A 68,107-nucleotide genomic window follows, 5' to 3' on the forward strand; every position below is an offset into this window, starting at 1 on the left:
CAAACAACCAAAGGACAAGTCCAGAACAGTCTGTAAATGCAGCAAAACATTTCCACAATGCTGCAATTGACTAAAGTAGCACTTATGAGCTTAACATTCTTTGCAATCATCGCATAGGTGGCCTGACGAAAAAGATTGACATATGCCATGTTTTTTTTGGTTTGTTTGTTTGTTTGTTTTAATCATATCCCCTTCACCAGTGTTCTCCAAATTGTTTTCCAAAAAATGAGGAATTTGGCGTAAACTGTGTTTTTATAGAGCAGGTTTGGGACACTTCTGACAGGAGTTTGGTTGGTATGTTGTCCAGAATGGGTTGATGATGGAAGGTCTATCATTATATCCATTAGCTCATTATGAGCTCTTCCGTTCTTGTTGATGTCAGCAAACGTTCACTGCAACAAAGGTAAAGCATGATTTACTCAGGGGATAATTTAGAGGGATTTAGAACTTTTTCTTTAAACAATAAGCTGCATATGTTTTTCCGGGATATAGGTTCACCTGTTGAAGTGGTCTCCAGACCATGACAATGAAAGCAAAAATTTTGAACTGGCTTTATGAGGTTAATTGAAGAGGGACTCATAATGCAATCAATACTTATGAATATAAAAGATATTTTATCAAAATATAGTATAAATATAGTTATAGTTATATTTATTATAATATGCATCTTTATTATTCATCTCTATCCATTAAAGAAGAAGAACCATTATCCCCGAAGTTATGAAACAGATTGGATGTAGAAAGTAGTATAGTACTGGCAATCAAAGAGCAAAAGTCACAGCATGCCACATTCTTTCTTGTAAGAAATACAATTTATCAAAACTAAGAAAAATCTCTGTGTTAATAAAATACTCAAGGTTGTGTTAAACTGTGTGATATTGGCAACATTGTGAGGTTGTCTTTGACAGAAGGCTGACTGAGGCCAAGTATCTATTATTGCTTTGTTAAACCATGGTCAAGGGGGACTTGCATTTCACAGTTATATGCTTCTGGGAGAGCTGAAGGGTGAGAGATGTGATTTACCAGTTTTTAAGAGAGAGCATTGTTCTCTTTATTAACTTACCAACTTGACTCATGACACATTGTTCTTGGCAGTTTTTCCCAAGTTATCCTTGGAGCTCAGTGTGATTTAGTGAATGAAATGTGACAACTTAAGAAAATTAATCTAGCTAAAAAGGCAGTCAAGCGGAAAAAAGACCTTAAAAAGCATTTTGCTGAGGAGCAAAAGCTTTTGTTGGATAAACTCTAAATTCTCATTATTGGATTTTGAAAAAACAAAACAAAAGGTTGTTTAAAAGTCTTAAATCTCTGGTGAGGAAGGGCTGCATTTTTTCTTTCAGGAATTATAAAATTGTTTGAAATAGAAAATATCACCATCAAACCAAACAAAACAATAGAGCAAATAGCCAATACTGCGATAATAAAAGTACCACAACTCAATTCAATATTGCTGTGCATGTGAGAGACTCGTCCTGGAGTTCAATCCACTTAAATAAATAAATAGTCATTTTTTATTATGAGCTGGCTATGATATCGGGGTAAAGCTGGTGTAACTCTCTCTGCTGATCAAAACTGACATACATACATACATACATAGGGCAATGTTTTTCCTAAAATTCAATTCAGTGATTTAACTGTTTATCTAATATGACTTTACTACAAATATAATTTTAAAAAGTTTGCAAACATTTTGGTGGGGACAATTCTGTCCTCCCGAAATACTGGTATGTGCAAAACTATCCCCTTGGTTTCACTTGCAGTTTGAAACTTGTAGATTTCTTTCCCTGAGGCAATAACATGTCTGCAGCTGAGCTATTTTACCTAAAGCACGTTTTCAACGTGAGTGTGCCCCAAGTTTGATTCCCACTTTGGAAAAAGAGAAAGGCTTGATCAAAATTCCTAAAAAAATGACAAACAAACCAATAAATAACAGTTGGATACGTGTACTTTATTCATATCTCATATATGTTTCTTTACATTTATACAAAAATACAGAATACAGTAGAGTTTTTACCCAGAATACCAACTGGGCAATAATTACATTTGCTTTTTGGCACCCAGACTTATTTCCTGCCTAGAGCCATTTGATTCACCCACTTAAGTGGGATGGATTGGATCACTCGAGCCCATAAGCACTGTTCAGGATGCAGCTCTGCTCGCTCTCAGACCACACAACAACCCACATAGGAACAGTATTTAAGGGCAGTCATTCTCTCGACTAATGCATGAAATTGCTCGGTTTCTGGCCTCCATGCATCAGACATACACACTGTTTGAGGCTCTCGCAAGGACAGGAAAATGGGAGACCATGTTATTTATTTTTTTTGTTCACAGCTTAGACCTGTTGCAGCTCATGATATTCCTAGACTATGTATAAAAAGCAACTTTTGACATAGTATACCTTGTTTGTTAGTTTGTGTGTGGCTCGATTAGCCTGTGTGTATGTCAGAATACTGGGCACTGCATGTAATAGTCTTCATGTAGAGAAGCGATATCTAAAGAGTCTCAGGTCTAAACTGACAGATAGATAGTATGCTCGAATATTGTTCAACAATGCATTTTTGAATAGAGATAATTGGTTAAAAGCTTTAAAACAGCAGTATTTTACCACACCAGTTATTAAAGATATTCCTGTTCAAAGTACTGTTGCTGTGAACTATATGAACACCAATGTGGTATACTCATTCTAACACAGACTTAGCTCTAAAATGCCATAGAGAATATGGCACAGGTAATATGTTGCCAATAATAATGATAATAATTGTGTGTTTTCTTCAAAAATGCATTTTTGAATAAAAAAGGTTATCTTGCAGTTCAACACAACAAACAATACTTTACCACACCAAAGAATTCCAGCCATTGATGCTGAAAGGTACTGTTGCTCTGAACTATATGAACACCAATGTGGTATACTGTTTTTTTGTTTTTTTGTTTTTTTTCTTTCAAACACAGATTCAATTTTGCACAATATACTCTTGGGTCCTATAAGAAAATTTCCCAACAAATAGTCCCAAATACACATGAAACAAGCAGAGTTACCAGTTGAAGTGTTTCCTAAAGGTCACAAAGGCTAAAATGTAACGCGTGGACAGAAGTGTCACAACCACTGCAGTTTATTCTTTTCCAAAAGACTGTCTGAATCATAACTGGGCACAGGTCAAGCAGAATAAACTGGTAAAAAAGAGAGAGTGATTGGGGATCATATCTATTGGGTTATTGTGGTGAGATTATTCTAATCTGCCCTGTAATGATCTCTCCACTTTCTGCTACCACACGGAAATATAGACAGGCTTTTGACATTTACACACGGAGTCAATCACACTAATCAAACAAGGCACAAAACCAAGAATGGACATGGTACAATGTAAGACCACAAACATGATAGAAATACTCAAACTAGATATAGAAACAGATGTTTGTGTCCTGCAATGTTGTAATTGTCAGCTGTTCACAGCAGGGCAGCCTGATGGGAAAGGTCACAGCCAGCGTGCCCTGTCTACACTCCTACCTCTTTGACTGATTGTCATTAATACTCTTGATAATGATTTAATACCATCAATTATTGATCTACTTCACTTTGCGTTTGGGCAAGGCCTTGTGGGAGTCGACCCCCTACTTAGATGTTTTCAAACCCTTTTCTCCTCACAGCTCTGATAAGATCTGTTATCACTGAGATCAGGAGCACCTCCAGCACTGAAACTTCTCAGAAGATCTCAGTGTGCATAAGAGAAAGCAAGCAGGGGAGGGGCACATTGATTTAACATTGGAATGAGCCTGAGGGCTTCTGTGGTTGCTTTAGTTAGATACAAGTGGATTGAACAACCTCATGCCAAGTGTTTGTATTTGACTTCCAGTAGATGATCCCCTGCCCTTCATGTGGATCTTTGTATAGCAGAAAGAAACTCTAAAACTCACCACGCTTTGTTTAAAAGAAAAAAAAAGACTTTGAAAGTTATACCATTGTGTGACAGTTCAGTATGTGAAGGAGATGACAGTGCACTTCCTTTGACAGTGTATTATGGCGCAACTTTAAGGCAAAATTGATATTTAGGTCTGCATGGCATTCCCACGTGGCGAGCTTTGTGGATTGTGAAAACAACTAAGGTGCATGTCTGTACGTTTCACCACCAGTGGAATCATCCTTCAGCATTTCATTAGCATTTGAATCTTGATAAATGCACTAACCAGCTTTGTCAGATTGTCTTTAATGGGTTTTATTATGCAAGCACAACACTGATATTGGACAAAGGCAAAGTCAGTGTGAACAGATTACACCATGTGAGTTAACAGTCTAGACTAATGGGTTGGAATTGTGAGTATATTTGGTCATTCAGTGAACAGTCAAGATTTAATAGCTTCATTTAAGATTTTACATCATATAGTATTTGCATATTGAGTCTAATTATTTTCTGAGTTTATTCCTTTTATACATTTTAGTGATTTAATTTGTTTTCCTCTCATACAGAAATGGCCATCCAAAATCTCTCCTGTAACAGTATTTGCCTTGCAAGCATAAAGGTGAGATAAGTAAAAAATAAAGGCAGTGTTGAGCTAACATTTACTATGGGAGGCCCATCTTTGTCTTACGTGTATCAGACACCTACGCTCTGAATGAACTTAAAAAAAAAAAAAGAAGAAAAATCCTGTATCCACAGAAGTCATCCCTGATACTCGTGAGCAGAATGTCATGGCAGATTTCAATAGTCTAAATGTACGTTAGTCAAAGCAGCATATCTTGCATAAATGTGTATTTGTTTCTCTCCATGTAATCCATTCACACAACCTAAATCACCCGAGTCATATATACCGACAACAACATCATATGAGGAAATGTCATTTGTTTAGGACTGTCTTTTATGGGTTTATGACGTGTTAGTATACAGATTGTTCTTTAAATGTGACTCATTAGTAGAGGTGCTCTTAAATGATCTCTTAAAACATTTCCAGCAGCAGCTCAGTGCCGCCATCAATAAATAAATACATCACACACCCCCATTGGTACATGCCTAAACCAGACAATGTGACTACACCTTGGAACTACAATGTTTTACATTATATTCTTTGGGAAAACCCCAGACTAAGAGGAAACTGTAGAGCTGTTGAGGATGTGGTTAACGTGAGGGTCACCGGAGGTAGTAATTCATGCCTCAGTTCATATAAGAGATTACCAGTGTCAGTTACTCTCTGCTTTGCTTGTTTCAAGATGAACTGGTGGGCCCAGAAACACAGGCAGACTGTAGTAATGCGCTGAGTGAGAAGCAAAGTTTTCCCCAAAAAGTTCATGATGCAGCAGGGACGGACTCGGACAAAAAAAATGGCCCCTTGACTTTTTTAGCCTGAGCAGCCCATTACAACCAGCCTGTTATGAATCCACCTCTTCATGCACTCCTGTTCTCTGACATCTGGGATTAGGGGGGTAGAGGTTGAGGAGGAGGATATGGGTCGACGTCGCATCTCTCTCACTCTCATTTTTGTGTAATGGACTGCTCAAGTGGTCCACAGAGCGACCAGGCCACCGGGATATCTCCCCTATCTCCCGATGGCCAGTCTGCCTGTGGTTGGACGATTCGCGGGAGCCAGAGAATCCAAGTGGGGGTGTGGTATGGGTTGTTTCTCTCTGCTAAAATCTCAGTCTTTTTCAAAAGCATGGGTTTAATGCAGGCTTACAAGAAAGGCAAGCTTATCCATACGGTAGCAGGCGTGGTTTAACCAGAAGAATCATGGCATTGTGAATCTGCCATCGTGAATCTGGAGAGCAGTCAAAAATGAGCCTTTTACCTCGGAGATCTCATTATGGAATTCAGCTTCATGTTTGTTTTGCATCACCTTTTGACACCAACAGGAGAAAAGAGTAGAGCCCTGTGAAGAAGTGTGAGAAGAGGTTTTAGAGCTCACGCAAGGATTTAAACAAGATTTTCTTTATCTTCAGAATAGAGTTTTCTTCTGTCGCTCTAATTTAACGCGATATAAAAAATCTCACCAATTACGCTGAAGAACATCGAAGGGTAGAGAAGCATTACACTGTTTCAATGACGTTCAACTTGTTTCTGTAAATGGAGAGAGGGAGAGAGAGAGAGAGAGAGAGAGAGAGAGAGAGAGAGAGGGGAAAAAAACATTAGACATTTTCACCTCCCACAGCGGACACTGACTGATGTGCAGACGGCCGAGGTTAAACCTCTCAGGGTCACTCGCTGTTGAAAACTAATCACATTTCTTTGCTTAATGTTTTGCTTGGGAATTCCTGCAAAGTAAGTTTAGCTTGTTAGGACAAAATAATTTAAAAGTTCACTTTCATTCGAGCAGGTGTTGAGAAGTCTACAATGATAGATTCTTTCTACGAAGCATGTACCTCTTATATTCAGGGCCAGGTTAACCTCATGGGAAGACCACGGAGTTAAAGTGTGCTGTGGGCCCTATTTAAGGGGTACAACTCGTAATTTAGTAGCGTTCTTTCATAAAGTTTGGGGTCTCACAAGAGACGGATTTTTTTAATTTTATTTTTTAATTTGGCACAAAAAATTACGCTAAAAATTGAAAACCATTTAACAACACTGATGACATCATCAAGGCTATCTTGGGAACATCTTAAATAGCTTAAATAGCTTGTTTGGATCTTCTTTCCATTAATCTTGTGCTACTCTAGGGTTTGAAGAAAGCACAAGGTTGCTAATAAATATTAAAACAAAAGTTCCATTGTATATCTGTCATTCCAAAGTGCTCCTGCTTTTTTCTCAAGTTGTGATACTTATTCTTTGTTGACTTTATTTTAGCATATGGCTACATTTTATAGCACTTTTATCTGCAGTACTTTTAAGGTGACATACGTAAGAGTAACTGCTAACTGCACGGCTAACTGTGCTAACGAGCTAATGACAGCTACGTCTTTGACATGATGTCAAAACTCGTACTGCATCACATTCTGTTTTTTGGTTATATCTTGAATTTTTTTTTCTAAAATTCTTACCTATTGCACCTTTAGGGTTTTTGCAGCTCACTCATCCATTTACACCATTCAGATTCTCCGATGTTCTGATAAAGTGCTAGCTTTTAACTTAAAATGATCCATATCACAAAACCACTGAGAGAAAATACTCAAAAAGTGATTCAATAATGTTGATGAAGGTCAGTAATCCAGGTCATGGTGATTCTACGTGCTATGTCGTAGGCAAATGAAAAGATTCCTGTTAAAATGCTCGTAAAAGAGAAATAAGCAACTCACTTTTCTGTTATTTCAGCATCTAGTGGAGGTGCAGTCCCTTCTGTTCCTGTGAAGAGTCCATCTTCTCCAGGATTCTGTTGAAGATCCTCCTCGTTCCTCCGTGATCGGACCTGTTTTGGGAGAAGAAACAATTTTCAATGCCAAAGTTCTCAGTTCCAGCTGAAATCAACACAACTCAGATCAACACAGTCTGCAAAGCATATGCAGAAAGTTAAAAGGCTGTCGCCGGCTGTCATAAATTCCGTGGAACAGAGCGTTATCTCCCGACAATAAAATTTGCCACTCACAGTTATATCTCAGCTCAGGAAGTTAAACAGCTTAGTGTCAGAGGTCCAAGGTCAGCTTACCTTCCACACGAGCAGGAATACCAGAGCTAGGAGTGGAATGAACAGTAAGGAGAGAAGGCTTCGCTCCACCACCTCAGGCAGGAAGTGCTGGTCATGATCTGTGACAGGAAAGAAAAACAAAATATCACTTGCTCTCCTCGTTTTTAGTAACAAATTATCATTAAAGAGACTTCAGTTTTTGTTATGGCTGTTACTATTGGGCTCTGTTGATTATAAACATATAATAAACCATGAATTTTAATACAAGGTACCCCAGTTTAGTCTTAAAGAGCCCCTCCAGACATGTCCTCAAACATCTAAAAAATAATCTGCTGTGGATAATATATTTTGTCCTCCCTCTCCCTAGTTGTTTAAGTTTGACTTCAAAAGTTTCAGGTCTATCCTCAGTGTCTGAATTCTTGAGGGTTTAACTTTCAACATCACACTTGAATAAATCTCATATTGAGCCATGACTGGCGTCCAAAATAGACGCGATGTCACAGAATCACGCTGCGACATACATGTCATCTGACTCATATTTAACCTGAGCACAGAGAGCCTTCCTCCTTTAACAGCCTTATAGTGTCAAACAAAGCATACATCAGTCTACAAAGTGAAGCTTAAGCATCCAAGTGAAATAATAATTTTGAGTGGAGGGGGATGTTAAAGTACACTGTGTGTTCTGTTTTTTTTTTTTTTTGGTCCTGTCTTTTTTTGTTTCATCTACTTTTGTTGATGCAGGGCTCTGCTTGTTTACGTGCTATTCATTTTTGTCATTAGTCCTTTTTGTCAGGGATTTTTTTCATCTTTTGTTAAAAGAAAACAAAGGAAACATAATTGTCGATTGTTAATCTCACTGTGAATTGATTGGTTTCCCAGTAAACATATTTGAAACAATGAAAAGCCTTTTTGGAGCACACATAGATAAGACATGAGATACAGGACGGGATGAGGAATTTACTCTGCAGTGTCGTTAATCAAGTAACAGCAGCCTCAGGGGAACGGGGGTGATTTGCTCTAGAATGTGGCAGAATAATGTAGCCAGCAAAAGCTACCACTCTGACACACCATCTGGACTGGTTTTACAACCCAGTCACACAAGTGACACTTGTTTTCTCAGATATACTGAGAATTGCAAACTTACGTGGTGTGCAGCCTGTTGCACAGTCTTTGGTGCTGGAGGGGACTGTTTCTGTGGGAGCAAAACAAGAAGAAGAAGAGACGGATTGGTGAGTTCGGGGTTACAAGAGGATACAAGCAAAAAAACGAGAGGAGGGATGAAAAAGGGTGGAGTGTTAGTGCTGTATGATGAAAACATTTCATTGTCAGGTGCTAAAAAGTCAACTCAACGCTTACGCCCCAACCCCCCCCCAACACCCCCCCCCCCCCCCCCCCCCCCCCACACACACACACACACACACACACACCACACACACATAAAAGATCTGATCCGACCACTCTGGCAAAGAAAAGCCAAGCGCTTGGGAAGATTGGAAGATTGCTCTGTAATCAACACGTATACAATCAGGTTTCGGCCCTTTTCTTCCTTTTCACATGCGCTGCCTGGGGACATCTTCCCTCAGTCCTGTGACTCAGCCGTGTCTCAATGGGCCGTCTAAGCACTGAGACCGTTTTGAGTTTTTATCTCGCAAAGTTCTTGTGAAGAAATAATGGTTCCTGGATTAAAAGCTTCTCGAACCGGCCACAAGAGATCTGGCCTAAATAGAGCCAGTTCACAATAGTCCAAAGAGAAGTGAGCTGGTTGGAATGTTGCTGGTTTGAATCTGTTTAGCAACTCAGAAAATGTCTGTGGGAAGTGTGACCTACATCAGCAACTGCCACTAATTGTTTTCCCAATAAAACACTTTGAAAGCATAAAAAGTCGGTTAACCCACATCGCAAACACACTCATTATCTGGTTTGTGATCTGGGATTTTACAGCCACCGCAGTATGGTGCTTGTGGAGAGAAATTTAATACATATGACTTCTGGACAACTTAACGGTCATGTGTCTTCCGAGAAACTATTTTCCGGTCGAGCTCGATAATCCACAGACATCGCGAAAAACAACTCCTTTTTTTAATGAGGGAACAGTCCCTAAAAAACGATTGCAGCCTAGTCCCCAGCATGAAATGTAAAAAATAAACCAAGATGCTCCAAACCAAATATCTTGAAATGTGTTTGTCCTATTTTTGATATCAACAATTGTCGCATAACTTCAAGGTGAGCAGTACTAAGCGACTTACTACACTATACTATACACACTTTACTATAAATTCAATCTAATAAATCAATCTACAAGTTGTAATATTAAAAATCAGAATAGTTTGTCTCCATGTTCCGCGTTATTACATTTAATGTCCCCTAAGACCTCTGTAGTCTCGGTTAGCCACTTGTTAGCAAACTCCTTTTTAAGACACGTAAACACACACAACTCAAATGTGAGGTATTAACTTAAGTTTTTTATGTTGTTAAGATGAAAATCTCTTTCTCTTGTGTTAACCACAGACCTTATTTAAGGCATTTCACAAAGAAACCATTTACTTCAAGAAGAGGGAACTGGAGGTGCTGAACTGCGTACATGTTTGCCGGGTTTTAGGACTCTATTGTCGAAGCCAGAGACCACTGTTTGAGACGTGTTTAAACATTAAGCGTGAAACCACTGGACATTTCTAACGAGGAACCATAAGACCACAGTGTTTATGAGACATAGGTTCCTTTTCAAGCTGTTTGTGTCAAAAAAAGCTATTTTAAGCCAAAACATGATCTTTTCCTAACTCTAACCAAGTGGTTTCTGCGCCTAAACCTAAGTAGACCATAAGCACAGCGCTGTCACGACACAAGATTCAAAACTGAACTATAATCGCAAGAAACATAAAGTTGCAACATATCCATGGTTTGCAGAAACACACTCAGCCAATATTCATTCTTTTGATTCGGTTCACTGCCCATGAGTGTTGGCATATATGTCTATGAATGAACAAGAAGTAAGAAGATTCAATATGTGATTTTTTGACCTTTTGAAAGTTCGACTGTTCCACAGTAAAATTTGGAATTCTGCTGGTATTAAAAATGAGGAAATATTAAGCAAATGCTCTCAGGATTATCTACTGTTGGCCGCCACTATCACAGAATGTGTGGTTGGCTGCTGTATCTTTCTCCTGACAGAATCAAGGGGCCAGCTTCAGTCCAAACCCATCTGTGCTGTGAAACTGAAACTCACTGTGTCCCAGATGTTATCTCCAATCTCACTGTTAAACAGAAGTAGTGTAATTAGCTTTACTGACATCTGTATTCTAACCAGTAACAGTTGTGCGGACACAGTCTTTGTGGATGTTCTGAGTAGTGAGATTTTTGTTTATGTGTTCTACAACAAAACTGGGCCCCATCCTGTCCAATTTGTCAACACCCTGTTGTTATACTACTTTGCCAAATAAAATGTTGGTGTTAAGTTCTGACCCTTCCAAAACCACATGAAGAGACAAATCCAAACTCAGTGTGGTATCAAAACATCAGCTCTATCCAAAGAAAGCTGTCAGATCTTTTGCCACTCATTTTATTGCAGTATCCTTTGGCTTAAAGCATCACAGACCAGATGGGATGAACTTGAGTGCTCAGCATATAGTTTGTTGCGGGGACATTTACATCTGGTTAAGGCTTCGGATCACACAGTGTACATCAAAGCTTCTCTTCACAGCAGGCAGATCATAGCTGTGTCTTGTGTTTTTGTTTTAAATGCATGCGTTTATGTCTTTCCATCAACTTTTGTTGACCAATGCTGTCATCCCATAGAAGATTGAAGATTGGTCCTTGTGATCAAAGAAAACCATCTTCTGCCCAATATACAGCTTAAAGGACTAAACATTTATAAATCCCAACTGACAGGGTTTATCGTAGAGTTGTAAAACTGGATGAAAGTACTGCAACATGCCGGCCAAACATCAGTGAAATCTATTAGGCAGAAACTATCTGTCTTTTTGACAAAGACCCAGTTACCAAAATATTAACCCTGATAACAAAGACAACAAGCAGGCCACATAATAAATATTTACCTTTTGAATATTGTTCTGTTGTTGTTGTGTGTGGTGTGGTGGGACAGGGAGGAGGATCACAGTCATCTGAATCTTCTCTATTCTGTGCAGCTATAAGGAAGTCTTTGACAAAGTCAAAGTACCGCGCTGTCTGCCACCTCTCTTCCCTGTAGTGGCACTCAAAATCATACATGATCAGATCCTGCAAGAACAAATACACACAAAAAGTTAACTTCAAGGGCTGTAGTTGAAAGGATTAACTGGCCTTTACATCTGAAATCCATGCCAAGAAACATCGAGACGTTTCTTTTGGACAGATAATAAGTTCATAATGAAATTTGCGGGTAGCTGGTCGGGCTCATTTTGCGATAAACATGCTATGGCATTGTAGTAAAGGTTAGGACGATGTAGGACGACTAGTGTAAACGATGACAATTTATGGTTTTCAGCTTTAAATATTTAAATCAATGCTGCAAAACTGTTAAATTTTCAAAACTTCAAACATGTACTTTGAAACAGCAATAGACATGTTATTTCAGATTTTATAAAGGCATAGGCTTATGACTGTATGTGCTCCCTGTGCTGTTTGTCCCTTTTCCCCTCCTCTCCTTTCTAGCTCTACATCTTGATTTTTCAGTGAGGTGCCCCTAGCCTAGGAGAGAAGTTCATTGTGATGGCTAAATAAAGACAAAGTTCACACAGTTATTTATTTTATTGAACAGTGATAACTGTTCTCAATCTGTTCTTGGACAAAATCAGTATTATTATGGTACAGCAATGATGTGAACTTACCAGAGTCCCCAAGTTGAGCCGTAGTTCTTGGAGCATTTGGATGAATATGCTAATATCTTTTCTATTGGATGAAATGTTTCCAAACTTATGTGCTAAATCTTGTAAACTCTCCTCCAAGTAGAAGACATTTAATTTTACCCAACACATCCCACCCTGTAAGAAAAAGAGCAGAGACAAGGCATAAAATGAGCAACGGCAAGAACATTATTCAGTACTGTGCAAATCAGATGTAACAAGAGAGCCTTTGAAAGAGTGAATATCCTCCAAAGTCTGATAATCCTCCCATTCAGATGTCACTGTCACAGTTAAGACTGCAGATGACACAATAGTTACACTGTACAATAGTTAAAATGTCAGCCAAGGTTAACATTAAGATGTAGCTAAGGGAACGGTTACCACGAGTGTGTCAACATAAAGTTTGTGACAGTATGTGTAATGGTAAGAAGATCGGAGCATTTGAAAATTAAAAAGGTTTGCAATGAAAATTCAAGTTGGAAGTGTTATTATGCTAAATTTCATACAAATCTGGTCGTTATATTTTGAGAAATGTTGGTCACAAGCCAACAAAAGGATGGACAAAGAGTTTAGCATTCCCCAATGATTTGTTGTGGGTGGATACCACCATATCTTACCTCTTCTTTTGGAATGTAATGTACAGGAATTCTGTAATCTTTAGGAATATTCTGTCTCTGTAAAAAGAAGAAAACGACAAAAACATTAAATTGTAGAAAAATTGCATTGAAATCCTAAAAAGTAGCAACACAACACATAAACCTGAATTTGGAAATTAAAAAAACTGTAAACACACAATGACCTAATCCAAACCTGCCTGTATGTTACCTGATAGCATGTCATTTTGCTGAGTCCAATGCATTCTTTATTTCTTTTTTTGTATGTTAACATGTTTTTTACACCTTGACCTTGATTTTCTGTCTTTGTTTATGAGATGTTTTTTGACCTCTGTACTTATTAACTTTGCTAATGGTAGTCAATAAATCAATTAGTCAATCATTAGAAGATTTATTGCCAACAATTTTGATAATTGATTAATCACTTTTACAAGCAGAATACAAAACATTGCTTCTTCCAGCTTCTATAATGTAGGAATGTCATGCTTTTCCTCTTTCATTTGTTATAGTAAATGAAGGGTATTTGGTTGGACAAAAGCAGCAATTTAAATACATCACTTTTGGCTCTGATACATTTTCTGAAATGTTATTTATTATAAATAATTAATCGATTAATCAGAAAAATAATTGGCAGAAAGATCCATAATGGAAACAATCATCAACCTTTCACTTGAAAAATCAAAATTGTTCCATATTGTACTTGAGATGTTATTCAATTGAGTTGAATTTTGAATTCTTTACATTTCTTTGAATTAAAGTCAAACAGTGTTGTCCTTACCAAAATAGAGAGTCTAGAGATGTCATCTGTCACTGGGTTGACGTCAAATTTACTTGAATGTACCCCAAGAGTGATGAACAGCAGTAAATGGACACAAATCCGTATCCAAATCTGCAAGGCAAAACGTTTTGACAATTAGACACAACTTCAACACAAAATAAAAACAACATATGATGCAAGTATTATTTAGTCTATAGTTAATAATCAAGAATGGTGCAGTCATTAGTCAGGAAATAGCAGATTTTACAGGCGACATTGCAACACACCAACAGGTTTTTAAAACTATTTGAATTAAAACAACCTGGAATCATCAGTGTAACTACCTAAACGGACTGACATTATAAGCACAAAGCAGATGGTGTGTCACTGCAGGTCAGCAATGAACAACAAGTTTTGATTTACAGTGATTTTACAGCAGTTTAGAGCTGTTGCTGGCAAAAAAATAAAATAAAAATCAAATGTTGGCGCATTGTTTCAGTACAGCAACAAGCAGGTGGGTGAATGATCAGTATTATGTTGGTTTTGGACAGACTCTTAGATTCAGGTCATGTTTCACCTTGATTATTCATAGGTCATGCAAGTCTTTGCAAAAGTGTGGTTTGGACCAAATGGGACCAATCAGATCATGCAATGAACAGTGTGATAGCATGAGAAACACAGCTCAAACAAAGTGCAACAATTACTGATTGGCTGTTTACTGAAATTCTTCTGGGAGCGAGGCAGATGAATATGTGGGTCTTTGAACACATATTTGTGAACTACACTGATGCCACAGGAAATGCCTTGATTCTAAAATAGAAACATTACACTCCTGTAAAGCTGTAGTCAACTAAAGGGAGTTCTGAACGCCAGTTAAGAGACAATAGGCCTTTTTCACAGCTGACATTTTGACCCGTCATCGCAGAAAAAGCAAAGTGTTACTGTTAAATTTAACAATGGCGTCATTCCATTCAAGCGTCTCACTAAGCCGTGCCAGTGCGACAATGAGCCAGCATGCACAATACCAGGACATGGAAACTGAAGCATCTAAATGGCATTCAGCCATTATTCATTTTATTATTTGCACATGTGCTTTTCCTACTGTAACCTGTACATATTTCGTCTGTGTAAAGGGCCTAAAAAGCTTGATAACAATGAGTGTTAACTGGACTATCGTCTGTGGATGCTGAGGTCTAATTTTTGTAGTCTTATTTAACTTTATTTGCTATGGCTTAAGGGCCACTAAAGAAATATAGACTGGGTAAATGATTGAGTTAATGAATAAACGTGAATCAAATACGAAAGTAAAAGTAAATTAAAGTCAGCTCAGCTTCAGGGGTTCTCACCTGCACCATGCCCTAGTAGCACATCACCCTGACACTCATTCATTCTGTCTCGGATCCTGCAGCCCTCTGACATGCCTACACGATGGCAGCCCAGAATCTGCCAATCTTAGTGTTATGAGTTTCTGTCTGCCAAGTGTCCTTGTTTTCCTTGAAAGGCACTATAAAAATGCAAGTTGTTTCAAGGCATCTTTTATACAGATGCCTGAAACTGACAAAGTTTCAGACTACCAGTGAGCTTTCTTCAGAGGCTGCCACACAGCTGGCTCTCACCCAGCTTTGCTGTCAGAAAGGTAGATTTCAGACAACGTCAGAACGGTTGATTGATCTTTGCAGGAAAAAACGATCGAATGTCACATTATTTTACTTCGGGTGGAGCTGCCAAGAAAGCACTTTGCAGTTTGATGTAATTTCGAAAAGAAGATCTTATCATAGCCTGGATGTCATGATCTGAGTGTGTGGTGTGTTGTAATCTGATACAGTTTGCTCCTTCACCAAGTCTGTCAACAGCACTGCTCAGTGACAGATTATGTAGTGATGGTGCCGTTACCAATGGCTGACAGTCATTGACTACTGAGCCCTCTACAATCGTTACATCGTGATTTAGCCAGCTAACATTGTTCCAAGCTTCCTGGTTACAGACACGCAATGCAGAGACGAAGACCCTTATAAACCAGGGCGGGGGTGTTCGGCAGCGGCTTGCCAGACAGGGATGTGAGAGTTAATCTGAGTCCTGTGTGAGTTCAGTTGGTTAGAGTGACAGTGGTGACTACGGTGGTGTGCAAATGAGCAAATCTGGCCTCACGGCATATACACTTAGTAAGCATCCCCCAAAGAACAATGTCACCGTCCATCATGATGTGTCACTGTGGATGTCGTCATATGCCAAATCAGTGGACATGACATCTTTTTGGTCATGTTGCGATCTGCCAAGTCTAGGGTAAGTAAATGAGTATTATTAGGAAGAGTGAGTTTAATGTGGTATATTCATATTTACCTTAAATTCAACGCGGTTACAAATGACTATCAAACTTTGAACAACACAATTTCCAACACAGGGTAGGTGGTATCTTAATAATCTATGATATTTCTGAGAGTTGCTGAGAGTAAGATGGGTTTTGTGCATGATGAATGAAGCCTTCAGGGTAATATGTGAAACTATTGATAACTAGCACGCAGTGTTTTTACAAGTGGGTCCCTGATTTGCCCATTTCATGCCTGCGCATGACAAAAAAAAAAAAAAATTGCACAAACAGGCTAGCAGTGCGATCCCTGCTGTCTGTTTCACACTATTCTGCTGATTGACAGTTGGTGATGGCAGTGAAAAAGACTGCTGGCCAGCAAACAATAACACATCCATGTTTGCAATGCACAGATTAAAAAGTATTTCTAAAAATTGGCAAATGTTCTAGCCTCTAACCCTAGCCCTAAATGTTCACACCTAAAGGAGACACACAATGCCTTTTAGTACTGAATGTAAACATACTTTTTGTTTTTTTATAGGGAAACGCCACGAAGGAAATCGGGAACTACTTGGTGCTGAAGACAGTTCTGTCCCATGGTTGTAGGCCTGTGATCTGTCTCTCCCACTTTGCTGCCTAATAGAGCTGCACCCGTTTACCGTCCATTAACAGCTGCCGTTCATTTGGCTGACCTCCTACCTCTCCTCTGCTCTGTGCCAGTCAGACCACATTATGCAATGGACCCACAATCCCCCTCTTAATAGAGATTAGGGTGAGCCCAACCCAAAACAACTCAGCAACCTTGAAAGTGAACCTCCTCTTTTGTGAATAAAGCTTTAGAGTGTTTCACAAATGGGACTGAGTGAAAGGGATCAAAAGATCATAGTGAGCTGAGCCATGTCTAATCTCCAGGCACTTCGACCAGTGCAACAGGATTTTGCTGTTTAGTTTATTTAAGCAAGAGTTAGATGACCCATGCTTGCTCCTTTGCAGCAACATGTTGTCTCTATCTAATCTATCTCACAGTTGCAAACATTCATACTTTCACCTCCTACATTTTCCCTGCCAGTTTGGCTAATCAGATCTGTCATTTTCAAAATCTTCAAGGCAGAGTCCTCCTCCCACGTTCCTCCTGTTACTATATATTTGTCAAACAGAGCCACAACAGGAAGAGAATTGAACAATGATCCATCAGCAGCAGGAAAGGCCGAAGGAAAAGCGCCATGTAAAGGGCAGATGGGATGTAATTCAATTCTGCAGAGCTTCCAGTGCTCGCCAAAACTATCAGTCTTCAGATGACAGATTGGGGTGATAAGCAAGCAATGTTTTATTGTACAAATGTGTAATTTATCAGTTATTCCTCAACCTCTGCATGCCATGAACTACATTTGTACAGGTTGGTATGAAATCGGAGATGGCCCTACAGTAAGGTCAGAGATTTTGCATGTAGTCAAGTTGAAGTAAAAGTTGTTCAGTGGAGCCAAACCTGAAGATTTTCCCCCTGAATCATGATAGATTCCACTATATTCTCTCTTTTGTAAGAATTAAAGGAAGCAATGCACATGATGCTGATATCGAAATCAACAATGGGATCTTTGTCTTCTTCAAAACATGAGGGCTGATTTGATCTTAAAAAACTGTTATTTTAAACTGGCAATAGACAAGTTCTTTGCTTTTACATTATCATTATGAAGTAAATGTTGATACACGATGTGATGGCTATAACAACAAAATGGCACCAATAGCATTTAGATTGGTTCCCTTGATGCCCTTTAGGATACAATTTTGTCTGTCCTGTACACAAAATCTCAAATGGCTGACAGTTCACACCGTTTTTTCCTGTTTTGTTGGTAGTTATGACTGAAGAAAATGGAAATTATTCAGTATTTGCGACAGCGGCGGCTACAATAAAACCATTTGGAAATGCTAAATGCGGCGGAAGTTGTCTTTTTTCATTTTAATTTACCAGGATAGCAAAATACCAAAGCCATAAACAAACTTAATTCACTGACAGTTCCTGGTTGGCAGCTCATTCCACTTGTTCTATGTTGACAGTAATTACGATTCTGAAGAAAACAATCTATGCAGTTACCCTTGCAACAGCTGTGCCAACAATAACACCATCAGGACAATCTCAGGTGATATTGCAACTCACTGACAGTTCCTTTGTAATAATGCAACTGCTGCAAATACTTAGATGTGTTGTATATCCCCTTCCTCAGGCACACATTTGTTTTCAAAGCCTGAACTGACTCAATGAGAAAAAATGTGTATGCACTTGTTCTTGTCTAGTCTGAGCTGACACATGGAAGCTTGGCTGTTTTTTCAGTACCTGGGCTGTATTAAAATATATCCCATAGCTACAGATGAATGAAAATGAATGAATTTTGTGTCACAGTTCAGCAGGTCAAAATCCTAGTTTTAGTCTTTAGGGGACGATGCAGGTTTACGGTTTTTTTAAAAAGGTCACCAGATAAACAGCTTTTTAAATTTCGCCTCAAGTTGCATCAAAGCACCAGGGCTGACTGTTTACATTCATGTATGTCATGGCCCTAAAGACACTTTCACTGGATGTGGTTTCAATGAATGGGAATTTCACTCAACACTGTCCCTGACACTACCTTGCTTTATCCCTGCAAAGTTTGTTTAAAGTATGAGTCAGTAGGTGGTGGCCGCTAATGCCCTCAAATGTCAAACAAACCAGATCAGACAGCAGATTAAATGATATCCTCTCCATACGGCCTGGGATTCAATGAAAGCATAATAATAAAACAAGAAAAAGAAAATGACAGTTGGGTTCAGTCAGAATCCTCCTGTCATCTTGACACAAAGTCAACGAAAGAAGAGCTGTCACTCAAAACTCTACCACTCCTGAGCTATAGATCGAATCACAGTTTGGGCTTGCTATGACATTACCCACGTTGGTCCCACGTTGTCAGACGTTTGTCTTCCTTCCTAATCGATTTCATTTTGAAGAAGAAGGTTCAACAAAACTACATGCAAACATTTACAGAAAATCAAGGATGGTTCTCTCTACATGTGCACTGAATGCAGGCTGTAGAGATAAGCTGGTAAAGGGGTAAAATGTTCTGAACACATCTGCTCTCCTCACGCATGAAAGCAGAGAAGGTATGACTGGCTAGCAGAGCTCCTAACTGAAATTCACATCATTTGCTGTCGTCCCTTCAGCTTTATTGTGAGAGTGCGGTCAAGTAAGTCGGCAGTAAACCCAGCAGCATGTGATGTGTGAGTGATGACAGCAAAATTAAAACATTGTCTCCTAGAAATTACTAAAAAATATGTCTTGATGACATTGTGTTGACAAAGTCTGGAGTCTGGAGTCACAGGCGGGTGGTCAGAGTGGACGCTGGGCATAAATATCACCAGTCACCAGTTTTTGGTTAGGTTTAGGCGACAAAAGCACTTTGCTTAAGGTCAGGGAAAGATCGTGGCTTTGGTAAAATGTTGATAAAAAAATCGTATGTCTAGAGTCACTGCTGATTTGTGCTGTATTAAAACAGACCATAATCTTTCCCAAACCTTAACCAAGTGCTGCCAACGCCTAAACACCTCAGTTTCAATGAATTTCTTATAGATGCGTTCATTATTCACAATTTTTGACTTGCCAGGTACATCAGTTAACCTATCTTTAATGGAAAGCCTGGTTCTGTCTGCAGTATGTCACCTCCAAAGAGCATTTGTTCTTGCAAATTGGTTGTATATAAACATAATTTCTTGGAGACAGGACTCCATATCAGCAGCCTTTCTCTGGGTCTTTATGAGACAGATTGACACGCATGAAACAAGCAAACTGAGAGCTACTAATGTTACAGGGGCTGCAAGTTCTGACGGCGAGCTGGAGGTTCAAATCTCACTGGAGCTCTTGGTGCTGACAAGCTGTGAAGCGACGTCCCGAAACACTTGTGAACAGATTTTCAGAAAATTTGGTGGGCAGATGGGCCTTAGGGAATGAAACTACTGATAAGATTTTGATGGTTCTCCAGATCTGACAATTCTGTTTAGATCTGCTTCCAATCACAGCTTGTGCAGCATTGGATTTGGTTTGCACTCTCCCAGGGAGCTTTTAGTTTTTAAACCCTACGACACGAAGAAATGTCTGACTCAATAAGTATTAAAGAAAATGTCATGAACAGTCACTTTGTGCAATTCAATATTTTACCGTTTCATTTAACCATTAAAACATGGCAGCGAGTAACATTTTCTTGTGTTTATTTGTATTAACAAATGTGTTAATGTCATTGATGATGAAGTTTATAGCCAAAAAAAAATACCATCTGACATTCATCAACACAAGTATAATTTAATCCTATGATTTATGACCTTGCTCCAAAGGTGATCTGTCCTCCAAGTTTTGTGGAAATCAATTAATATGTGTCTGAGAAGGATGATAAACAGATAAACTGAGGGCCAATTGATTGGATTTACCATCTGCATCCATATTTATTGTACTCCTCTAGAAACAATCTGTCTATCTGATTGGCTTTCACCCACTAGAGGTCCACAGCAGACCTACCATCAAGGATGTCACACAAAAACTTCTGCTGTCTCAGCACCTCCTTGCAAACACTGGCTACCACTGTATGGATCTGTCTGGACTGCTCCTGTTGGACTTTCTACTACCATGTAAAACATCATGTTCTCATGTTCCCTGACCACCATGATGTCAACTGCAGCACTATTGATTGGTTCCATAATGACATTTGCTCTCATGGCAGAGTGACTGCATGCAGTTCAATGGAAAGACACGAGTGAAAGTAAAGTACGCGAAGGCAAAGACAGCACTGCCCAAGAAACCGTGGCCCAGTGACTTCTTGAGCTCACAGAAAACGGGAGGGGATGAGAGAAGATGGAAGGAATAACTGACAAAAGTGGACTTGCAGGTATGTTTACGATGGTATGAGATCAAGCCAGATTTCATTGGTGTACTGACTGTTTGTTCCAAATAAACAGGGACTATAAAAACAGACAACTTTGTGTGAATGACAAGGGTAAAACATTTACATAAAATTCAGTCTCAACACATCTGAACACTAGCCAAACACTGCAAGCTTCACTGGAAGCTAATCTGATTTTAGCCTAGGCTAATCTTAGCCATAAAAGTTAGTACCTGTGCTACCCAAGAAGAAGACATTGGCTTTATATCTAACTATTTCAAGGAATGAAACAATAAAGAAGCACAGAGCTGCAGGCGATAGATTGTTGCAGGGCAAAGTCAACCTTCATTAGGTAAGCGATACCTGTTTACAGGCAGCTCCTGGTGTATTGAAAACCCTTGGCTCTAATATTTATAACAACCTAACTTTTGACCTAGCAACAAGAATCATATTGTTACTGAGTTCCACATGAACGCTCAGTCTGTGCGACTTTTTATTAGACTCATACACATATTGCATACGGCTGTTGAACAGGTGAATACAGAATTGTTCTTATACATTACTATTTACAAGACAAACAGAACAATGGTGTTGTAAGGGTTTTTTTGAGCAGTATTTTGGTGAATATACATGTTTCTAGGACAAATGTAGCATTTGACTCAAAGCTGAAGTTGTACTGGCCCTTTCAAACTGCTTTGTTGTTTCTTAAAACATAAAACTGACCTGACTTGTGAAAGTCATGTTCTGTGTGAAGGTGTAGAAATAACTTTATGTAGAATCCCAGAGTTTTGGGTTGGACATTTGAGTGAAGCATTGCTCTATATGTTATATTAGAGCTCCTCAAATTGCATGTCTATTTGTAATGGGGGTGGGGGGGTGGGGTGGGGCTTCCGTGTGAAGGAATGCTAGCCAGCGTGATTCTGAGAAAAGAAATGTGTTCTTAGCTAACATGCAATGGAAAAGCAATATTGTAAGTCATTTCTCATTGCTGTCATGTATGGGATTAACCTCTGTGGACATGGTGATACATCAACATTTACATTAGGGTTTAAGCAGGTCATGTCAGATTCATGGGCTCGGTCCAATACATCTGGGTTTTTGATTGCTCCATCTTGACCTTCAAGACAATGCTGACAATGGACATTTCTCAAACTTAAGATAAGGAGACTGCACATAGGCCTACTTAGAGTCTATGACTAGACTAAGAGAATTAAATAGAGGTGCAGCCACTTCAGTGTGGTTCACTAAAATAAGTTACGGTAACACTTTATAATAAGTCTAATAATAAATTGTTTAGTTAATCAAACTTTAGTTAACAGGTATTTCACTGATAACAAACAATGAAATGCTTCTATTATGTGTTAAGTGTAAAGAATTATAAACATCAGTTGAAACTTTATAATAAACAGTTGCTTAATAAAAGACTTTTATTGTTTGTTAACAGTTTTATCAAATAGAGATATACCATTTTTTAAATAAGGGTTTTATGAGTGTTACCTAAGTTACAATGCTCCAATGCTACAGTAACCTTCTCATCTTCAAAAAGTAGATATGACTAATGTACTTTGATTTATTTTATCTAAGAAATTCAATATATTCTTGTGGATATAAATGTAGTTTGTCACCTATAAAAAAAAATGCAGCTTGTAAATAAAAGACTGTTGTAATAAATGTACTTCTTGAGGTTAAACAATCTTCACATAATGTTTTCAATATTATAGCAATAATCTGTGCTGCAGTCCACAGAGGAGTATAAAACATGCTGTTATGAGACCGAGAAGCACGGCTGAGCAATGGTTCCCATCTTATCGGGAGATGTCTTCCTTCAACAGGGAGGTAGATGGGAAAACATTTTGGTCGGAGAACACCAGCGGAAAAACAAACACATCTTGTTTCTGGAAGGTTCAAAAACGCTCATGGACTCCAACACACAGCCGAGCCAAAAACATCAATAAACAACAAGGCTTCAGTGAGAAAAGTGAGATGACTTCAACTTCATTTGAATGTTTGCCTGACACTCTCTGGGTGACCTTGTGAGGCTGCAACCCAGGCAGCACTGACAAGGAATGAAATTATTTCCCATGCTGAAAACAGTCCCAATTTACAGCAGGAACACAGAAAACGATGCTCTTAAAGCAAATAAGCCCCACTTTTACGCCTACACCGGCAGAATCAGCTGATATCATACCAAAAGAGCTGAATGGTCAGGTGAAACCCTCCAAAGTAAAGCCCTCTTGTTCATCATTGTAAGGTGCATTATGGCTCTCGAAGGCCTGGGCCTGCTCTCCCCCATCATGTTGATGCTGAGGATGATTACCCCCGTCTCATTTTCCACCACCACTTTGAACCCGAGGCATCATTAGCTGAACAGGCTCTCCAGACCGCCGGCCTCGTGGCCCTCTTAACCACATAATCTCATAAAAGCAGAACACAGGACCTTGCATGACATTAGTCCTCCATGGCAACATGCAGCCTGTCTTGTCCGAGAGATGGTTATTTTATCCTAATCTTTTGTCAAGATCATTGTTTTGAAATTCAGCGTGTAATATTAGTTCCCATGTTTCATAATAGGGATTAAAACAGGGCAGATGTGAAGGCTGTGCAAAGAAATTACCGGGCTGCTATTGCTGTCCAGATGTTATAGAGTTGATCCAGGCAAAGGTTGACCAAAGGTTTTTAGATCATTGTTTCATTCATTTGTTTATTTTTGTTTTATTTTGATAGTATTTTGCTGTTTGTGTTGGGATTATTCAAATAAAATAATCATATCAAACAGTTATTTTGCAAAGACAAACATTCATTGTTCAGCACTCCCACTGTGTTCCCAGAAAAATTGTGAAATTTATCCATCCCCCCCAACTGCTGAAATGTTTACGATATTTGTTGTTTATGACACAGTTTGCAGCAGTCAGTACTTTGTATATGGTGCCAACATTTTCTACTGCTTCATGCTGATTAAATCATGTTTCTCTCCCACACTGTACTGGGAAAAAATCGACATGTCACAAGCCACCAGCAAGGAGCTCCGTCACATTCACGTGTCAATATTTAACATCTAAATGAATGAACGGCACAGAAAAAAGGCCTCAATACTCAGGAACCAAAGACCATAAAAAGCTCAAAGATAAGACTATCAACAGCTGCCTAAGTACTGTGATTACTCTGTGTTGAGCCTTTAATGTGTCACACATTACCGCCAGCATTATGCAGTTAACACCAACTCCGTTACATATTAAAATATTACTTGTTAAATGTATGTTCAGATCATCAAATAGTACAGCAAATAACAAAGACTTGAAACCTAAATTTGACATGCGCTTGATTTTCAAGCGACTATGGCTCACTTACTTGAGAATCGAATTAGCATCTGAGAACATTCAGTCTGCGGCTGCTGCAGCTGTCTGCTGAGGTGCACTTACAGCTTGTGGTACTAACAAAATACACTTCAAGGTAATAGAGAGGAGCCAGACAATGACGCAGTTGTGCAGAAGCTTTGGAGGCTTTTCTTGGAAGTAAAGACTGTTGCACTCTTCACAATTATCTCTAGATGAACATGGTGATTTTTGTGTATTACCAAAACATGACACGGCGTTATCTATGAAATTTCAAATTGACCAATGAAAGATTCTTTTACAGACGATGACTAGCAAATAGGGATGCATTTAAACTATCCTTTTCTTTCCAATACCTAAGCATAACCTGATACACCCCTCCACTCAAAGACAATAGGTTTTTTGACTAAGTTTTTGGTGAGATAAGGTCTATGGTTAACACAAACTAAAAAGATTTTCACATTTTGTTCTATGACATAAAATCCATTGGTAAATACCATACCTGTTAATTTTAAAGCTTTTAAAATGTCTCTTAAAAAGGTGGTTGCTAACAACCATTTGAGACAACAAAGGTCATCAGGGATATTAAATGTCATCACACCGAAACCAGAGACTCACCTATTCACTAGTCCATCTTTAAAGGCAGACTCTAGTTTCAAACTATTCTAACTTTCAAATCCAAAATTCAATGGAAGAATCCCATTGGCTTTTTTGTTGAGGGAACCAGGGCGAACAGCTACCTCACTGCATGGCACTCATTAGGATGAGTTTGAACATTTTGTGCACCTGGGTCTTTTGTGGTGTCACAAGTTGAGTAGACAGCTGGAAACTTTACAGTGACATTGATGAGGAAACTTTCTTTCATATGGATCTGGCTGAGACCCAATCCCCACATTACAGTATAACATATACCTCAATGCATGGAATTAATTGAAATAAGTAAGACAATATTTTGCATGAGGGATGTGCTAAAAACTGCTGGCAGCCTGCAGGGACTAAGTGATAGAAACAATGATTGTATAAAGACATTCATGAAGAAACTGTATTCAGTATGCTTCTGGCTGATACCTGATTTGTGAATAGGGTCAGTAGCTGGCTGAACTTGGGCCAGCAGATTAGATCGGTGCGTCCCTACTTGCAAAAGGCTGAATGCTTGAAGGGCAGATCGGCAAAAAAGGGAACAAATGTAGGAGAGATAAACAGTGTGAGACATGAGTGAATGCATTACTGAAGAAGAATGCGAGATATAGACCAGAAGTAATGTGAGGAGCATGCTGGATGATTGCACGTGGAAAGATGGCCTCCACTTGTTTGTCTGCCCTCTCTGTAAAGCTACATATTACCGACACCTGGACCGACAGGTGCAGAGATCATGTGGGCTGAGATCAATTAAACCATTGCTCACAATTACCAGTAAGGTGCCACACATACTGTAGCTGTAGCTAATGGTACACTATAAGGTGCTCTGAGCAACAGAGAAATGGCTCATTTAATACAACATGACAGCAACAGTTTGTTTTGGGTGACTAAGCGCTCTGGGGAAAAAACAGGAAACAAGAAAACTTTTTCAAATGTTTTAATGAGATGAGTCCTCACCATGGCTTTAGTGGGAAACTTGAGAGAACTCCCTTGTGCTAAACAGTGGCTTTCAAAGATGAGTCGCGGCCCTTTAACCAAATATTAATATGAGTGACGAATAGAGGATTAGAGGTTTGGGGTCAGCAAAGGAAATGATGTGAACGGGGAAGAAAAACAGTCCAGAGTTGCTATTCTGCTATTTTCAGGGACGGACACAAGACCCCCATTTCAAACTTGGAACACATTAGTGTCCTGTTGTCCTTTCATGCAGACTTTCTACTGACATTTGTTGTTTGAGATGAAGCAGAAGCTTAATCAGATTAGACTTGTCCTTAGAGCCCTGTGTGATTAAAGAATGATGGCCCTGGTTATGTCAATTTACTGGACGGACAATCGCTCTTTCACTGCAAGAAGTGCTGTCTTTCTCATGAGTGAACCCAGCCGTAATTTACTCAAATAAATAGTTGCCTCTTTATGTTGACATGTTGACTTGAACTGCTGATGCTTTGATTGCAATCAAGTCGTCTCCTTGGTGTCCAGCAGGAAATCTGATCTCCCTACTGAGAGCAACTTTGAAAGCGGGAGGATCAAGATAAAGTGTTGTTTTCCTTGAAAAGAAAAGGCGCTATTTTATGTTCTCCTTACAGTCTCTTTATTTAGTCGTATAACTTACTGTGTCAACAAATAACTGCGAGCAGGGATCTGGTTAATATGCACTAACTGCAGGAGGGGAATTTGGCCTGGACAACAAGGAAGAAAGTTGAGTTGTGCAATCAGGGTTTTTTTTTTCATTGATGCCCTGCCAATTTTTTACCTTCACAATTCTCACCCACAGCTCAGCTAATTCTCACCCACAACGTGCAAAAAAGGTACTGAACTGTAAAAAATCCATGATTCCGTTTCCTCGATCCCACAAGATGCAAACAATGGTGCTGCTGATAAACAACATGTGCTTCTACTTTGTTTTGGTTATGAATGAAACCGTGACTGATAGAGAAGAAGGGAAAGTGCCACCCACTTAACAAATACCTTATCAAGAGGAAGGCAGTTAGTAGAGTTCAGAGCTCCACCAGGTGTGTCTGGGGGCATGTGGGTGAGTAGGGAGTGCAAGGAAGCTGTGAGTCTGGAGTGAATGCATTGAGATCAGTGGCATGCAATGCAATGTAAAATATTGCTCTCAAAGGGAAAATATCATCCAACGAATCCGCCAACACTAACGTGACAAGATTCCAAAATGAATGAGTTGTTGATCCCCGCAGACCTGCGTAGATAAGAGGAGTACAAACTGTGAATCACTGCAGTCACAAGTGCATCACAAGTCCTCGAGCATACAGTCATAAATGTGCACAAAAAATTATGGGCGACTAGGTCCACTAGTTCAGCTGCGGACAGATACACACACACACACACACACACACACACACACAAACACAAACACAAACACAAACACAAACTTATCAGTTACAAGATATTTTTTGGTTTCTGTTGCCTACTGAAACTTTCAGCAAGAAGAAATTGTTGGCAATTTACGTTTCTGCAAACCATGAACACGTTCAGAATTTGTACATGTTATGTTTTTTTTTAAAGACATTTTCCGAACCCTAACCAAGTAGATTTTGTGCCTAAACCTAACCAGAGCATAAGCACAGTACTATCACAACATTAAGTACATTTGCAACATACAGAAATGTGAAGTTTCAACATGTCTTTGGTTTGCAGAAACGTACACTGCGAATATTTGTTCTGGCATTTGAGAATTTTGTCTTCTTTTGTTAAAAAAATTGGAAGTATGAAAACACATATAGTGGTTGAGTATTGTGAGTTGTACATAAATTGCCCTTTGAATTTGCACCACACTTAAAATATTCTTGTTGCTGCAGTAAAGGTCCAGATCAGTCACACTGAAGCTGACAAAAATTGCATTTAACGGCCCTTAAAACCACAGAGACAGTTTTCAGTAAACTGCACAACATCTCAAGCTTAAAGCAATTTGGTTAAAACCCATGTACACTTCAATAATGTTTCTTAGAAACTGTGTGACTCATTTCTCTGTGTTTTTTAACTGTATCAACTGTCTCCTCATCCGGACTTGGGGATGAACTGACCATGTGCAAACTCTAATTTCTGAACATGAAGATGCACTATTTATACGGAAATGAGACAAAACCCATCTCAATGCCCTCCAGCACCAAATGTTCAGTCAGATGCACACTGGGATGGCTCATTGCTTAAGATGACTCTGTGCTTGTTACAATATCCAGAGGTCCTGCATGCCTACAGGACCTCAAGCTACCGTTAATTATTTGAGTTTACATGAGAGAGACCCGAGGCAATAAAAAGAGCCTGAATACAGCACGACCACAAGACGGTGAGTGTGCTCATTAAATTTGATGTTTCCTTGCAGAAAGGATAGTTAATCCACACATCACTTCAGTGTGCTTCAGATGTCATCAACTTATTTTGTGTAAGCAGGCTGCTGCTGCGAAGAAGGGAAGCCTTTTAGATGAAAAAAAAACAAATAATCATTCTCAATCCTGATTAAGTAAACATAATTAACCCTCTAGGGGGTTTTAAATTCAGAACTGTCAGGTCTGTGCTTTTACCGTAACATTATATCCAGATGTTACAATCTACTGCAGCCTTGCTAGGCCAAATGAGTCACAGTAGGAGAGCTTATCCTCACACTCCATCAACATTTCTGGTAACTTTAAACAGAAAGGGTGTGAGGCTTACATCCACAGCTCACTGAAAATACTAGATGCATCTACACTGCAGTCAATAATTTGAATGATTTAGTCACCTGTTCATTAATTGTTTTACTTCATAAAGAATTGATTAATGGTTTAGACTAAATTGTTGTAATTTGCCAGTGCCCTCAGTGGCGCTCCGATCACAGCGCCAAAACCCTAAGATATGTGATTACCAACATAAAACAGAGAAAACAAGAAAATCGCATTTGAGAAGCTTTTTTTTGGTAAATGTTCAATGTTGGTCAAGCCTGTAAATCAGCATTGCAGTCTGAAAAACACTGGACATAGAAATGTCTCCCTTTCAATATGAACAACACACAGCAATCTAGAATTCTACAGCAATGAAGAATTTAAAGGGTACTCCATTGAGATTTAAGACACTCGTGAATCATGCAAGGCCAGAACATCAATTGATTTCTACATTTATATCTTTATATGTTGTATATTCCACTCAAATATAATGTTAGAAATGTAGAGTATTATAGCAAGTAGGAAGTGATTTGAGACACGGTCCTGAGGGTTCAGAGGAGAGAAAATGAGAGGCTGCCATGTAAAGTGCTGACAAATACATTGCAGCAGCTTCTGGTTCACACCATCCATGTGACAGTGATTTCCCCTCTAATGTTTGCACGACACCCACTTCATGCGCCTTTTGAACTGAGACAAGCCCCAACTGAGGCCTTATAAATCTCTGAACCGATCAAACCGGTCACTTCCAGCCTGCACAGCGGGTTGAGAAGGCCTGCAGGAGCTCTTGACTGACAGGGCTCAGTGTGTAGTGGTTCATGGTTCAGTATAAACATTGCTTCTTTAAATTCCGTATGTTTTCTTTCTCCTGGCTGACTTTATATACATATTACAAAACTCTTTACCAACCAACCATGCAAAGATAAGCACTCCCATTATCTCATATGACACATTTCAAACGATTATCTCTCCGCGGTCATATACTCCAAACATCACAGAAATCTACCGCAGCTACACACCAGGGTTTACAAACAGGCAATACTTTCACCCAAAGACACACCTCCTTTAAGGCAGGGCTAAGATTAGACTGGGCACCAGTGACTGCAGATGGGCCTCTCTGGATCAGTACCCTGAATGTCTTGTTGCTGCAGAAGCAGAAATAAAACATCAAATGCTCTGACACGAGGCCTGGGCTCTCTGACAAAAGAAAATCCTATAACTCAATTGTTTGTTGCATTTATGGATTCTGCATGGTTTAAAAAAAATGTGTTTTTTTTTTTTTTTTTTTCCACAAGGGGAAAGCCAACGTTTAAGATTGTGACTGGACAAAGCTCAAAAGCTAATTATGACACTTTCCACAAATTATTCTGCTTTTTAATTTTTTGTCTATTTTTTTTATATTTGTTATACAGGTTCTTGTAAATGTTTAAGGCCTTCAAAGTTAAAAAGCCACGCAAATGGGAGCTCTACTCTCCCATGGCAAACACTGCTCCTAAAGTGCCCGGAACCCCCTTATCAGAAGTCCCGCCTCTGATTCCATGACTTCTTGACATCACAATAGCTGTGTCCAAATTCAGGGGCTACATCCTTCGAAGGGCCCATTTGAAGGCCAATTACGTCACAACGCTGCGCGAAGGCTGTCCAAATTCAAACGCACCCCACACCGCTACCGCTACTATCCTTTGCGGCCTCCCATATCCCAAGATTCTTTGCGCGCCACTGCTCAGTCCCGAAAAAGAACAGGGAAAGCAAGAAAAATGGCGACATCAAGTGGCGCAGACTTGACATTTAAATGTAAGTATTGGGTTTATACTCGGTTTTTACTCATTTGAACATCCAACGCCAGATATGTTAAACTTCAGGGGACTTGGAAAACCTCCAAATTTTAACTTTCAGTTAAAATACGTGACGCTGGTAATGCATTAGCATACGGCATAAATTAGCATTATGGCGTTGGAAGTAAAGCCTTAAAAGCCTTCACTTTCAAAATGTTGTTTCAAAAACCATAAAATCCATTAAATCAAACATTTTTAGTCAACTTCGCGGTCCTGGGCGGCAGAAATTGTGACGTAAGGGTAAGGGCGGGAACATCTGGTGACGCAACCAGGAAATACTCCGAAGGCTAGACCGTCCCATTTAACAACGGTTGACGCGGCCTTCGAAGGTCCCTCCGAAAGACTCGCCTTCGAAGGATGCAGCCCCTGAATTTGGACACAGCTAATATGTCACCATGTCACCAATTTATGTCTATATTCATGGAAGAAGTGACGCTAACTGGAAGCTGAAAACACAACAAAGTCGACCGGAGGCATGGTGAGCTGTGCTGGCTCAGGCATGTGTGAGCTGACCAACCAGAGCAGACTTGGTACTCAGGAGGGGGGGACCTTAAAGAGACAGGAGCTAAAGCAGAGCATTTCAGAGGGGGAATACAGTGCTGTTTTACTGGACAGTATGAGAAAACTGATGTGTTTTTTTTTCAGCATTAATACATGTAAACCTATTCTTGTAGTTATCCAAATTTGATCTGAGTTTGATTGACCATATTTTCTATGATTTGATGATTTGCCTTCCTGCTGAACCACACAGCAACCCTGTGAATCTCTCGGTCTTTAACCGAGCTGTAAAAAATGAATTTAAAAAAAGAACATAGTATTAAGACTAACATAATAAGTCACTTTTCAGTTTCAGAAAGCACACTCTGTTCAGCTGTGGCTGTGGAAGTTTGTGGTGTCCCAAAAATAGAAAAACAAATTGGCTCAGTTTCTACCAAGTGTTGTGTTTGTCCTGTTTTAATCGAGATGGTGCAAATGAGGTTAGAGTCCAGCATCTTCGGTCAAAATCAGCTGTATGTGCCAAAACACAGAGCATCTTTTATAGATTTTCCATTTCCGTGCTGAACAGAGCCAGCTTTGTCATCTAAAACATCACCGTGCTTGATGAGAATCTCTGCTGTTAGAAGAAGGATATTAGTGTTTGGCTGGGATCTAAAAATTCTAGACCTCATCCTCAATATTCCAATACACTCTAAATTAATTAACCGTTTAATTCATACTCCATTAAGTAATCAGACTTGGACATGGAAACAAGTTGAAACAAGTTGTACAACCAAACCAAATGAATTTAGCTTTACCAATAACGTGACCCTGGAGATCAATGTGACTGAACCTCTTCAACCCGACACAACCTCTGCCAGGTCGATCCTTACAGAGAGACAGCGTAACTGTCGACATGTTAAAACCTTCCTGCACAGAAGCGTTGTTCAAACCCACAGACTTTAACTGGAAGTCTGAATTATATGATTGCCAGAAATGTATTTGTTGAGCTGAGCTACACAGAAAAATTATATCCAAGACATCCAACTGTCATCTCATTTAATGCCGCCAAAAAGAAGAGAGAAAGAGAGAAACATCTTGGGTGGGAAAACAAATGTAAGTGGACTACTTGGAACGTTAAGTGACGTTGAAGGGCTGCGATTCAAGTAGTCAAGCTGAGACACAATAATGTGGCAGTGATGGATTAACACAAAGTGAATAACGTGAGGAAAGATGTGCAGACTGACATGAGCTGTGATTAGAACATGACTCACGGGGGCTATTTGATATTCAGCACTGACAAACGAGCATCCATCACTGGTGCGAGCTGCTGATATATCGGTTTAAAGCGAGAGAGGGAATATTTACTGGGCTCCGTTCTTGGCTCCGGTAAGGTGTCATAAATCACCGCTGGTAGCTGACGTTTCCAGATGTGACAGAGGAAATCAAATCGTCCCCGCTCTGCACTGGGTGACCATAGCCACACAGCACTGGAGTGTTACCTTCAGCCGTTAATGTCTTTATTAATCTAATAAAACAAATCATTATCTGGGCACTTGAAAAGCTGATTTAATATTTGTTACATGTGCTTTTTATAATCAAATGTGCATCAAGTGATTCATTCAGCCGTGATTACTGCCAATGTACTTAAGTCACATCAACACCCTCATTGCCACAACGCCTACTTCTTGCATGCTTCCCTGAACATGCAACATAAATCTAATGATGCAGAGCGGCCTGTCTTTTCTTTTCATGCTTTGCACTCTGCGCCTACCTGCATCGTTAAAAAAACGAAACAATGAATATTTCCCGGACAATCAATCATAAAAACGATCTAGTTCACCCAGGGGCCTCCAATGTCACATGCCGGTCCTCAGCAAGCCAGAGGCCAGAACAATAAAGCTGAGGCACACTGAGCATACATTATGTGAGCAGCAGGCCTGTGGTTTTACAGCATGTGTTAGAGCCCGTCTGCTCTGGCTGGACGGCGTGTGTGTATAAATCATCCCCGTGCTTAAATGCTCCAACTGGATGGAAACATGTAACCTGGGCAAATACTTCAAAAACCTGCGAGCTGCACAGTATATCATCACAGAGCTGAATAATGCAAGTATTTTCATACATCTGCGTGTGTGTTCAGGGAGGTCAGAAGAGTGCCACACACACAAGATTTCTCTCTAAACCTCCCACAGCCCAAAGACCTGGGTGACTGGTCTCTTCAACACTGTGCCGGCATCAGAAAACTAGCGCTCCCTACTGGTGTCAAATGTTCTGTGAAGGTGTGAAGGTCTAGACATGCTCTCCCACGTTCTCTCATGCACACACCTCGTGTGCCACAGCTTGCCAGTGAACAGTCACCTCCATTCAAGTGGATCCAAGCTATTTCATTCACAATTTATAACAAGAACCTTGATTAGTTCACTATAAATTAGTATTTTTTACACTTTAAGCCCCTGTGGAAATATGAAAGGAATAAATAGATCACTGCGTCTTTGAGGGAAACACTTTCTTGCATTTTTACAACAGAATCAAGACAGCTAACACAAAAATTGGGATACATCCTCTCCATATTTTCCACATGTGATTATGTGACAGTGTGAAGCACCAGGAGCTGTGGCAAGGACAGTAAATAAAAGATGAAAGGTGTCTGTTCATGCAGCCAGGCACACAGCGCAACTTACTGTATAACTTCATTAAAAAAGCATAAAGGGGACTCAGAATATGATTAACAGCGGCAGGGATGCAGAGATGCCCACCCTTCCTGCAGGAAACTTCAAAGACTTGTATTCCCAGATGCATGTGCACACACACACACATTAACATGCACACACACACACACACACACACACACACACACACACACACACACACACACACACACACACACACACTGTCATATCAATATTAATATGTTTCATGTCCTTTTTTTTTTTTTCAAATCTGAAATAGTGATTAAAAGGAGCTTAAATTGTCAAGCAGAGTGATGTAGAGATTATTCCAAAACCTGAAATGCGCATGGTTCAAACAGCCCGGGGGATGAAATGCAGGTTAAACCTGCCTAAATTTTGTTTGCACGCCTTCTAATGCGCACAACTCGCGCACAATTGTCTTACAAAAATAAATGTAAGAAATTTTCAAATTGCAGAGTTCCTTCGATGGAGATTCACTGTCTTTAAAACCATTTAAAAGGCGTATATGTTTAATAGTAGTTGGTTGCTTTAAGGTGATCACCTGCTGGAACAGATGGAGGATAAAAAACCTTCCAGTGATAAACATGACAGCCGGTGTCTGGAAGAAAAACTGTGCGTAATTTCTAGTTTTTGATGTGTTTGAAATATTACGCGTGGTCGTAAAAGAAGCATTTAGTCTCCAATGTGTGCGTTTTTTGGGTCAGCCACGTCAGAGGCCACAGATTATGGTGTTAGTCACAGAGCCTAAACTGGCCCTGCAGCGCTCTTAGCGCCGGACAGCGGCCGCCCTCACTCCCAAGGTAGGCTGATGAATTGGTGGACAGACGGTTAATGAAAAGGTATTTTAATTATTTAGATGCTTGAATGTGGATTTCAAGCCACAGAGAGCTAAACAGAAATATATTCAGAGAAGCAGTATTCCACACCTTGACCTCACCTCATTTACACCAGCTAATGATTTGTGTCATTCTGGGAAGGCGGATAAATGACGGCGTGCATGTCAAACATGACCAAAAAAAGTCAGTTCCATGTTTGTAAAAAGCAACATCTTTAAGATTTAGAAATCATCAAGCCTGGAGTTACATCTTCGGCTGTACGGATGTCTGCGTAACGAAATCAACACACGCACACACGCACACACACACACACACACACACACACATATATATATAGGCAGAAAGGTGTAAAGTGAGTCCATCAGCCTGTACTGTATCCCCGATTACAAATGCATTAATTCAAAAGAACTGCATAAGTAAGACCGTTACGCAAGGTGCCAGACAGGCGCCGTTAATAGAAACGTATTGATCGGGGAGGCATTAGGTGCGCTGCTCTTCCAACTAAATTAAGAAGACGTGGATGTATGAACTCCAGGTGTATAATTTGTGGACAGATAAAAAAGAAAAGCATGTTGGGAAACGCCGCGTTACGGAAGAAAGCAACACCTTGCCACCACAAGAACCAGAAATCTAACCCCACCGTAGTAAAAGGAACCGCCACCGAACAACTTTGATAGTGCCCGCGCGTAATAGCCGGTTAATTATTACAAGCCGGTTTTGTCTCCTCATAAAACTACACTCAAAACACGATGAGCATTTGTTTTAAAATGTAAAAGGCTTGTGTAAGTTTGACTGCTCGAGAGCAGCGGCAGCAGCAGGGGGAACGTGTCCGGCTGCTCTGCGTCACGCCGCAACGCCAAATTTCCTCAAGTAACAGACAAACACAATCAAGCACTTACTTTTGACTTCTTCATATGGAACGACAGGAGTAAATCCAGTGTGTGCGAAAGCCTATTTTATTTTACTTCTACGGGGAGGAAAGGGGTTGTCATCATCCTGTGTGCACATATCCAATGCCTAAGTCAGCAGTATCCAGTAGAGGAGAAAAAAGCCCCCAAAACAAGAAGAAGAAGAGGAAGGAGAGCGTCAAAAAATGTTGATATCAAACTTTTAACCTTTGCAACCTGCAGGCTAACGGCGTGTGGCATCTAGCCCATCTATCTACAACACAGATCCAGACACTGAGGGCTCGCAGCGGCGGAGCGGGACAGCGCGCAGAGGGAGGGAGTTAAGCCTTTATAATGATGCGTAAAGAGCAGTCAAAGAGCCGCCCTCTGACGAGCCGCGGTATGAAGAGGTTCACTCCAAACCCACCACAGCCAATATAAACAGATGAAACAAGGAAACAGGTTCAGAGCTTCGTGTTGCTGGTTGCTCAATAGTGAGTTTATCGCCCATAGGCTACCAGGTGCTTGTACAAGTCAATTAACCCATTAATAGCCAAAGTTAAAGTCTGAGGCGATGGTTAACATTGTTTTATAATAATGATATAATTAGATCGGATTAAGAAACAATGAAGAAAGTTACTTTTTATGGTTTATTACAGTAGAATACACAGGCAGATCTGATCTTCTTTTTAACTTTTCTTTAAATGTGCTGTCTTCAAATTTGATGCATGTTTGCACACGCATGCAGACACACACATCAGTGCAACAATACATTCAAAATCTTGTAGACCAAAAATGTGAAACATGAGCAGAGTTAGCACATATTCTGCAAATGAACTGTGAGATTACAAAGTTTCAAATAAAACTGAAGCGCTGGGTTTGAGGAAGTGTAATGACAGTTACAGTGTATCAATTCACACCATGATCATATGAAAAACCTTTGAACCGTGAAACAGGGCCTTCCCCTTGTGTGTGTGTGTGTGTGTGTGTGTGTGTGTGTGTGCGCGCGTGTGTGACATTTATTGAATGAGTGACTCAGTAACCGAATGAGTCAACGTGTGTGTGTCACAGCATCTATGGAATAATGGGTATTTTCCACAATAGACCATACGAATTCAATACATTGTAAACAACAGAAGTGAGAAATTAAACCCTGCAATGACTTGTGTGACATGAGTGTTTTTTTTGTGTGCATACACTTAACTGTCTCACATGATCAAAGAGCAACCCAACCACCAGAGTAAATGTTGGCCATGTACGTTGTGATATGTTGCAACATTATGTTTCTTGAGGTTCACTTTTCATTTTCTATCTTTTAGGCACAAAGGGTAGGTAATATTTATAGTAGTAATATTAGTAATAGTAATAGTAGTAATATTTTGGCTTAAATCACCTGTTTTCGTTTCCGCAAACACAGCCGTTGATGTCCCAAGGTCTTGTCAAAAACACCCGGTTTCGTCGCCACATAGACGTGTAGAGTTTGTCCCAAGTTCTCCCTAATAATATCCAGTGGTTTCTCACTTACAAAAGTTGAATTGAACTTGAACTGCGGCAACTTTCTTAACAGTCTTGTTGCCTGTAACTTAATCAACAAACACAATCCGCCTCAAGATATGAAAGTCGGGTCACAAGGGCCGCCGATATGAGGGGAACCCCAGGTCAGTTGCCTCGCGTTGTAGGACATAGAAGGGCCACAAAGGGCCTGAAAATAATCTGTAAGCATTAAAATAATCTGCTGGAGAAGCTTTCGGAGATCATCTTGTCCTGGGCACGAACGAGACTATGAGCAGTCAATAAGGTACGTAGTCTTTGACACGTACAAATATGAACGTATCGGTGGTTTGCAGAAAAGTTAACTGCCAACATTTTGTCTTGGCTGTCAAAAAGTTCATCTTTTTTGCAACGAGGACAAACCTCTACGATCATTTTTCTCAACAAACTAGAAATTAACATCATATGATGTGGTTGAAATACTCAGAAGCAGGTACGTGGAACTTTAATTAAACTTAGATTATTAAATAACATTTTTGTTTTACAGTAAACCTGTGTGTCTTTGGTGCTCACTAATAATTTAGCAGTGGGATCTTATGGGGGCTACATGTTGTTTACATTGTGTAATCACTGTTTAATGCTGAATTTACAGTGACCTATTGTAATGGTATTTAATGGCATTTCCTGTCTTGTCCACTGTGGTAAATTGTGGATTATTTATGCTTTGTTCCAAGAAACTCAAAACTAGAACATTTCTGACCTCCTACAAGAAAAAGTTCAGTGAAACGCCGCTTAAATGCATACTGTGGCAACGGCGGCACATGAAGATGCAGCGGCCGGTCGCTCCTCCAACTTTTTAACATTTTTTTTCAGCTTTATTGCTGACAGGCAATGCCTATGGATCAAGAGCACTGGATTTTGAGACCATCAGAGCCCAGAGGAGAGAGTTGGAATAAGAGCCATGCTAATCCATCTTGGTTCAACGCAGAAATCAGAGACTGTTGTGACCACAGAGACCTGTCTCCACCACAACATCTCGGATCAAGCTGTTGCACTCGAAGGGCAGACCGTGTTCTGAGCCAACAGAGTGCAGGACTAGTGCGGGACGAGGAGAGGTGGACTCTGTTGTTGTGTTTATAAGATTATAACATTGATGCTCGGTGCTCACACACAGTCAAAGTTGATAGACATTGTTTTCCCAGATGTTGATGTGAAGATGCCGACCACATTATCATCACCATCTTGTTGCTGCTGCTTACATAGCTACACCCTGAAGCAGATTCAAAAGATGCAGTCTGTGTGAATTTATATTTGTATGTAAATAACTGTGTATAGGTTTGGATATTTGTGTAGCACGCAGGAGTTTACAACCTTTCATTTTATTATGCAACCCTGTGTTGTATAATGATGAATACATTGAGAAGCACCCGGTACCTTGAAGACGGAGTTCCTACTTGTAAACTCGGGGCACATCCATCTCCCCCAAATTCATGAAGAAGCAGTTGTCTGACGTCACACAACAATGGCAGTACCCATGGGGAGGGGGGTAGGATGTATTTATAGTATTTGTATTTGAATGGAATATTTGTAAACGTTTCCAAGTATAAAAGTGTGTAAAATAAAATGTCTAATGACATCTGTAACTTCATGCGTCATTTGTTCTGTGTTTTCTTTCTATATGAAGGAGGCTGCTTTGCTGACAGTTCACTTGTGTGCACATTTGCCAAAGAAACATCAGTTTGTTACGGTTAGCTGATTTACCGGCTGTGAGAGTGACGGTTGGTATTATTAACATCTTGTGAATCTGTGTGTGTGTGTGTGTGTGTGAGGCCTCATCATGGGAAAACGTTGTTGTGAAGACACTTTATGTGGTGGGAATTAATTTGGAAGTAATTATGATTGCCAGGTGTGTATACGTTTGTCTGTCTGTGGACAGATTTTGTCAACACCGTAGCACCATAATTGCGCCACATGCAGTCACGAAACCTTATAGTTGTGTTGATAAAGATGAGGGCAGAGTTTGAAGATGGGTGTTGTCCGACTCACGAGTATTGAGTATCGTAATGACGAATACAGAGAAGTCTGGGTTGGAACGGGAACGCAACGATAATGATATCAACTTTTTTTGCCTACGTTCGGCGCCAAGTACTTGGAGCGCTTGAAGGTCAGAAATCTGAAATTTCAACTAGGAAATTCCGACCTCCAACTTGCACTGGAGCTCAGCATTAATCTGCAGTCACTGGGAACAATTTTAGTGTAGTGATATTTGTGTGCAGGCCTTGTTTTGCATGTTTTGAAGTCAAACCATTGAGGAACTAATGAACATTTTCACATATTTCCATTTGCAGTGTTACAAAGATCATCTTTCCTTTCAATCCCTTGGTACATTTAACCCTTGTGTGGTGTTCATATTTTTGTTATTCAGCCAGTGTTTGTGGATCTGGTGGACCCGCTGCAGTTTTGGGTTTTTAATTCAACACAATCAAACAATTTTATGTTAAAATACTCATCAGATGTTTACTTCATCCCAATTACAAGCAATATAAACAGCATATATGGTTAATATTTGCCCTTTACCTTTGTTAGATCACATTTATGAAGTGCTACTCGTTTTAAATAAAGATTGGTTCCCACAAGACAGAGGGTAAAATGTGCGGGAATATGAGAGCAGACGTGTTGGTGTTTGAATTTTGCTACAATGTTGCAACCTTGTGCGGGAACGGCAGGGGCAGAAACACAACACACACACACTCACACACGCACACGCGCGCCCTGGGTCCAGTGGACCCGAACATCCTGTATGTAATGTGAATGTGTAGGGGGGGGGTGTACAGTGTGTGGCCATTGAAAATGTGTTCTGATATATGTTCTTCACAGAAAATGAGCCAAGGCCAGTCAGTCTGAGTTTGAAAAAATAATTAATCGTATCATTTTTCTTTTGATAAAAAATGAAAACGGGTCCCACAGACCCGAACACCATACAAGGGTTAAAAGAACAAAAGCAAATGTCAGTTTCATGAGACCTGGATGAATCATCGTCAGAGCATCTTCCTTTGACCATTTGCACAAAGTAAACTGAAAAAATAAATAAAAATACATTCTCAGCCTCTCGCTGCAGTTGCTTTGGAGGAAGATGTGGACGCTTGCTAAGTTTTTAAAAACAAAAACAAACAACAACTGTACGGTTAGTTATCATTGAGCACATGATAACTCTATCAGCACCCTGTGATTTTAATGGGACCCACACATGTTGACAGAGTGCATTAAGTTATCACGATCAAGGCTGTCAGAGAAGCCTGATCCAGCGGAAGTACTGGCAGATTGTAAGTAAACATCGTGTGCTAATGGGCTTATTCTGTACAGACTGCTTTAAAAGGTTTGGAGACATGGTCCGCAACAATGCAGTCTGGGAAGTCTCTGCTGAAAAATGAATGTGACGGATGTCAAAAGTCCCATGTGTACGTGGTGTAAACATTTAGCCTCAGTCTTCCTTCTTTATCCCAGAGTACTCTCTTTTTTTATTTACTTATCTTTATTGCCCCTTTAAAGTCCATTTTAATGCCACTTTACACAACAATTTACATTTTATGGCAGCTTTTCGTTCCATTACTGAGGGCAGTTGACATTTTTACAAAGCAGTGAAACTCATTAGGAGGATGGAAGAATCTGCCAACGTTTCACTTTCATATTTTATTTTTTCAGTGTGTCTATACCACTTGTGCCAAACAGAAAATACTCATGAGAACAAGTGGATGAAGTCCATGCAACCCTCAACAGGTGTTATGGTTGCCTTAACACCATAAATGCCTTTATCCATCCATCTGAGACTGGCCTCACTAGAAAAACTTGAAGAATAAGTTAAACCAAATAAATGAAAATACTCACCCTCATGCTGCTGGAATGTCCGATGAAGTTTCTTATTCCACAAAACTTTTCTGGAGCTTCACATCATTCTCTGAAACAACTGAAGTAGATGATGACTAACTTCACCTGACTTTTCATCTGCATAAGGTTGTGTAGATACTGACTGAATTCGTGTCCATTAAGTATTGGTTCCTAAAACGATCCAAAATTAAAAAACTTTTGACTGTTATCTCTCAAAAAGGAAAGAAGAAGTAGGGGGATGGTTTTGTATCCCAAATGTAATTACCATTATTTTTTCCCAGATCATACTTGTTTCTACTTTAAAAAATTTGACTTCAGACTCAATTAAAGTCATATACAAAATCAGTTTTGTAAATATCTAGACGGAAGTGAGAGTTGAGATAATGGGTCTTTTAATGAGTTGGATGTCTCTTCTATCTCTCTGTCAGGGCCGTATGGAGACAGAGTCCTTCCACCGTGTCTGGGAATAAGCCTTTGATGACAGGATTTTGAACACAAGCATTTGGCTGAGGAGCACTTGGTGCCTTTAGGGAGAAACAAACAGGTTATGTGGTTAGTCATTTTTTGTGCATTTTTCACATGAAAGTGCCTCAGGACTATATCCTGTCACCACCTACTTGCCAGGGGCTCATCACTGAAGAATGAGGTGTGTGCGGGCTGATCGTTTACGTGCAGGGTATCTGCACATAGTTCTCGCTCAACATGCAAAAGCTTTTGTGAAGTTGGTGAAGAATTTGCATAACCTCTTGGAGTGATTGCAGGAAAATAATAGGATTAACAATCGGAAATGTAACTGTTTAGTGAATGCACCTCCAAAACACAATCGCCTACCTCTCACGTACAGCTGCGGGCTGAGAAGCATAATTATATAATGTGCTTATTTGGCAAATCTGTCTGCAATTCTACTCCCCCACGGATATTTATCAATGAATTTAATCCAGTCTAGCAAATTTCCTGTAATTACAATGCAAGTCCCTTGTGGAATGTCTGGAGAACTTGGCCACACATGAAAGCAGCATCAATTGATTTTTTTGAAAACTTTAAAACACACAGTCCTGACACATTATCAGGTATTACACCACACATACAGCAGACACAGAGCAACATTATCGTGCTTTTGCGTTTCTTTCCTCCTGAAATGTTAATATTTACTCTCCTTCCAGCAAGGTCTTTAGCTGCCAGATGTTCCACTTTCCTTACCAACTAGTTGCTAACATTGTCCATCTGAAATTGGGTTGCAGAGTGGGTGACATACAGTGGGTTTATCAGAGCCTTTTTGTGCTGAAAAATGCTGCTTGCCTCAGCCCAGTCACCAGTTGAAAATGTTAGCAATTAACGTTCATGCAAACCACAGATTTGTCCATAACGAGCCGTACTGTTACATGTTGTATCACGTTCACAGTGTTTCTGACCTGACTTTTGAATCAGGAGGTGGAGGGGATGGTGGTGGAGTCACAGGCAACAAGGCTGCCAAGCTGATGACCACAGTGAGTGGTACGCACATAGAGTTGCAGCACTGGTTAGAATTCTCTGTGGGTTTTAGCTGTTTTCTGTTACTAGCTGTTGTCTGATTGAATAGAGCATTTTTAGGATGAATTTGACATTTTCTGTTTTATTCAAGAGAGGGAGTTGATGTGCAACAACGGTCCCGAGAACTTTGAAGCTATGAGGCATGCATTTGCCACAATGTCGCGACAAGCATAGAAAATATTGATTTATGGATCTATAATAATACTTGTGAATAATACTTCACAGCTGCACACTTCATTGCTTCTAATCACCATTACTTCCATCAGTTTGTCATCAACTGAGGCAATGTCAGTGTCTACAGAATACTGTTTGGTTCAATAGCAAGGTTCAGTGCAGAGAGACCAAAAATTCCGAGTACACTTGCGCTACAGTTAATATTTCTCAAGTGGGTTAAAGTCAAGTTTTCGAATCCAATGTTTTTCCTCGACTGCATTGCAGCTCTATGCTTTAAAATTCGTCAGGCAGGTTGATTAGTATTCAAAGAAGTTGACACTACACTAAAAGTGACATAATGTTTGATATTTAGTGCTAGGTCACAGCTGTGAATTTAAACTTTTCACCACAAGTAGTGTGTTTCTACATAAAGATCTTTATTTCATCTTTTGTAGGGCATTAGCTCTTTCCCTGCATCCTGCACCCGACCTTCTCACCTCTCCCATTTTCCTTGTCCCGGCATTAAGAGCACCAGGGATAAGTGTGCACGAGCCAGTCCCTGATAAGACACATCTGCAGGATTAAGCAAGATTCATTGAATGCTAAGTCAGCATCCCCATTTATTAGAGGAGGTCCCCAGCCTACCAGCTTGTAAAGTGTAAATGCTCACCACATTCATCACCAGAGTCTCCTTACAGTTATCCATCCGCTATCTACAACAGGCTTATCCTTTGCAGGATCGTGGGGTGCTGGAGCCAAACCCAGCTCACACTGGGCGAGAGGCAGGATACAACCTGGACAGTTCACTAGTTCATCATAGGGCCGACACATGAGACAAACTAACCCTCAGACTGTGGGAGGAAGCCAGAGTACCTGGAGAGAACCAACAGGACACTGCAAGAACACGCAAACAACTATCTCAGTCACTCTTTTTTGTGTAGAACTAAGTGCAACACCATGAATGCCCTTGAGGAAAGAATGTCCTCCTCATTGCTAATATTAATTCCACCAAGACAACAGAGACCTGCAAAATACAGAGCTCTTGGAAAGAAAATGGCGGAGGAACTGCGATGCAGCCAGGAGGAGACTATGACAGCAAGCTTATAGTTCCACCTTCAAGTGTGGCCATTCGGAGCACGTATATACACTTTTGACCAGGTCGGACAACTGGTTGTGCAAGCTGGTTAATTTGAGAGAGGGGGAGGGACTGCCCTCTCATTCAGGAAACAATGAATGTTTGTATCCCGGCTTATGTAGCTGCACTGATATTATCCAAGCAGTAATGAAGGAGGATGCAAGAACAGTGAAAGAGGCAAATGACAGTAAAGTGACTGGAGAAGCCATCTAATTTACAACTTAATGAGATGACTAACTATGCTGTTTCCTGTCCTACCTGCTCTCCTACCACACAAGTAACTTTTGCCAGGCAAAATCTGGTCTGACAGCACTTTAAGCCTTGGGTGGCTTAACAGTTGATCTGGCAGAGGACAAAAAGGTAGAGCTGATGATGGAATTCAGGACAGGTGTGCAAATGGGTGAGGAGATCAGGCATAAGTGGCGTTGAGGGCTTAAGCCCCTGATGTTTTCAGCAATAACATACTCTACCACCTTTTTACTTGGTCTTGTCAAGGGTCTAAGGACAGAGGATGTTGTCCACTGTACAGATTGTAAAGCCAACTGAGTGATTGTGATTTGGGGCTATATAAATAAAATGTATTTGATTTGAAATTGATTTAATTTGTCTTGGTCCCCGACAAATAGGACTCTGGATTTTATTTCAAGACTGGTCAAGACAATAACTGCAGGGGTATCACTGTATTTTATAATAGTTTGATACCTTCTGTACTGTACAAAAGAATGTATTGAGTTAGGTGGATGGTAAAACATGGATGGAATGTTGAATAAAAAAGTTAATATAAAGAAAATTTCAGCTCCTCAAAAGGTGCAAGAGTTGACAGCTGTATTGGATTACATAACGTAATACACATAATACAGACCTTTCTATTTTTGTGGGAACCCAGTGTGCATAGTAGTATAAGCCAAAAAATGAGTCATTAACCTAAACTATTTTACTACAACCATCTGTAAGCACTCTGTATAGAACAGAATAGAAAAGAAAATAATGTATTGGGTACCTTTTGCGTGCAAAGGGAAGACATTTGCACGTGCAAAAAGTGACATTAAAGACACACAACATATCACTGTATGTTGACACAGTAACAGCAGTGAAATTATAAGTGCCTTCATTATTTCCGGTTATTACATTGAGAGCAAGTTTTTGGAACATAATGGTGCTGGAGTGCCTTTAGTTTTTAAATTTGCACACCACTATTTAGTGAAGCCAAAATAAAACTGATCACTGCAACTACAGAACAGCAGCCCTTGCACCATGCAGCCAGTCACACTGCAGTAACTTTTTCAGGGTCAGTTTGGCAGGATGGTATCTGCCAACACTTTCTGTCCGATGGAACAGATGGTCCATCTTGCTTTAGAGTTTTATACCCGGTTTCAGAGCCAAATTTAATTCCACAGAGGTGTCGGTTTCTGACTTCAGGAGTTCCATATGCCTTTTTATATAATCTGTCATTAAAAAACTTGTAATGTTGTAATTCCCGGGTAAAACTCACCTTATGAAATAAAATACGTCCCTCGAGCTATATCCCAGGAAGAGTTTGACAAGCTGATACAGGAGCTTCAGGCTTCTGTCAAATATAATCTGGCCAATTAGAATCTAGATTATTCTTACCAGCAGCTGGCAACATGATACACACATGCACACAGCTACACTATATGCTGCTTCAGTCAATCTTAATTGCTCTGACACTAAAATTAATTCATAAATTCAAGGCAGATCCGAAAAAATGCAGAGCATGATTACGACTCATTTACTGCACCATCACCATTTGCTGCTTCCTCAAAGGTTCCTGTTCAGGTTCACCCAAAGCCCAAGTGTTTTATTCTAGGACTGAATGCCAAGAAAAGATACAAAGGCCAGACAAGACTATAACGTAAGAAGCCACAGGCTGAGGTAGAAGGGATAGCCAAGCAGGAATTAGACTGCAAACAGATCCAATTATTTGTGTGATTTTGCCTTCCAGGGAGCTATCACCCTACAATTTATTCATATACCTTTTTTGAAGTAAGACATTTGATTTGAAACATTTGGTGCATTACTCACAATGTAGTGCATGTAAAAATAGAAATTTAAAAGTGGAAAGGTGGACTGATGCCCTATAATTAAATGTCTATAATTATGCCAGATTATGACCCACTTTCTCTTGTCAACAGGAAGTGGAACTGCCAGTGAGGCCAATACCAGACAAGCAGGAGGATTAACAGCCCAAAAATAAACTACACCGCCTTGAGGGCAGAGGTAGGATCTGAAATCCCAACTCAGCATTAGTGTGAAAACCTATAACTGCCCCCCAGAGGGTTAGGTGGAGCATTTGAGCATTACGTTAAGATCCCCCAAACTACAAAAGGATTCTGAGCAGTACTGGCAAAATGAAGTTTTTTTTCAGGAAAAGAACAACAACCTCCAAGCTAGCAACCCAGACGCTGAAAATTGCAAGTTACCCTAGCACTAGCCTACTTGCTAACTGGATGAACATAAACAAGCTAGCAGGTGACTTGTCTTGTTTTGCTGGGATTTAGCCATTTTAATGTCAATGTCTACTTTGCAGAGACACCAGTGCTGCATCCTGGGTTGAACTCCATTGCAACCTATTGTGCATACCTGCCAACATTAGGCTGTGACAGAGGGAGATTCCGATTCACCTCTAACGCTGAGTTGGGTTGCCAGGAACAAGACACACATCCCACCAGAAACTGAGATTGGTACCATTTGATTGGTATCAAGGGTTAAAAATAGGGAGACTCCCGTGTAAATCTGGGGGTTTCGACAGGTATGATTTTGATTGATTTAAGGAAATGAAATCAAGCTGGAAGGGTGTTCCCTTTTACCAGAATGATAATTGCTGCCGCCAGTCCTTCTGGTTCCACGATTTGTTGTTGTTCAGATTTGTTGTTCAGATTATGTTTATACTGTATGAGTAACAGAAGCAGTCTGAATATTTTCTGCAGGTTTAGACTTTCATACCCTTATTTGCCCTCTTAACTGCCCTCAGTGAGTATCTCTCCACCTACAGATCACTTCTTAACAGCAGTGATGCAGAGTGCTGCTGGTAACGAGCTTTCTGCTTGGTTTCTGTTAACTGCCAAAAAATATGTTTGCTGATTTTATGAACTGTTGCAGATGCCCCACTTGCCACGTACTCTACTTAGTTGTTTATCAGATTCTGCCTGCTCGGCTTGGGGAACACAACAAAAAGCCCAAGGTTTTGACCTTGCCTTCAAATTTCCTGGATCCCAATCCAATCCAGCATCTGTGGAATATGCTGGACCAAGTCCAATACATAGGACCCAAAGGATCCACTACAACCGTCCCAGTGCAAGACACCACAGGACACCCCTGGAGGTCTTATAACCATGCCTTGACCGGTCAGAGCTGTTTTGGCTGCACAAGGGGAACCAATATGACATTAAACAGGTGGTTTTAATGTTGTGGCTGATGGGTAACATATATATACATCTTCATACGTGTATGTGTATGTATGGATACATTTGGATAAATATGTTACTATAGTTTGATTCTGTTTTTTTTTTCTTTCTGTGTTGTATCCCTGGGTGTGTATATAAATTCAAAATTAAGAACAATAATTGTAATTACATACTGATACAACTGACATTTTGTGGCTGTACTGAACGAGAGACCATCTTGCGATGGGATCACACCAGAAGATGCTCTTTAGCATGGTGACATTCTGACCCCAGAGTAATTACATGAGTACTCAGTACTTGGGTTGGACCCACGCCCATTTCTAAACCGACCTTCTCTTTGATCTCTTGCACATACTCACCTACTGTGACTGCATCTTGCATTATTGTGCTGCCAATCGGCTGATAAAATCTGTCCACAGACAGACAGGCCAACAGTATAAACACCTGGCAAAGTACACAAAACCACATCTGTGGTACATCCTGCTACTCAAAGTTGTCTCCAGGACCACGTTTTGCCTTGATGACGCACACAGACTCACAAGGTGAAAACATTACCAACCGACGCTGTCGTGGCTGGTAAATATGAAGTTACAATAGAAGAATTAAATAAGGGTAAATAAAAAAAGAACTGCTACAGAGGAAGAATCCAACATTGATTCTTATCTTTTTTACTTTGAATTCATTGTTGAAAGCTGTACTGATCTCCATCACCTTTTTGACATGACATTTGTAAATATAATATCTGCCCTCCTGCCTTCTCTAGATGCTGTTCTGGCGCTACAGCACCTTATAAAATAACAAAACTGTTCTTATTGGCCCACATCTCTTAATCCTCCTTTAAAACGGACTGGTCTTGCTGCTTTACTATGTTTTTATTTCCTTGTAAACCAGTAGATGAGCATCATTCAAGTCAAGGTATTGTGAAATAAGTAAAATTGCTGCATGTAGCAGACACTTTGACGCCTCAGGTCATCATCAATACCAAACAGAGGTACAAGACACATACATCTTTTTAAATTGGAAGGGTAATAATTGTCAAGTAACAGATGCTGGGTAGGGAAGTACAATAAATCCAGAATGGTTTCTCAAAGAAACATGATACCTTTTGAGTGGGAAAAAAAATGGAAACTGAAGACATGTTTTACCTTCAGACTCAGGAGAGCACTGTGGGTTTTATGTTCCCATGTCTTATCCAGACCTTTTTTCTGGGCTTTCTGGAGGAGAAATATGCAGTATTATGACCCCCTCGTAGAGATTTGTGTTTTCTACAAACATGATTTCAATTTTATTTTTTGTCTCCTTCCCCTTTGTGTGAGTGGTCCTTGACCTTTGCCTCTAATGTATTCCTTTGTGTATATGCTGTACGTCTTCTTCGCAGGTCTTCATGGCACAGGGGAGGTTTTGGGGTCCCTATACGGATGCAACTAACTAGTATAACCTGGGGACCTCTAATAATTTGTAATAATTGCAAAGGTTGTCTGTGATCTAAGAAAATGCCAAAAATTTCTGGAGTATAAATTATACTGCAAATTACCTATATTAGGTCATGTGATAATGTTAGTTCGCATTTTTTTTAACATTTGTTTTCTGGCGTAGTATGAAATATGATTGCAGCAAATAATATGTTATGTTAACAGCAGTCAACAGCTGTGCTGTGAGATCGGCTATATTGATATTTAAAAGTGATGGAAGAGAAAGTAAGGAGTAACTTTGACTTAATCCAAATGAGCTGCAAATGTATATTTATGTTTGTAACACATGCAGAAAGTGGGCAAAACAACTCTTAATTAATGTGGCTGCTGAACAACAGACGCTCTGCTTCTGGAATATTGATGTTACACAGAGTCTTGACATACAATCTGGTGGATAATGAAATTGAGTCACTTCATTCAAAACACTTATTACACTTTATATTTGCTTAATATTATATTTTTGTACTTCATCAACCTAATATTGTCATACAGTACTTGCATTTTAGCAACTGCTACCTCTGTCTCTTATATATGACACTAATTGCATGTGTTGATTCCAGAAAAAGTTTACTGAGTTTACTGAGATAACACCTGTTTTATTTTATTTTTAAAGCTGCTGTAAGTGATATATTAAAAGAAAGTATAGTAGATTGTAGAGTGTTTTGTCAGTAAGCCACGTCTCTCCTCCCCCTGCTCATGCAGTAAAAGAGAAAATACATTTTCTGGTATCCCTGCCCACTTTATCCAAACAGGACAGAGTACTCCATATAGAGGTGGTCCTGTCTGCTCGTTAACATGCAGGGAGCAGCAGCCTCCTGCTTGCTAGTATGCGCAAACTAGCTTGTACAAGGTGCTGACCGACAATGTTTAAAGGGGAAAGTGCTAAACTGTTCCAAATGGCCACACTTGAAAGCAGGGCAAAAAGCCAACTGTCAGGCGAGAGGGGTAAAACATGAAGAAACACACAGATGGGGATAATGGTGCGCAATAGCTGATAGTCTCTCTCTGACATTCATGGTGTAGCACTCAGCTTTACACACAAAAAGTCACAGATTTCTTTGTTTGAAGCATATTGATGCCTCAAAGCCATTTAAAACTTAGGATTTTGATGAAATCAGAAGGAATGTGTGGGTGTGCTTTGATCCAATTTGATTGACAGTGGCAAGAAAACATAAGCAAACCACAGTGCAACTGTCATCACATTTTGATTAAAATATTGCTATTGTCTCAGGCAGACGTATAAGACATCATTGTTTTCTAACTCAACAGCAGTCACATCAAACCGGTGAGGAGATAAAAATACAAACTGATTGAGGGGATCTAAACATGGGGAGAGTCATTGTTCTATAGACATTACATTTTGCATTTAACATTTACTTCATAATAATACATTAAAGCAAAAAAAACAAAACACTTGCACATGAGTACATTTCAACATCATTTTAACAAAGAGCTCATAAACATACCCGTACACCTGTATGCGGAACCGCCAGATCTTATTACTTGTGTCTGCTTCTACTTCTGTAATCTGATGTTCACTGGAGTTGAGGATTCTGGAAAAAAAACAGCTGAATGTGGGAATCAATCCAAAGTAATATGTGTCCTCCTTAGCTTGTTATTTTTTTTATTTCCATGTAAGAGGGACTTGTGGATATCAGGTATCAGTTATTTGCCCTAAATGCCTGAACAGTTGCACCAGACGCTCAACATACCATGTCTTACTTCCTGCAATAGGAGCTTTCTCTGTGACCAACAGCACTGTGGGCTAATGGTGGATGCCTACACTCTCTCTCTCTGTAAAAATAAAAAAGAGAAGCAAACACAAGACATCTGCTGTCAGTTTTTAGAGCAGTAATATCACCTGGTCACCCTACTATGTGCAAGGAGGCACACGTAAATGACAGGTTTTAGGCATGTCAAAATTTGTTCAGCTGTACTTCATACAGATGGGTTTTGTTCGACATGAATTAAGACTTATTCCAAACAACATTTGACCTTGATTGAAAGTTTAATTCTCAGAGGTAGATCTTCTTGTGTTTCTCACATAATCCAGTTTCTTACTGATTACATTGCATATTTAAAAAAATCATAATTTGATTGATTTGATTTAAAGTCAATGTGTTCCTGTACAGTAATGTACTGTAGCAATGAAAGGAGGCTGTAAAACAGTTTTTCAGCTGACTGCGTCAATACTCTTTTTTTCCATTAAATCCCTTGTTGTTAATTCTTCTTTGTGCTGGAAAATATCAAATCCGTGCAGTACTGCAGCTTTCATAGGAAAGATTTCTACTTTATGCCTACTCAATGGAAAGTAGCAGAAACCTGCAGAAGTTGTAGAGGTGTTTACGTATTTACATAGCTGTGACATTATTCAATTCTTTTGACTAATGCCTCACCCACACAGTTTTGTTTTGTGTCCATAATTACGGATGTATGCTCCAAGTGTTCAACGCAAGGAAATTCAGGTCTTCAAGAGTGGATAGAAATGTCACCAGAAACATGAGAGAGAAGCTAATTTTCTCTGTTATTATATGCACAAGGAGCATTATTGAGACAAATCTTGAAAAAATATATATATTATATCATACTTTAAAACACATCTGAGGTCACAAAGGTTCCCATAGAAATGAGTGGACTTCTGGTTTATCCTACCTGCACAGACCTGGAACAAGGATTGCCTCTCTGAGGCATTTTAAATCACACTGGGAAGGATTTAAACCCTGTTAAGTATATGAAAGAGCATGAAAATGTTTCTATCCATTGCAAAAATTATACTATATATACACTGTATATATACTATATATACTGTGTATATATATATATATATATATATATATATATATATATATATATATATATATATATATATATATATATGTATATATATATATATATATATATATATATATATATATATATATATATATGAGCTACAATATTCAAGCTGTAGTGCTTGAAATCTAAAATATGCCAACATAAACATAAAATAAGCCATCATCCAACACTAAACATTTTTTATAATAGTAAAACACACAACCATTTAATGGCAAACTGCCAAAAGAGTCATATATAATGATCTGTTGTAGCACTTCAAACTGCATTCCTATTAATTATGCTATTATGCTATGCTGTTCAACAAGCTGCAGTAGAGTGTTGTGCTGCCAATAGTGCCATCAGAGCCACATGATGTACACTTCGGGCCTCTTACCCATCATGCAATGTTTCTGGGTCAAATGACTGTCAACGAGTTATAGCTTTAACTAACTGATTTATGTGTGTGTGTTGAGAGTGCCAGTTATTTCTGAGCCAACCTATCCCTAATGTCAACAAGGTTTCATTGTCACTTTACATACCTGGTCTCTATTGTTTAAGACACATTATAATAACTTAAAACGTGTAGTAGTCCTTTAGTTGTCACTAACATTTTTAAGGTTATAATTGCTATGAAAACACTTAGGATGAAAAGGGAGAAAGGAAATGTTACTATCTACAGCTAAAAAGCCAAAACACTGTAAAGCACACAGCTTCTGCCTTCTGTATAGCCTGTTAAGGGAGACTGTTTCTTTTCATCCACTTTTACTCACACTGCTTGTGACACAGTTCGGAGTCTAATCTGACAAAATAACTCAGGTTGGCCTCTGGCACGACCAGAACACTTAATTTAACTGTTGACATGTGCTTTCCTTTACTCCAAAGCAACAGGGATGTATGATTTACTATTTTCATGCCTACAGATCTTTTCTAAAACTTGCCACAGAACATAGCAAAAAGCATAAAAGCTAAAAGCAAAACAGCTGAAGACACAGATTTGAGGATTAACAGTGATAACTTTAATTCAAATTGGTTTGTGACACAGTACAGGTCCTTGTGAACACAACTTCATCGGCATCTCAGATCCACCCCTTGTGCTGTTTAATGTTTCTTTTTCAGTCACACGCTTACTGACACACAAACTGATGACTAACTAACTGAACTTACCTAAGTTGTTGTTGGCACTGTATGTGCGTGAGAGCAATTGTGTCTTAGTGTTTACTTCTCCTGAATGGGTTGTCATGACATGCAGAGATAACAGCATTCGGCACGATCACATATTGCAGTCAATGTTGAGCTTAAAGACGCCTGATTCAGACTCATATGGTTTCCACATGGCCCTTAATTAACTGTTGAATTAATTGATAATTGGTGTTTGACATATTGTATAAAAATTCACAAAAGCAGCTCATATTTTGGTTTAAAATCAAGACGAGATTATATACATATATTTCGTGTGATCCCTTGTACATTAAAGTGTAGCTTGCAGGGATGAGCACTTTTACAGCAGCAGTGAGAGGTACTACTGCAAACTTTAAAGACAACAAGGGTGTTTTGTTCTCTCAGCCATTGCTGTTATAGCTCTTACAGGGCAGCTGAAGAGTGAAGACTTCTAAAGCTGTCTGGGTTGTAGCAATATTTCTTTTTAACAAACTTTACCAGATGTTATGTCTTGGGACACACTGTTGCCCCTTGAGTTTTTAACTGTGTCATTATGTGGGTGTAACAGAGAAAAAACCTGCATGCATGTTAAAAACTCCAGGTAAGTTTCACAGAGGGAGGCTCTTTGGCAGCCGTCCAACAGTACAAGTGTAACTGTTTCAGTAAAGCAGCGCCATGACCTCACACTTTTACTCTCAACCAAAACAGGCACCAACATGGCCAAAACTAAAGTCAGTGCACAATTACCTCAATATCCAGCAATAATACCAAAGTACCAAGTACTTTCATGGCATTTCAAACATGCCTCTCCACATTCCACAAAAAGTTCAAGTTTGTACAACTAATTTTTATTATTCTATTGTGTCGCGTGTTGTGTTTGATTGACAGGCTCATGTTGGCTGCTTCACTCGGTTTCCTCCAGTTTATCCAAACTGGGATTTTCTGCCTGTTCTGAATTCCAAATATGGGCCAAATTCCCAACTCAAAGTAAAACCAGACAACTAATGCTGACTCTCTTAGCAAACACTTTGTGACCTTAAAGTCAGAGCTTAGACTGTGCTTTGCATATAGAGCCATAAATCGTGGGCTTCGTCCAGTTTTCTGGAGAGATAAGCCACCAAGCTATTTCAACTTGGGGAACATGATGCATTAGCAATTTGGGGAGAAATAGATGGAAGTGAACAAGGCCTACTAAACAACAGGCCAGTTCAATAGACATTTCTAATACATCTAACATAAAATGCAATGGAAGTCCATGTCGGCCCCTTTAAAATAAGGCAGTGACTCCCACACAGTTTACCTTGTGAACACATTCCCTTACTGTAACAGCAGTAATGTACACAGTGATATAGGAATGCAAGTCATTTTGGTTGTCTTATGAAACACTGATGTAATCCAGACTGATCTAGTGGTGTGAGTGGTGTGCTTCTGATGAAAACCCCTCGCCTCTTTTATCTGTAGAAACCCTGCTATGTCATTGGTCACTCCAAATAATACTTTTCTGTGGGATGAGTTTCAGTACAAGTCTGTTTTCTACAGATAATGACAAGACAAGTAACCTTGAAATAAATTAAGGCAAAAATGTTCTGTTACCTTACTATTATGTTGGGTGATGTCATCATGTTCATGATATTGTATATGCAGTATGATATGCAGTGTGTGTAGTATGAGAAACATTCTGGTTTGAGGTTATCCTCCTACATTTAAGAGGGCGTTTTAACTTGCCAGGGTCAGTTTGGAGTTCATGCCTGATTTTGAATGTCCACGTATACAACATTGTTTTATTGACAACTTTCAGATCCTGATCAGTTTCTTGGCATCCAATCGTGAGTGATCTTTGGACCAAACACAGACTGATAATCAATTATGAAAATGCAACTGATAGCGCTCATAGGGCCGGATCTACTAAAGGTTTGCGCGTATTAAAACGTGTGCAAACTCCTTGCACACGCAAAAAATTGTACAAACTTATTTACTAACAGTGCGCAAAAAGGGTTGCGTCTGTCAAAGGTGCAAAATAGCGCGTCTGCATCCAGTTAGTACGTTTGCAGCAATGAATATGCAATATGGGGCGTTTACACGCAATTGTGCATGTTCTGGGTGGAGAAAATGTAAATATATTAATTTAGCACACGCAAAGTGATTTATCAAACCTGAAAGCAATTTTGCTCATAGAAACTGCTTCTATATTTAACACGTCTCAAAGGGAGGTGCAAACGGTTATGCGTAATTGCGCACACATGGCTGCGGTTATTGTTGCAAGACCGAGACGCCGAAACAATGGAAGGAGACGCCGAGAACGCATTTTTCACCCTTGTGTGAACATTTTTGGGATGAATGAGGAAACTATCATTAGAACATATCGCCTATCCAGCCTTGCCATTTTGGAGCTGTTGGAGGAACTCAGAGCGGATTGCACCTGCTCCTCAACGCTGGTCAGAGGCGTCTCATCCCCGGTGCCCCCGCCTGTTTTATTTGCAGACCTTTTATTATACGCCAATTTTTCTTTTGTTCTTCTTCTGATGTCTTGGTGTCTCCTTTTCACTTCATCCACTGTTCGCCTGTTTTTTCCAACAGCATTAACGTTTCACGGATTTTCTCCCACACGGCGTTCCTTTGCGCGACCGTCAGATTCCTTTGCTGCAGCTCATTGAAATGTTTATTCGCTTCCTCTACCAACACTTCTAATTCCAAAGGGTCGAATTTCACTTTGCGCTTTCGCTCTCTCAAACTCGCCGTGCTGAAAACCATGAAACACGCTAAACCCTCATTTAAATAGGCGTGTCTCCAACGCGTTTGCACCTGTTGTCATTTACGCAATCACTCTTAGTAAATCGCCCGCAAACCGCTGTTCAACCCCACACGCAAATTTCTAGATTGCGCACGCAGATTAGTACAAGCAATTTGGGATCTTAGTAGATCCGGCGCATAGAGTTGTTCCACAGACATTCCAGCAAGCTACTTTATCTGATCAGTCATGGCTCCAGAGAACTGATTACAGTGCCTTTGCTAGTATTTATACCTGCCAGTTTCCCCTTGAATCACATGCTATGCGTCTGGAAGACTGACTACAGACATGGCTCTTGTTCCCGGAAATCTTGTTGTAAGAATTTCTACATTTTTAAAGACCAACAATAAATCTAAAATGTAAACAGGTCGAAGCCAATGTAAATGTTGTCATTGTCACTTCGCAACAAAAGTAAATTGAGAAGGCAGCAAGAGGAAGCTGGAAACCAGGGGACAACACCTGTCCAATTCATTAAGAGCCAAACTGCATTATGTTTAAAAAACTTACCCTAACCCTGGTGGATAAGAACAGATGTTAACCATCTTTTACTTCCACGTCTCGAGGATGTAAAACCCCCGCCCAGATGGAAGCCAATTAAAGACTGTGTAAAGTGGACAAGTCTAAAGAAATAACCTAAACTTTCTGCTTTGCTCTGACTTTTCCCCACGTTTATTTTTCTCCATAGGATCATAGTATCTTCATATAAGTATACAACGATTTCGAAAGAGGCCAGTTGGTTGTACATAGATGGTGTTTTGTTCAGTGACTAAACCTACTTTTTCCAGTTTCACAGATAAAAATTTAATTTTTATAATTTACCAAGAAAACCTCTTCCTCAGTTTTTCCAGTCATGAGTTCAACATTTTGCAGTTCCTTTGCTCAGGAGCAGCGATTTATCTTATCTCTTTCATAACTGATGTATAATTTCATGGCTCTTTCTCAGAAATTCAAAAAATAGAAAGCATTATTTACACTGTTAAGATACGCATTTTAATGTCATGTTGTCCTCCCATGATCTCACCCTCCCGAGTCCACCAGCGCTCTGAACAATGAGTAGGAACTGACATATCAATCATAGTACAACCTATATTTACATCAACACATCCTCATATCTAAACAACTGAATAGGTTGATTGCAAGTGAACAACAGGGGTTCCTGTAACTTTGTTACGTAAATTCACAATAGTAGTATATAAGAGATAAACTCTCCGCTGACTTTCACTTCCACACTTGACACTACCAGCAGTCTCCTTAGTGAAAGTCCTGCACTTGTTTGACCCAACCATCCATCCCTGACTTGTCCCAATGTGGACTTCATCACTCTTCATCACGGACTCTCCAACAGACTTATTCAGTCATTTAGGTATGAGAAAACATTTTGGTTGACTCACAACAACTTGCATGCTCATTGGCACCTGTACAATAACTTTCTTTTCTTCCCTTTTCATAATACCACCCAGCTTGATGGCCTTGGCTCAGGTGGGAAACAGCACTTGATGAATACTCCAACAGTATTTGAATCACTGAATATGTTAACAGTTCTTCAGAGGTCTGGAACCAAGCTAGCTTGAAGTGTTGCAACAGACTTAAGTGTTACTTTCATAAACCCATTAATAGTCTACTGAGGCCCTTGCTGTTCACACTGAATCTCTGTCTCAGCTTCATTTGAAAAAAAATCCAGTTCTTCTGCTCATGAGCTGTCAAACTAATCTATTTCAAAATGTGTGTATCTGATACTCAAAAAATCAGGAAGTAAATATTAACACGCTCACAGTCGACACACATTTTCAATTGGTGGGTTTACATTGAACAGCTTTTATGCACATTTGCAATTTTCTCATAAAAAACCCAAGTGCTAAACACAGAAATTGGGGGGAAAAAATCTTATCTTAATTTTTAAGTGTTGAGTTAAGTGTTTGTGAAATTCCTGTATCCAGCAATGTCTGAATACATTTGACATGACAAATAAGATGCAGTTGTGTATCTTGACACCTAGTTTTAATAGTTGTTTTTAAGCTTTGGCAGATTGAAAAGGGTAGTCAGTCACATTGTCATCCCAACATATCTGAACAGTCTGAATCAGCTTATCAGCTCATCGAACTTAAGAACCAAAATAATCCAAATATGATTATCCAGTTTCATACGTAACACACGCACCAACTGCCAGGCATGTTTGGGGTCTGGAGTAGTAGTTTAAATAGATTTCTGAGAGTTTAAACTAAGTTCAGCCACACAATACGTTTTTGTAAAAATGGCATTACTCAGTTATTTGTTAATGTGATCGTGCACTGACTGAATAGTTCAAATGTTTACAAGTCACATGGGCTACACATTATTGGATTACTGTCTGCGGCCACTGTGCTTGTGATGGTCAATGATGATTACCCAAAAGATTTTTGTGAACTCATTGTGACAGTTTCTTTTTAAAATGTGAAAACACATTTTTAACAACATATGAATTTTTCCCTAATCGTATACATACATACACATACATGCACAAATGCTCATACGATCATTTGTGTATGTACATATCATGTTTAATTCGATGTCCATATCTGTTGTCATGTAAGGTATTTCTGTCGTCCCTTCAGGTTATAGGTATTGCAATGAAATACAATTTTTTTGAAATACAATTTTTTTAAAAACAGTTTTAAAGTTTACAATCATAGGTGCATTATATAAAAATTGGTCACCTGTCAAAATTCATAACCCAAACATATTGAGGGCAGCATATCACCAGAGTAACCGCTAACTGTTGCTGCCATTAGGTAATTAGCTCAGTCAACCATGCTGCTAGTGCTATTAGCTGACCCTTTTTTGACTCGGAGCGACGGGGTTGCGTTGGTGTTGCGTATAGAGTAAGCTAAGGAGCTTTGGACTTCCAGAAAGAGGAGGTGTTCAGGTCAAGGCACGGAGATGCAGCAGGGAATGCTGGTGGGAAGATTGGTCTATCACCTCTCAAGTTACAAAGTGGCATTATGAGACAGGACAGGCAAGGGCTTGCCGATTTACTATGTTAACTTTACTAGATATCTCTGCAACACAACACATAGACATGTTTAACATGATGTCAACACTGTTGTTTCTTAACATTCTGTTGATCATTTTAGTTAATTTGAGAGTTTTAAACTAAAAATCTTACATATTGCACCTTTAACAAAAAACTCTATGATTATAATTTTTTAACAACAATGTACTCTGTACAAAGACCTTCATCAGATAACTTGATTCTGATTTTGTTGATCCTCTGTCTTCTCCTATGTACCTGTCGGTCCACAGGTGTGAAATAGTTTTGCTCTTAGTAACTGTATGGTGAAATACAATATCAGTCGCAAACAACCTGACACACCTAGCTGGAAACGTTATTGTGTAAGATTTTTAGTTATCTGTCTGTGAAAGAAAAGCCAGGAACAGAGGTATGTTTGTGGTTTCATTCACCCAGTTAAAAAAAAAGTTGCAAAAGATGTTGTGATTTACTGTCACGCAGAGTTTTTTCTTGATAATAGATAAGTCATTCCTCTTCCTCTTTTGCACTCACTCCCTAGTTACTGGCATCAGCTATGGGGATAGAATACTGACATAAACCGCGCGTGAGCAATGAGACTTGCCCACGCGCAAATTGGATCCGAGTGTTATAATTTTCAGGGAGAAAGAAGTAGATCTAGAATATGAACAAAACAGTTTTACCAAAATAAAAAATGTACAGTCTGTGTGCAACAGGACCCAAGTTACAAAAAATGATCAGCGTTTCATCAGATTAATGTCAACGATGGAGGAAAGAAAAGACAGCACTCAGACAAACATATTGAAGTTCATTGCTCTGTGTGACATTTTGCAAACATTCAAGTCAAGACACCAAATCACAATACATGTCATTCAGGCATTCAGGGCTGTGTGGCTTGTCCCGTTTGTCCTAGTGGTGTTGCCTTACCTTGCTGTCCACTTGGCTCCACCACACTCCTCGCAGGCTACAATATTGCTCGAGGGGGCAGAGATGCAGGATACAAAATAGCTCGCGAGTGCTTTGAAAGCGCTCGAAAAAAAAAAAAAGCACTCGCGGATGTTTGATTTGCGCGCGCGCAAGTCTCATTGCTCGCGCACGGTTTATGTCAGTATTCTATCCCCATATCAGCTTAGAGTTTTGGATAAGCCGGCATGGCTTCCAGGAGTCTGCGTAAATAAAGTGTTCGGTGTGGTATGCTTTTTAACGGTGAATGTATCAATGATGACAGGTTGCTTATTTTCCTAAAGTTCAGTTGCACAGAGCTAACAGTCACGCTAGGTCTGTGTAACTGAACTTTAGAAAAACAATGTCACCAAAGACTTAATTATATCAAAGTATCACATTGCAGTGTTATAAGGAAATGTCGGAGATAGATAATTAAAAAAACAAAGGAACAAAATTTCAAACAGGCAACAAGTGTGCCACGAATCCCTGTTATGCTTTTCTTTAATGGAGAGTTAACATAAGCCCAATTGAAACAGGGTTACCATTTTAGGGGGAGGCGGGTAAAAATTCACTGCAATATTCTTAAAAAGGGCATTGCAATATGCAAAATGTGCTAAATTAAATAAAGGCATCAAATGCAAAATTTGTCGTTACTGTTGGTTAACGCGCCATTTAAAGTTGGCCCCTCCTCCTTAGTTCACCAAAGAAAGAGAGCAGCGGTGATCAAGTGAGCTACAGAGTGAAGAGAGGGAGCGGCATTTGCATTTTACTAAAGAAATAAGACAATGGCAGAAGAAGGCAGCGTCTCTGCAGATACAGACACTGCCACACACACCTAGTGGGTCATAAGAGGGTAGATCACTTTTGAATCAGTCTAGTCTGACTTACTGGATGTGGAATGTGGGTGTTAACCTGCCATTGGCTGCTGCTCCTGCCTACTGATAATGTCTTAACAGGAAATGGAATAAATTCTGTAACGTAGTCTGTCATGACAGATTACTTGTTTAGTGTAGCAAAGGGTGAAGAACAGAGTGAGCGCAGCTCTTCCGTGTTGTAGGTGAGTACGGTGTTAGGGCTTCTGGCTGTAAAGCATAATTGTCACAAATCCATTGAGTTGAAAATTAGACAGATTGCCTTTCGTTGGTTGACCATATCAACTTTCTGGCACTGTAGACAATAGAAGCCATACTCAATAATCACAAGCACAACTGGACAGGATGACACAGTGACATGCAGTCAGGCGGAGCACAGACAGCATCATTGCAGCACTGGCTCGAAGCATGAGACATTAACCCTATGAACTGTTCGAAGAAAGTCAGATGACTACTGTATTGGGGCGTTGGAGAGAGCATTATCCGAGCTGCATCACATTTCCTCCCTTCACATTTAGCCAATGCAACTTCCATAGGAGTCATAGGGTTACACACGCACAATGTCTAAGACAGTTACATACATTTTAAACAGTATATTGACTTTTTTTAATAAGCAGACTTACACATATTTCATATTCCTTAATAATTGAAAATGTGTGTCGTCTCAGTGTGTTTATACACTATACAGCTTTACAGCATACTTTTCCTTTTTTGGGAGAGACACCAGCCAGCTCTAAAAGTATTTCAGTGATTTAGTAGGGCATGGGACAGAGAGCGCTGAAAGAATCTGGTTTAAATCAGCGAGTGAACAAATTTACCCCAAAATTTCCATGACCTTTTTCATCCTGACCAACTTGGAGACTTTCCAATTTCATCTCGACCTTCTGGACCGCATGAACTAATTCAATATAGTGTACCTTGGAGTAAAGCTGCATAAAGTAGCTTAAGCAAGGAGAAACAAACCTGCACCATCTTTTGCACTAATCCCTGATCTGTTGGTCCTGGTAGCATTTGGAGATGGGTTTCTTTTACACTCTCTGATTTCCTTGCAACACCAAAATTCAAAATCTTAAAATGTCATTACACCCCTATGTGTCTATTTGAAAGCCAAAGAACAGATACATTTTGAATTTGAGTATTAATTACATTAAATGAAACAACTGAATCTGATTTCAGATTTCAGTATTGATTTGATTCTATGAGTTGGTTTGACAGGCTTACTTTAGTCTTTGACACCGTTTACTTCTCTGACCATGAATCCCGAACCTTCAGCTGAGAGGTGGCACAACTCCAAGATGAGTCACGTTTCCAGTGGATGATAAAACCCAGGGCCGGTAATGCCCTGACAGACTTTCTCTAATACCTCACGTTCAGAACATTGGGGCTGAAGGTGCCTCTTCACTTAATGAACACTTGCATCTGTCGATACAACTAAATCCTGATTAGGATTTAGTAATCCTGTTAGATTTTTGCCAACCAAGTTTCAAGGCTAGACAGCCATCTTAAATTTATAGCTGTGCAGCTCTTTGACCGGGTGATGGTCTTAGTTCCAAACTTGGCACCTGGTCCAGCCACATGGCTTTCACATATGGCTCTCACTGTGTGTAGCCCCATTTTCACCTGCTGTGCCGCAGAGGCTGTTGGTAATTTATGTTACACTAAGTTCTTCAATGTACATATTAAACACATAATTGTAAGTCACTAAAGGCGTCAGCTTAATAAGTGTAATGTAATTACCTACCATATTGACAGGGAACATAACCAGCCAGTGCACAAGGTTTGCAGCAAACCTAATTATATATAATTTAGAACAAGTAGTTCTCCTTGAGGGCATTGTATTTGCAGTCGCTCTGGTTAGTTGTCGCTATTATCTCTCACTCAAGCACTTGCTTGTGCTTTAAGTTGGCTGCACGATAAAATGTAGGAAACTAGACAAGCCAATGGAGACCTAAGGTCTTTTTTGAGTCACAAAGAGATGTCTTTCCTTAAGGTGTAGACTTATCCATACATAACAATGAGACAGATGATTGGATGTTAATCTGAGAGACAGGGCCGTAAAGTGGGCTGGCATTGATTTACTTTCCTGCATGTTTTCCTCACAATCTGATATCCGACCTGTTGTTCTCGAGATCTTTAGTAGTAGTGTAGATATTCATCTAGAGAAGCATATCATCCATGTATAGTGAAAGTATATGCTTCATACCAGCTTCCAATATTGCTTTAATATGCAGATCACAAATAGCTTTGGGTGTCTCAATTGCAGTTGAATATAAAAAAGGTGAAATGGTAAGAGAGGGTAGCCTGCTAGATGTGTGCTGCAAAATAAGTTGTCCAGTGTTTGATCATGTGTTCATACTGTGGCCCAATCCCACCTACATACTCACGGACTCAGACTTTGGGTAATACTACCCAATACCAGCTTAGGCTCAGAAACTGGTGAGGTGCGAATTGGATTCTTTTACAGTTCATGGTTGAGAACCTGGGGAAGAGGGACTCAATGAGGCCTTTGAATCTAATAGCCACTGCAAGGGAGTCAGAGCCAGAGGAGACAGAGGACATACCCTGCACATTCACCCACTCTGCTCCTTCTGCTCCAGGGTCACAGCACTGACAACCCCAAGCAAGAGGAAAAGAAAGAAGTTGTGGGGTTACTCAAAGAGTGTATTGAGCAACAGGAAAAACAGGTTGAAAGAGATGGACGAAAAGGAGCCTGAGCACGAGAAGAAAAGACGGAAGCAATTGGATGCCAAGAAAATACAGTAGAAGTCAGACAAATGTGTTGAACACAAGTTTAATATGACAAAAAAATGTATTTGTGATATCTGCATCAAAGGGCAGCTCAAGGTGGTGAGATGCTGACACTTGGGCACTCAGCCATATCCTTATCCAGGCCCCACTCCTGTGACAGATGTGAAGTGTAGGAGGGAGGCCAGGGTCTTCTGGTTGGGTCTCCGATTCCTCCATTACATCTCACTGGCTGAGGCAAAGATGTTGAGCCAAGAACAGACAGCTGTGCAGAGGGTTGCCCTCCACTGTGCTTTCATGGCCATGACAGCCATTCATAGAATAAGTTTTGACACACATTTGGTTAAATGCTCCTTCCCTGCAATGGGAAATTATGTGGTGTAATAATGGATATAGGCTACTCGAGGCATGGATAGATTTCTTCACCCAATACAACGCATGCCTTGACCTTTATTTTTCTGAATAAATCATTGAATACCACCACACTAATTTTCTATTTGAATTTGAGGCCAATCCCTGCTCCAGAGCCGGCCCGAGGCATAAGCAAACTAAGCAGCTGCTTGGTTCGCTGCTTGAATCGAGAATTTTTTTTATTTATTTTTTTTAATTTATTTTTCACTTTTGGCCGTCCCTGTACGGCCCACTTGAGGTCAATCGTAAATCAGAACATAAATGAAAAAGTATTTACGCCATGCATGCAATACAGCTGTGTTGCTTTTATTTTGAAAATGGTGCTTTGTCAGGTGGCTCAGCCTGGGCAAAGTGCTTAAAAGAGTATGGGATCTGAGAGAAGAGATTCAAGAGTTCTGTGTGAGCGAAGGGAATGACATCCCACAGCTTTCAGATTTTTAAAATGAGAGAAAATTAATATTGAGCAGAATTAAGTTCAAATTATTGTTGGTTTGGCCCTCCAACACAGCTCGGGTTTGTCATGTGGCCCCTTGGAAACATTAATTGCCCACCCCTGCTCTAAAAAAAAGGTTAAAAGGTGACTGGTTTGGTGTAAATAACAACTATATTAATACAGGGGTCTACCAAGCCCAGGGGGGCAGAGGTCTAGAGGGGCCAGGAGCCCCAAAACATTTGTGGCATGTGAGCAAGGATGGATTACTGAATGAGCCTACTGGGCCCAAGAGGTCAAGGGGCCCTGAAGCCCAAGTCGTTGCGTGAAGTCACTACCTCAATAAAGCAAAAAGCAAAAGGCTATGAATCTGAACAAATTTAGGTATTGCCCTTCTCCAGCTGGCCATCCCAAAAATGCACCAGAATAGAGGAAATCACATCTACCAAATTCAGAATTTTCTGGGGGAGGACCCCCAGACCCACCTTTCCCCATTTGCACCCACTTTCATACAAATAAGGTAGGGGGGGGCCTTATGCATCTGTACCCAGGAGGACAGTAGTTCATAATCCGTCACTGTATTAATACAATTTATAATGTAAAATTATAGTGTGACATTTGTGTCAATAATTGTCAAGCACAGGTGACTCCGTGGTGGTGGGAGGGGGCCCCCCAAATCAAATTCTGCTAAGGGCCCCCAAAAGGCTTGGGCCGGCACTGCCCTGCTCACACTAGACAGGACATGTCATGAAACCAAATCCAAACCTTTTAAGCACCTGATTAACTGATGATTTCCTGGAGAATCACTTTCTCAAAATGTGTGCTTACATTAATGTGTTAAATCTGTGATTATTATTTTTTTTCTTTTTACATAGGAACATCATTTTAACCTCAGTACCTATCTTTCTCTGAAGGTGCTGTACGCACCTTGCGCAGTATCAGTTTGATCCTAATCACAAAGAGTCTGAACATATATCAATGTTTTGCATAGTTTGTCTTCATACTATAAAGGCACTTGGCACCTACAGATAGACAGTACATACCACAGGGGATTTAACCTGTGGCCTTCGTTGCATGATGCGCCTCATCAGGAGACTAAAGACTACAGAGACCTTTTAATCACCCAAAATGTCTTTAACTCTGTGAGAGAGGCCCCAGAGAGGCTAATCTTCACTGTCGGATATACCATAGACTCTAACCCCACAAAAGGAAGGAATCTTCAAGATTTTCATTATCTGTAAGATATGAAGATCAACATCAAAAATAAACTTTAAAGCTTATTTCAAAAGAAAATAATTTTAAAAACATGCCAAAGCCAAAACATGAGGACGCATACGTACTCAGACACCCGTATGCAAACTCACGCACATATAGTCACCTGTTTTTTGGGTCTCCTAGCTACATGGCTTAAACTTGACTTGAACCTTTACCACGACAAGACTAATCCTAGCATTTCCATTAACCCAATTAACCTTCTCCCAAGCCGTTATACAAGGCTGTGTGGCATTTATCTGCTGCTCAAAATCAAATCTCTACGGTATGTTATATTACATTAATGAAGGTGCACCTACACATACATCAAATAGAAAATGTTTTGCAACTATTGTTGCCCCATCACGCCCCATTCTGTTCCATTCACAGCCACAGTGGTCTTGCCCTGATGGATCTCTTTATCAGCAATTCTCTTGGGTGTGTGTTTAAATATTTCATTTTGTTAAATTTCAAATTGCAATCAGATAAATGTCATATAAACTAGGGTGAAACCAAGTAACCACACCAAGGTGCCTGAATATCCAGTAACTGGTATTCCTCCAAAATAACAGGGTGCAGAGTAGTGAGTTAAAGTGGAATTGTACCCAAATTGATCCCAAATATTGAGGGCATTTATGTGTCAGGATGCTGATATTTAATTGATATCAGTCTGTATCGATCTAACATTGATATTTAGGTGCTATCATTGTGATACACAGACTGGATTTGGATTTACTCTCCATCACAGATGGATGACACATTTATTCCTCAGCACCTATATTCGTAGTGGTTCAACAAAACATTTGTTTCAGATTTACTTTAGTGTAACCATAGTCATTAAGTGTTAATTACATAATTACTACAATTTGTTTGTGTGTCCCTCATAGGTAGGTAAATGTTTTTGGTGGGCGTGTTGTGGTGTGCTCACCCATAATAGTTGTTTACAGAAATCAAATCCACCCATCATGCCACTCATTTGCCACAAGCTATAAAAGTAATTCCTTCTACAAAACTGTTTTGATCACAAAGAACATCATATACAGTTCTGATACTCTGTAGGCCTATATACAGTTGGCAACTAGCAGGTGTAGAGCTTTTAGCAAAGACAGATATTTCTCTCAGGAGTTGGTACAGACCAAAACCAGAACTAAAAGTGAGTGAATTTCTTCAGGCCAACCATTATGGAGCTAAATCGGGGTCAAATGTTTTGTACTTGAAAAAGTAAAATTTGAAACTGAAATTTCAAGTTTTGATCTTGAATTTTGAAAAATACACCAACATATTCAAAATAAAAATAAATGTACAAAAAGTTTTTTCAGGTTAAAAATAATTATGATCAACTCTGGTAATTCTTTTGAATAAATCATTTATTTTCATTTTTCACTTTCATATGTTTTGATATTTGGGATCCTATTTGTCCTATCCTACGTGTCGGACATTTCAGTACTTAAATTGTGGGTGTCTGTGCACAATCTGGCGTGATTTTGTCGCTCCTGTACTACAATTGGTCCTCAGTACTGTCTAAAACAGCTTCAACATCTCACATCTAAACAGCCTTGGAAATTAAAACAGTTTTAGCCGTGCAGGATATTCGTGCATGGTGTGCAAATGGAAGTTTGTCACTGACAGCAGTTTTTTCACTGCCAATCATGTGGCGTAGCCGAATCGTTTTAGATCCTACGTTCCCTGAAGGCAACATGATAGGGGAAGGTCTGTAGCCTTTTGGTTAAGCTGTCTGTCATGATTCCAAACCCCTCTCAGTTGATGCCACGCCCCCCACGCTAGATCAGGGTCAAAAGTCTGAAACTGAAAAAGCAAGATCTGAAACTGAAAAAGAAAGATCTGAAACTGAAAAAAAGATTTGAAACTGTAAAAAACTAAGATCTGAATGAATACACAGGCATGCACACGCACATGCACACACACACACACACACTCTCATATCTCAAGATGAAATACGTTCAAGAAAGGTAGTGAAAGTCTTGATTAACTTCAGAATTTATTCAACAACTTAATTGTCACAGTTTAGGACAGAGTCATAAAAATATTAATATGAATAAATATTAATATATTCATTAATACCATTATAATACAAAAATTAGTACAAGTACATATATATTCTGAAATGTAAAAGCGTCAATATCTAAAAATAACAATGTTCTTCTATACAGTGACAAAACACAAAATTAAATGTATCAGTCAGAAACCTTCATAACATTAATGAAAACAGCTCTTTTAAAGACATTACATGTTATTATTATTTTTTTATGAAAAAGCCTTCCACTATCCAATTATCTGTTTCTGCAAGTTACTGTTCTCAATGAGGTAGTAATGATCCTACTGAAAACATATGGGTAAGAACACATTTGTGATACTTAAACAGTAGCTTCAGTAGCCTCATGACACATTAGTTGAATACAGAGTCAGTCCTTACACTCGCTTTAAAGTCATTTTTGACTCTGCATTGGAACATTGCATCAGTTTTTGAGGATACAACAATTTTTTTAATACATGAAAATCACTCAGATGTTGCCGATTAAAGATAAACAACATTTTGATTTGGTGCAAGTTGAAAGCCTCAAAAAGACTGTGCACACCCAAGAGATGTTCAAAAAAATGTATATTCTTTTTAAGTTAATCTCTCATAAAGGAGTGTGTCTAAATAATGTCTCTGCAAATTCTTCATGAGGTCTGATCGAAGACATGGCACTGTTCTTGCCTCAGTGCTGTGAATGGTTCAGGGGACATGGTCAAACCAAACGTCCCCAAGCCCGTCCACTTCATTCTGCTCCTGCCATTCGGCTTGCTACTGCTTCACTACAAAGGGCCCTAAGCTACTGCTCAACAAAATCGCTACTCTTTACTGTCCTGGCTCCACAATGGTGGAGACCCCCCTATGATATCAGGACAGCAGAAACTCGACACACTTTCTGTATCTCTTATTGTTTCTGAAGCAGTTCAGCATATTTGATGAAGGTGATTAGTCATGTACTTGCATGATTCCTGCAGATTTTGGGTCAAATTCTCGTGGTCAAATGTACCTATTGTAAATCTCTTTGGATAAAAGCGTCATCGCTATGTATTGTAATCACTGATGATTGTTTTTAAATGTGTCAGGCTGCTTTTTGCTTTTTCAGACTGGTGGACATGTGAAAACTGTGAAAGCAGCTTATTACAACCCAAATTGATGTTTGATGTTAGGTGGCGACTTCTAGTTGACAAAGTAATTATTACGGCAGCAAAGGAGAAAGTCAGGTGAAGTAGTGTAAAGAGCGACAAGGTCTGCATAAGT

The 68,107-nt window shown here is 39.6% G+C and overlaps 1 protein-coding gene across 1 annotated transcript; it reads right to left on the reverse strand.

Annotated features, from left to right (window-relative positions):
- Positions 1–1,927: 1,927 nt before the first annotated feature.
- kitlga (kit ligand a) lies at positions 1,928–35,555 on the reverse strand. The gene is made up of 10 exons (XM_073472703.1): positions 35,319–35,555; positions 13,776–13,886; positions 13,001–13,057; positions 12,369–12,521; positions 11,598–11,778; positions 8,690–8,737; positions 7,567–7,664; positions 7,220–7,329; positions 5,981–6,047; positions 1,928–5,859 (listed from the first exon to the last, which is right to left on the reverse strand). Exons 1-9 carry the CDS (start codon positions 35,331–35,333, stop codon positions 6,017–6,019), a joined length of 804 nt encoding a protein of 267 aa, XP_073328804.1. The 5' UTR covers positions 35,334–35,555; the 3' UTR covers positions 1,928–5,859; positions 5,981–6,016.
- Between the last annotated feature and the right edge of the window lie 32,552 nt (positions 35,556–68,107).

This window comes from Pagrus major, chromosome 8 (genome assembly GCF_040436345.1).
Source record: "Pagrus major chromosome 8, Pma_NU_1.0".
In the NCBI taxonomy this organism is placed as follows: domain Eukaryota; kingdom Metazoa; phylum Chordata; class Actinopteri; order Spariformes; family Sparidae; genus Pagrus; species Pagrus major.

Excerpts from the sequence above, each read along its gene's own strand:
- kitlga (XM_073472703.1), bottom strand. Across the intron at positions 12,522-13,000 it reads ATTACATTCCAAAAGAAGAG|GGTGGGATGTGTTGGGTAAA; the intron begins GTAAGATATGGT and ends TTTTTCTTACAG. Across the intron at positions 8,738-11,597 it reads AACAGAACAATATTCAAAAG|AAACAGTCCCCTCCAGCACC; the intron begins GTAAATATTTAT and ends TTGCTCCCACAG.